The 60,625-nt window shown below is 36.5% G+C and overlaps 9 protein-coding genes and 7 non-coding genes across 16 annotated transcripts; 7 read left to right on the forward strand and 9 right to left on the reverse strand.

Moving 5' to 3' along the window:
* Nucleotides 1-7: 7 nt before the first annotated feature.
* LOC123422605 (DNA-directed RNA polymerase subunit beta) lies at nt 8-6,841 on the forward strand. The gene has a single exon (XM_045107704.1). The coding sequence runs from the start codon at nt 2,865-2,867 to the stop codon at nt 6,093-6,095; it is 3,231 nt and encodes a 1,076-aa protein (XP_044963639.1). The 5' UTR covers nt 8-2,864; the 3' UTR covers nt 6,096-6,841.
* On the reverse strand, nt 1,629-1,699 carry TRNAC-GCA. Its single transcript has one exon. It is a non-coding gene; the product is annotated as a tRNA-Cys (tRNA).
* Nucleotides 6,842-8,374: 1,533 nt separating the features above from the next.
* LOC123422604 (DNA-directed RNA polymerase subunit beta'') lies at nt 8,375-13,522 on the forward strand. Its single transcript, XM_045107703.1, has one exon. It carries the CDS (start codon nt 8,391-8,393, stop codon nt 12,822-12,824), a length of 4,434 nt encoding a protein of 1,477 aa, XP_044963638.1. The 5' UTR covers nt 8,375-8,390; the 3' UTR covers nt 12,825-13,522.
* Nucleotides 13,523-13,613: 91 nt separating this feature from the next.
* Nucleotides 13,614-14,952, forward strand: LOC123422612 (ATP synthase subunit a, chloroplastic). Its single transcript, XM_045107710.1, has one exon. It carries the CDS (start codon nt 14,009-14,011, stop codon nt 14,867-14,869), a length of 861 nt encoding a protein of 286 aa, XP_044963645.1. The 5' UTR covers nt 13,614-14,008; the 3' UTR covers nt 14,870-14,952.
* A 2,558-nt stretch (nt 14,953-17,510) lies between these two features.
* LOC123422609 (ATP synthase subunit alpha, chloroplastic) lies at nt 17,511-19,234 on the forward strand. The gene has a single exon (XM_045107707.1). It carries the CDS (start codon nt 17,614-17,616, stop codon nt 19,126-19,128), a length of 1,515 nt encoding a protein of 504 aa, XP_044963642.1. The 5' UTR covers nt 17,511-17,613; the 3' UTR covers nt 19,129-19,234.
* A 19-nt stretch (nt 19,235-19,253) lies between these two features.
* Nucleotides 19,254-19,325, reverse strand: TRNAR-UCU. The gene has a single exon. It is a non-coding gene; the product is annotated as a tRNA-Arg (tRNA).
* Nucleotides 19,326-19,330: 5 nt separating this feature from the next.
* LOC123422608 (photosystem I P700 chlorophyll a apoprotein A2) lies at nt 19,331-22,476 on the reverse strand. The gene has a single exon (XM_045107706.1). It carries the CDS (start codon nt 22,378-22,380, stop codon nt 20,176-20,178), a length of 2,205 nt encoding a protein of 734 aa, XP_044963641.1. The 5' UTR covers nt 22,381-22,476; the 3' UTR covers nt 19,331-20,175.
* LOC123422607 (photosystem I P700 chlorophyll a apoprotein A1) lies at nt 22,406-24,855 on the reverse strand. Its single transcript, XM_045107705.1, has one exon. The coding sequence runs from the start codon at nt 24,656-24,658 to the stop codon at nt 22,406-22,408; it is 2,253 nt and encodes a 750-aa protein (XP_044963640.1). The 5' UTR covers nt 24,659-24,855.
* A 104-nt stretch (nt 24,856-24,959) lies between these two features.
* Nucleotides 24,960-34,644, reverse strand: LOC123422613 (photosystem I assembly protein Ycf3). The gene is made up of 3 exons (XM_045107711.1): nt 27,201-34,644; nt 26,214-26,441; nt 24,960-25,490 (listed from the first exon to the last, which is right to left on the reverse strand). Exons 1-3 carry the CDS (start codon nt 27,322-27,324, stop codon nt 25,330-25,332), a joined length of 513 nt encoding a protein of 170 aa, XP_044963646.1. The 5' UTR covers nt 27,325-34,644; the 3' UTR covers nt 24,960-25,329.
* On the forward strand, nt 27,935-28,021 carry TRNAS-GGA. The gene has a single exon. It is a non-coding gene; the product is annotated as a tRNA-Ser (tRNA).
* On the reverse strand, nt 29,237-29,309 carry TRNAT-UGU. Its single transcript has one exon. It is a non-coding gene; the product is annotated as a tRNA-Thr (tRNA).
* TRNAF-GAA lies at nt 30,906-30,978 on the forward strand. Its single transcript has one exon. It is a non-coding gene; the product is annotated as a tRNA-Phe (tRNA).
* Nucleotides 34,645-35,345: 701 nt separating the features above from the next.
* Nucleotides 35,346-37,315, reverse strand: LOC123422610 (ATP synthase subunit beta, chloroplastic). The gene has a single exon (XM_045107708.1). The coding sequence runs from the start codon at nt 36,932-36,934 to the stop codon at nt 35,438-35,440; it is 1,497 nt and encodes a 498-aa protein (XP_044963643.1). The 5' UTR covers nt 36,935-37,315; the 3' UTR covers nt 35,346-35,437.
* An 89-nt stretch (nt 37,316-37,404) lies between these two features.
* Nucleotides 37,405-39,260, forward strand: LOC123422611 (ribulose bisphosphate carboxylase large chain). Its single transcript, XM_045107709.1, has one exon. The coding sequence runs from the start codon at nt 37,717-37,719 to the stop codon at nt 39,154-39,156; it is 1,440 nt and encodes a 479-aa protein (XP_044963644.1). The 5' UTR covers nt 37,405-37,716; the 3' UTR covers nt 39,157-39,260.
* Nucleotides 39,261-47,367: 8,107 nt separating this feature from the next.
* On the reverse strand, nt 47,368-47,441 carry TRNAW-CCA. The gene has a single exon. It is a non-coding gene; the product is annotated as a tRNA-Trp (tRNA).
* A 139-nt stretch (nt 47,442-47,580) lies between these two features.
* TRNAP-UGG lies at nt 47,581-47,654 on the reverse strand. Its single transcript has one exon. It is a non-coding gene; the product is annotated as a tRNA-Pro (tRNA).
* Between the last annotated feature and the right edge of the window lie 12,971 nt (nt 47,655-60,625).

Here is a 60,625-nt window from a genome sequence, read left to right on the forward strand (position 1 = left end):
TCAATATTCTCGCATTTATTGCTACTGCACTGTTCATTCTAATTCCTACTTCTTTTTTACTTATTATTTATGTAAAAACAGTCAGCCAAAATAATTAAGTGGAATTCCAATTAATCATTGAAGAAATGAAAAAGGGATTAAATAAAAAAAATCCAAGTCTTAAATGAAAGGATCTGGTTGGAATCTTAAAGTGTGGTAGAAAGAACTACATATAGTTTTTTCTACGACACTTTAGAGTCTTTCTATTATATTATCTTTGAATCTACATAGAATAGATTAGTAGATTGAAATAGTTAAGTAGTCTAATTCAATTTCTTTTTTCATTGCATCCACTTAATTTCAATCAGGTCAAAATAAAAAAATCGAAGACAATTCTTGACCAAAGAATCCATGGAAGGAAAGAAAAATAATATAAGAATAGACTATAGTAAAAAGTAAAAGGAAAAAACCAGCGAATCTTTCATGCTTAAATATCCCGCGAGATGCTTCAAAAGAGAATAAAAATTATTCTAAGAATAAAGAAAGAGTATAAAACAAATGGAAAATGTGTGATATGCCGTGAATAGTTCCGTGGAAGAAAGTCTAATTTTCTTATGTATAGAACTTTTTTTAACCATTAGTCATTTCTAGTAGAAATTCTTAATTGGTATAATGGCTCTTTCTTACAATACAAGAGTTTCTTACAGGAGTGAAACAAAACTAAAGAAAAAGATTAAAGAATAACGTTTGACAAAATAATTAATGCAAAACGATCAATTAAAAAAAGAATTGATACAACAATTTGATTACTTAATCAATTAGTAGTATCGTATCCCTAGAGTCCACTCCTTCCCCATACTACTAGTGAAAGAGAAAATGTAAAGACTACCATTAAAGCAGCCCAAGCGAGACTTACTATATCCATCTAAATTATGTCTCCTATTTCTATGAAGGGATTATTCTACTATTGATCAATAATCATAGTGGAATCAAGGGTACAGAGTCAAAAAGGGCTTCTGCCCTAAGGCCATGGATCAATCAGTTCAAGGAATTTACTCCTAACAAATTCTTATAGGAATTCTTGTAGAATTAGAGAGCATTAAAAATACGATACTATAAAGCCCTTTTTTCCTTACCTTAAAAAAGAAAGAGTACGGGAATGATGTCCTGAATAGAAGAAGCGGGAATAGGAAGATTTTTTATTCCTTTTGTTACTCTAGTGTATGTAGGTCACATAAGATGTACGATAAAAAAATGTATGATAATTAGGAAGTCTTGATATTCTTTCGTGGAGTCCCTTCTGGAATCTTAGATTGAAAAAGAGAAGAATGCCCCTTAGGGACCTTTCTTTGGATACCAAGATTTCTGACATCTTATCCTCGTATTTAAAAATTCTCAAATCGAATCAATTAAGAACCAATTCAAATTCATATAATAAAAGAATAAGGAAACACTACCTCACCCCTATTGATAACCATTTTGGCCACTACCGCCAAAACAAACCCTAACCCTAGTTTAAGGATAGAACTATGGTATGGTTTCTCTAAACCCAGTATCGGCAGGCTTAGTTACTCTCTTGCCCGAACTTATGCGAAGTAAAAATTGATTGAATTCGATCAGTACTAGAAAACCTAAGTATTTTATTGATCAGGCGGCACCCAGATTTGAACTGGGGATAAAGGATTTGCAGTCCCCTGCCTTACCGCTTGGCCATGCCGCCAAAAAATCCGATCGAAAATCTAGAAAACAGCAAGTATTCATCCACGTTTTCTTACGAAAAGCCCCTTTCTTTTATTTTGAATATAATTAAACTTACTTTTTTCCAATCTTTTTCAAAAAAGATACTCCTGCTTTTTTTGATCCAGTTTCGATTATTCTCCTCGATAGATTCTATCTTAAAACATACATTGCTAACACAATAAAACTTCCCATTTCTTTCTATTGAGATGAAAAAGAAGAAAAGTGGATTTCTAGTCACAGGCTGCAAAATTCAGAACAAATTGGAACCATTAACTAGAATTCTCTTTCTTTTTTGAATTGCAGTAGTGAACTACTCTTAAATCGGTATTATCTCCCCCCCTTCAATTTCAATGGCATAATAAAATATTATGGCTTTATGCTTAATCCGTGTATAGGTGAACTTTAGGTCCGAGCAGCATTATTATCCAAAGATCCCCTTTATGTACATATCTCTATGGGGAATCGTGCTTTAATTTTTCAAAGTATTAAATTAAATATCTTGAATAAAAAAAGGAAATTTGCTCTGATATTAGAGTATAACCTGACTATCTTGGCCTACCCAAGTGAAATTACGATAAAAGAAAAGCATGGATATGGGGAGAGGTGGATAATTAGATTGGCATGTACTTAAAAAAGGGACTTACTTTATTTTAGAATTCCACAATGAAATACTTAATTTTCTAGCAATTATACTACTCCGATCCGAAATAAAAAAGAACCCTCAAATTATTTTTAGAAATTAAAGTAAGCACGCTATTCTAAATCGAAGTAAAGTAAAACTTTCTAGTGTATTATATTACGGCTTTATTACATTCATAGAAAGGGGATAAAATGAGAAATCTTTGCCATTCAATCTGATTAGAATATTATAAAGTATAAGTGGCATAATTTTTTTTGTAGGAATATTTTAGCAATTCATTTTCATTTCATTTGTACCCCTGGTAAACTAGAATTTTCGTCGAAATGGTCTCTATTCATATGTATGAAATACATATATGAAATACGTATGTGGAGTTCCCTAGAATTTCATGTGATTCAGTAAACAGAATATAGATTCCATGATTGCTAGATCAATCCGTAGGGATTGATGAAGAGTGAGCTGATAATGGAATTTTTCTTTGATAAACAGGAAACTTAAGATTAAGATGCTCCGGAATGGAAACGAGGGAATGTCCACAATACCCGGATTTAGTCAGATCCAATTCGAGGGATTTTTTAGGTTCATTAATCAAGCCTTGGCAGAAGAACTTGACAAGTTTCCAACAATTAAAGATCCAGATCACGAAATTGCATTTCAATTATTTGCGAAAGGATATCAATTGCTAGAACCCTCGATAAAAGAAAGAGATGCTGTGTATGAATCACTCACCTATTCTTCCGAATTATATGTATCTGCGAGATTAATTTTTGGTTTCGATGTGCAAAAGCAAACCATTTCTATCGGAAACATTCCTATAATGAATTCCTTAGGAACCTTTATTATAAATGGAATATACCGAATTGTGATCAATCAAATATTGCTAAGTCCTGGTATTTACTACCGCTCGGAATTAGATCATAAGGGAATTTCTATCTACACCGGGACTATAATATCAGATTGGGGAGGGAGATCGGAATTAGCAATTGATAAAAAAGAAAGGATATGGGCTCGCGTGAGTAGAAAACAAAAGATATCTATTCTAGTTCTATCATCAGCTATGGGTTCGAATCTAAGAGAAATTCTAGATAATGTTTCCTACCCTGAAATTTTCTTGTCTTTCCCGAATGCTAAGGAGAAGAAGAGGATTGAGTCAAAAGAAAAAGCTATTTTGGAGTTTTATCAACAATTTGCTTGTGTAGGTGGGGACCTGGTATTTTCGGAGTCCTTATGCGAGGAATTACAAAAGAAATTTTTTCAACAAAAATGTGAATTAGGAAGGATTGGTCGACGAAATATGAATCGGAGACTTAATCTTGATATACCTCAGAACAATACATTCTTGTTACCACGAGATGTATTGGCCGCTACGGATCATTTGATTGGAATGAAATTTGGAACGGGTATACTTGACGATGACGATATGAATCACTTGAAAAATAAACGTATTCGTTCGGTTGCGGATCTGTTACAAGATCAATTCGGATTGGCTCTTGGTCGTTTACAACATGCAGTTCAAAAAACTATTCGTAGAGTATTCATACGTCAATCGAAACCGACTCCCCAAACTTTGGTAACTCCAACTTCAACTTCAATTTTATTAATAACTACTTATGAGACCTTTTTTGGCACATACCCATTATCTCAAGTTTTTGATCAAACGAATCCATTGACACAAACTGTTCATGGGCGAAAAGTGAGTTGTTTAGGTCCTGGAGGGTTGACGGGGAGAACCGCAAGTTTTCGGAGCCGAGATATTCATCCGAGTCACTATGGGCGTATTTGTCCAATTGACACGTCTGAAGGAATCAATGTTGGACTTACTGGATCCTTAGCAATTCATGCGAGAATTGATCACTTGTGGGGATCTATAGAGAGTCCGTTTTATGAAATATCTGCTGAGAAAGCAAAAGAAAAAAAAGAGAGACAGGTGGTTTATCTATCACCAAATAGAGATGAGTATTATATGATAGCAGCAGGAAATTCTTTGTCCTTGAATCAAGGTATTCAGGAAGAACAGGTTGTTCCAGCTAGATACCGCCAAGAATTCTTGACTATTGCATGGGAACAGATTCATGTTAGAAGTATTTTTCCTTTCCAATATTTTTCTATTGGGGGTTCTCTCATTCCTTTTATTGAGCACAATGATGCGAATCGGGCTTTAATGAGTTCTAATATGCAGCGCCAAGCAGTTCCACTTTCTCGGTCCGAGAAATGCATTGTTGGAACTGGATTGGAACGCCAAACAGCTCTAGATTCGAGGGTTTCCGTTATAGCCGAACGCGAGGGAAAGATCATTTCTACTGATAGTCATAAGATACTTTTATCAAGTAGTGGGAAGACTATAAGTATTCCTTTAGTTAACCACCGTCGCTCTAACAAAAATACTTGTATGCACCAAAAACCTCGGGTTCCACGGGGTAAATCCATTAAAAAAGGACAAATTTTAGCAGAAGGAGCTGCTACAGTTGGGGGGGAACTTGCTTTAGGAAAAAACGTATTAGTAGCTTATATGCCATGGGAAGGTTACAATTTTGAAGACGCAGTACTAATTAGCGAACGTTTGGTATATGAGGATATTTATACCTCTTTTCACATCCGGAAATATGAAATTCAGACGGATACGACAAGCCAGGGCTCCGCTGAAAAAATCACTAAAGAAATACCACATCTAGAAGAACATTTACTCCGCAATTTGGACAAAAATGGAGTTGTTAGGTTGGGATCCTGGGTAGAAACTGGTGATATTTTAGTAGGTAAATTAACGCCTCAGATAGCGAGCGAATCATCATATATCGCAGAAGCTGGATTATTACGGGCCATATTCGGCCTTGAGGTTTCCACTTCAAAAGAAACTTCTCTGAAATTACCTATAGGTGGAAGAGGGCGCGTTATCGATGTGAAATGGATCCAAAGGGACCCCCTCGACATAATGGTTCGTGTATATATTTTACAGAAACGTGAAATCAAAGTTGGGGATAAAGTAGCCGGAAGACATGGGAATAAAGGGATCATTTCCAAAATTTTGCCTAGGCAAGATATGCCCTATTTGCAAGATGGAACACCCGTTGATATGGTCTTCAATCCCTTAGGAGTACCCTCCCGAATGAATGTGGGACAAATATTTGAAAGCTCGCTCGGATTAGCGGGGGATCTGCTAAAGAAACATTATAGAATAGCACCCTTTGATGAGAGATATGAGCAAGAGGCTTCAAGAAAACTTGTGTTTTCAGAATTATATGAAGCCAGTAAAGAAACAAAAAATCCATGGGTATTTGAACCCGAGTACCCGGGAAAAAGCAGAATATTTGATGGAAGAACAGGCGACCCCTTTGAGCAACCTGTTCTAATAGGGAAGTCCTATATCTTAAAATTAATTCATCAAGTTGATGAGAAAATTCATGGGCGTTCTACTGGGCCCTACTCACTTGTTACACAACAACCGGTTAGAGGAAGAGCCAAGCAAGGGGGACAACGAGTAGGAGAAATGGAAGTTTGGGCTTTAGAAGGATTTGGTGTTGCTCATATTTTACAAGAGATACTTACTTATAAATCTGACCATCTTATAGCTCGCCAAGAAATACTTAATGCTACGATCTGGGGAAAAAGAATACCTAATCATGAGGATCCTCCAGAATCTTTTCGAGTGCTCGTTCGAGAACTACGATCTTTGGCTCTAGAACTGAATCATTTCCTTGTATCTGAAAAGAACTTCCAGGTTAATAGGGAGGAAGTTTGATCGGAATAAATATAAATTCTTTTCTTATTTCTATTTTATGATTGACCAATATAAACATCAACAACTTCAAATTGGACTCGTTTCCCCTCAACAAATAAAGGCTTGGGCTAACAAAAACCTACCTAATGGAGAAGCCGTTGGCGAAGTCACAAGGCCCTCTACTTTTCATTATAAAACCGATAAACCAGAAAAAGATGGATTGTTTTGCGAAAGAATCTTTGGACCCATAAAAAGCGGGATTTGCGGTTGTGGCAATTCTCGAGCGAGCGGAGCTGAAAACGAAGACGAAAGATTTTGCCAAAAATGCGGGGTAGAATTTGTGGATTCTCGGATACGAAGATATCAAATGGGATACATCAAACTCGCATGTCCCGTGACTCATGTGTGGTATTTGAAAGGTCTTCCTAGTTATATCGCGAATCTTTTAGATAAACCTCTTAAGAAGTTGGAGGGCCTAGTATACGGCGATTTCTCTTTTGCTAGGCCCAGCACTAAAAAACCCACTTTTTTACGATTACGAGGTTTATTCGAAGAGGAAATTGCATCCTGTAACCACAGCATTTCTCCCTTTTTTTCTACCCCAGGCTTTGCAACATTTCGAAATCGGGAAATTGCGACAGGAGCAGGTGCTATTAGAGAACAATTAGCAGATTTGGATTTGCGAATTATTATAGAGAATTCTTTGGTCGAATGGAAGGAATTAGAAGACGAGGGGTATAGTGGAGATGAGTGGGAAGATAGAAAAAGACGAATAAGAAAAGTTTTTTTGATTAGACGCATGCAATTGGCGAAACATTTTATTCAAACAAATGTAGAACCAGAATGGATGGTTTTGTGCTTATTACCGGTTCTTCCTCCCGAATTGAGACCTATTGTTTATAGGTCTGGAGATAAAGTAGTGACTTCAGACATTAATGAACTTTATAAGAGAGTTATCCGTCGGAACAACAATCTTGCCTATCTATTAAAAAGAAGTGAATTAGCGCCAGCAGATTTAGTAATGTGCCAGGAAAAATTGGTACAAGAAGCCGTGGATACACTTCTTGATAGTGGGTCCCGCGGGCAACCGACGAGGGATGGTCACAATAAAGTATACAAATCACTTTCAGATGTAATTGAAGGTAAAGAGGGAAGGTTTCGCGAGACTCTGCTTGGGAAACGGGTCGATTACTCGGGGCGTTCTGTCATTGTTGTGGGTCCTTCGCTTTCATTACATCAATGTGGATTACCTCTAGAGATAGCAATAAAGCTTTTTCAGCTATTTGTAATTCGCGATTTAATCACGAAACGCGCCACTTCTAATGTCAGGATTGCTAAAAGGAAAATTTGGGAAAAGGAACCCATTGTATGGGAAATACTTCAAGAAGTTATGCGGGGACATCCTGTACTGTTAAATAGAGCACCTACTCTGCATAGATTAGGCATACAGGCCTTTCAACCCACTTTAGTAGAGGGGCGTACTATTTCTTTACACCCATTAGTGTGTAAGGGTTTCAATGCAGACTTTGATGGAGATCAAATGGCTGTTCATCTACCTTTATCCTTGGAAGCTCAGGCGGAAGCCCGTTTACTTATGTTTTCTCATATGAATCTCTTATCTCCTGCTATTGGGGATCCTATTTGCGTACCAACCCAAGACATGCTTATCGGGCTTTATGTATTAACAATTGGAAAGCGTCGAGGTATTTGTGCAAATAGATATAATAGTTTCAGAAACTATCCAAATTTAAAAGTCAATTACAATAATAATAATTCTAAGTATAGGAAAGATAAAGAACCCCATTTTTCTAGTTCTTATGATGCACTGGGAGCTTATAGACAAAAACTAATCAGTTTAGATAGTCCCTTGTGGCTACGATGGAACCTGGATCAACGCGTCATTGGGTCAAGAGAAGTTCCGATTGAAATTCAATATGAATCTTTGGGGACTTATCATGAGATTTATGCTCACTATCTAATAATGGGAAATAGAAAAAAAGAAATTCGTTCGATATACATTCGAACCACTCTTGGTCATATTTCTTTTTATAGAGAAATAGAGGAAGCCGTACAAGGATTTAGTCAGGCCTATTCATACACTACCTAAACAAGAAAGTTAGATTCGGCGATGCCCCTCCCCTTTGCTTTCGGGGGGCATTCCGATTTCCCTAGTATCATCATTATTTGCCACGCGAATCCAGATTGAGATTGAGGCAATTAAGTTAATTAAATTTTCGAATCACTGACTCAGGCCCATTGTCGAATCCTACTCAGCAATTGTCGAATCCTACTCAGCCGAAAAGGGGGTACTTATGTATGGCGGAACGGGCCAATCTGGTCTTTCATAATAAAGAGATAGACGGAACTGGTATGAAACGACTTATTAGCAGATTAATAGATCATTTTGGAATGGGATATACATCCCATATACTGGATCAACTAAAGACTCTGGGCTTCTATCAAGCCACTACTACATCGATTTCGTTAGGAATCGAGGATCTTTTAACAATACCCTCTAAGGGATGGTTAGTCCAAGACGCGGAACAACAGAGTTTTCTTTTGGAGAAACACTATTATTATGGGGCTGTACACGCGGTAGAAAAATTACGCCAATCTGTTGAGATATGGTATGCGACAAGTGAATATTTGAAACAAGAAATGAATTCAAATTTTCGGATAACGGATCCTTCTAATCCAGTCTATCTAATGTCTTTTTCAGGAGCCAGAGGAAATGCATCTCAAGTACACCAATTAGTAGGTATGAGAGGATTAATGTCGGACCCTCAAGGACAAATGATTGATTTACCTATTCAAAGCAATTTACGCGAGGGACTTTCTTTGACAGAATATATAATTTCCTGCTATGGAGCCCGCAAAGGGGTTGTAGATACTGCTGTACGAACAGCAGATGCTGGATATCTTACACGTAGACTTGTTGAAGTAGTTCAACATATTATTGTGCGTAGAAGAGATTGTGGTACTATCCGAGGTATTTCTGTAAGTCCTCAAAATGGGATGACGGAAAAACTTTTTGTCCAAACACTAATTGGTCGTGTATTAGCAGACGATATATATATCGGTTCACGATGCATTGCCGCGCGAAATCAAGATATTGGAATTGGATTAGTCAATCGATTCATAACTGCCTTTCGAGCACAACCATTTCGAGCACAACCAATATATATTAGAACCCCCTTTACTTGCCGAAGCACTTCTTGGATCTGTCAATTATGCTATGGCCGGAGTCCTACTCATAGTGATCTGGTGGAATTGGGAGAAGCCGTAGGTATTATTGCGGGTCAATCAATTGGGGAGCCAGGGACTCAACTAACATTAAGAACTTTTCATACTGGCGGAGTATTCACAGGGGGTACTGCCGACCTTGTACGATCCCCTTCGAATGGAAAAATCCAATTCAATGAGAATTTGGTTCACCCCACACGTACCCGTCATGGACAGCCTGCTTTTCTATGTTATATAGACTTGCATGTAACTATTCAGAGTCAAGATATTCTATATAGTGTGAATATTCCCTCAAAAAGCTTGATTCTAGTGCAAAATGATCAATATGTAAAATCTGAACAAGTAATTGCGGAGATTCGTGCCGGAACGTCCACTTTACATTTTAAAGAAAGGGTACAAAAGCATATTTATTCTGAATCAGACGGCGAAATGCACTGGAGTACTGATGTTTACCATGCGCCCGAATATCAATATGGTAATCTTCGTCGATTACCAAAAACAAGCCATTTATGGATATTATCCGTAAGTATGTGCAGATCCAGTATAGCGTCTTTTTCACTCCACAAGGATCAAGATCAAATGAATACTTATGGTAAAAAAGATAGGGAAATTCTTGATTATTCAACGTCGGATCGAATCATGTCCAATGGCCATTGGAATTTGATCTATCCTTCTATTTTTCAAGATAATTCAGATTTGTTGGCGAAAAAGCGAAGAAATAGGTTCGTCATTCCATTACAATATCATCAAGAACAAGAGAAAGAACTAATATCCTGTTTTGGGATTTCGATTGAAATCCCCTTTATGGGTGTTTTACGTAGAAATACTATTTTTGCTTATTTTGACGATCCCCGATACAGAAAAGATAAAAAGGGTTCAGGAATTGTTAAATTTAGATATAGGACCCTAGAAGAAGAATATAGGACTCGAGCGGAAGACTCAGAAGAGGAATATGAGACCCTAGAACACGAATACAGGACCCGAGAGGACGAATATGAAACCCTAGAAGAATCTAAATATGGAATCCTAGAAGACGAATACGAATATGAAACCCTAGAAAACGAATATGGGAGCCCAGAAAACAAATATGGGAACCCAGAGAACGAATATAGGACTTTAGAGAAAGACTCAGAAGAGGAATATGGGAACCCAGAGAGCAAATATAGGACCCAAGAGGACGAATATGGAACTTTAGAAGAAGACTCAGAAGACGAATATGGCAGCCCCGGGGAAAGCGGCGAGGAAAAATATGGTACTTTAGAGGAAGACTCAGAAGAAGACTCAGAGGACGAATACGAGAGCCCAGAGGAAGATTCCATCTTAAAAAAAGAGGGTTTGATTGAGCATCGAGGAACAAAAGAATTTAGTCTAAAATACCAAAAAGAAGTAGATCGGTTTTTTTTCATTCTTCAAGAACTTCATATCTTGCCGAGATCTTCATCCCTAAAGATACTTGACAATAGTATTATTGGAGTGGATACACAACTCACAAAAAATACAAGAAGTGGACTAGGCGGACTGGTCCGAGTGAAGAGAAAAAAAAGCCATACGGAACTCAAAATATTTTCCGGAGATATTCATTTTCCTGAAGAGGCAGATAAGATATTAGGTGGGTGTTTGATACCGCCAGAAAGACAAAAAAAAGATTCTAAGGAATCAAAAAAAAAGAAAAATTGGGTCTATGTTCAACGGAAAAAAATTCTCAAGAGCAAGGAAAAGTATTTTGTTTCCGTTCGCCCTACAGTGGCATATGAAATGGACGAAGGAAGAAATTTAGCAACACTTTTCCCGCAGGATCTCTTGCAAGAAGAAAATAATCTCCAAATTCGACTTGTCAATTTTATTTATCATGAAAATAGCAAGTTAACTCAAAGAATTTATCACACAAATAGTCAATTTGTTAGAACTTGCTTAGTAGTGAATTGGGAACAAGAAGAAAAAGAAAAGGCTGGTGCTTCCCTTGTTGAGGTAAGAGCAAATGATCTTATTCGCGATTTCCTAAGAATTGAGTTAGTCAAGTCCACTATTTCGTATACACGAAAAAGGTATGATAGGACAAGTGGAGGACCGACTCCCCATAATAGGTTAGATCGCGCCAATAGCAATTCTTTTTATTCCAAGGCGAAGATTGAATCACTTAGCCAACATCAAGAAGCTATTGGCACTTTGTTGAATCGAAATAAAGAATACCAATCTTTGATGATTTTGTCGGCATCCAACTGTTCTCGAATTGGTTTATTCAAGAATTCAAAACATCCCAATGCGATAAAAGAATGGAATCCTAGAATTCCTATTCTAGAAATTTTTGGGCCCTTAGGGGCTATTGTAGCTAGTATATCGCATTTTTCTTCATCTTACTATTTACTAACGCATAATAAAATCCTGCTAAAAAAATATTTGTTCGTTGACAATTTGAAACAAACCTTCCAAGTACTTCAAGAACTTAAATACTCTTTAATAGATGAAAATAAAAGGATTTCCAATTTCGATAGTAACATAATGTTGGATCCATTCCTTTTGAATTGTCACTTTGTCCATCATGATTCTTGGGAAGAGACATTGGCAATAATTCACCTTGGACAATTTATTTGTGAAAATGTATGTCTATTTAAATCGCACATAAAAAAATCTGGTCAAATTTTCAGTGTAAATATGGATTCCTTTGTTATAAGAGCAGCTAAACCTTATTTGGCCACTACAGGAGCAACTGTTAATGGTCATTATGGAGAAATCCTTTACAAGGGAGATAGGTTAGTTACGTTTATATATGAAAAATCGAGATCTAGTGACATAACGCAAGGTCTTCCAAAAGTGGAACAAATCTTTGAAGCGCGTTCAATTGATTCATTATCCCCCAATCTCGAAAGGAGAATTGAGGATTGGAATGAGCGTATACCAAGAATTCTTGGGGTCCCTTGGGGATTCTTGATTGGAGCTGAGCTAACCATAGCCCAAAGTCGTATTTCTTTGGTTAATAAAATCCAAAAGGTTTATCGATCCCAAGGGGTACAGATCCATAATAGACATATAGAGATTATTATACGCCAAGTAACATCAAAAGTGCGGGTTTCCGAAGATGGAATGTCTAATGTTTTTTCGCCTGGGGAATTAATCGGACTATTGCGAGCGGAACGAGCAGGGCGAGCTTTGGATGAATCGATCTATTATCGGGCAATCTTATTGGGAATAACAAGGGCTTCCCTGAATACCCAAAGTTTCATATCTGAAGCAAGTTTTCAAGAAACTGCTCGAGTTTTAGCAAAAGCTGCCCTACGAGGTCGCATTGATTGGTTGAAAGGCTTGAAAGAAAACGTAGTTCTGGGGGGGATTATACCTGTTGGTACCGGATTCCAAAAATTTGTGCATCGTTCCCCACAAGACAAGAACCTTTATTTCGAAATAAAAAAAAAAAATCTATTCGCGTCGGAAATGAGAGATTTTTTGTTTCTCCATACAGAATTAGTTTCTTCAGATTCTGACGTAACAAACAATTTTTATGAGACATAAAAACCCCCATTTAACATTTAACCCTAAGGATACATAAAACATATTTTTTACTTTACTAGACTTTTGAACTTAGAACACTAACAGGTTAAATTTTAGATTTTTAAGATTTTTATTTTAATAAGTAAAACAAGTCAGTTAATTCATTAAATTAAGGTTTTGTTTATACCATGTATCAATGTATCAATGGCCAACTCTTAGTACAAGGTTCTCTCAGAACAATTATTATTTTATTTATTTCAAGCTATTTCGGATCTTTCTTAATCTTCAAAAAGAAATAAATTCCGTAATGGAATGTTAGGATGAAAAAAAAAGGAAGTGTGGAAAAAATGACAAGAAGATATTGGAACATTAATTTGAAAGAGATGATAGAAGCAGGAGTTCATTTTGGTCATGGTATTAAGAAATGGAATCCTAAAATGGCCCCTTACATTTCGGCAAAGCGTAAAGGTACTCATATTATAAATCTCGCTAGAACGGCCCGTTTTTTATCAGAAGCTTGTGATTTAGTTTTTGATGCAGCAAGTCAGGGAAAAAGTTTCTTAATTGTTGGTACCAAAAAAAGAGCAACAGATTTAGTAGCATCAGCTGCAATAAGGGCTCGTTGTCATTATGTTAATAAAAAGTGGTTCAGTGGTATGTTAACGAATTGGTCGATTACGAAAACTAGACTTTCTCAATTTAGAGACTTAAGAGCGGAAGAAAAAATGGGAAAATTCCACCATCTCCCAAAAAGAGATGTGGCAATCTTGAAGAGAAAATTATCTACCTTACAAAGGTATCTCGGCGGGATCAAATATATGACGAGATTGCCAGACATTGTGATCGTCCTTGATCAGCAAAAAGAGTATATAGCTCTTCGGGAATGTGCCATTTTGGGAATTCCTACTATTTCTTTAGTCGATACAAATTGTGACCCGGATCTCGCGAATATATCGATTCCAGCCAACGATGACACTATGACTTCAATTCGATTGATTCTTAACAAATTAGTATTTTCAATTTGTGAGGGCCGTTCTCTCTATATAAGAAATCGTTGATTAAGAATATATAGTGAATTCTTGGACAACTGCGTAGATTTATGGAATGACTTACTATATCTTTTTTTGCATAGAATTTGTTTTGCATAGAAAAAAGAAGGGGAATATTGATATATATTAGAGGGTATTGATATATATTATGATCTGATGTGCTTTCTTGGTATCCTAAATATCAAATTAATAGTTCAAGTTGCTGAGTTGAGAAAGAGATGGTTGAATCAAAAGAATTCCTTTTTTGAAGTTCAATTTTTATCAGAGGACAATATGAATATTATACCTTGTTCCATTAAAACACTCAAGGGGTTATACGATATATCGGGTGTAGAAGTAGGCCAACACTTCTATTGGCAAATAGGAGGTTTTCAAATTCATGCCCAGGTACTCATCACTTCTTGGGTCGTAATTACTATCTTGCTAGGTTCAGTTGTCATAGCTGTTCGGAATCCACAAACCATCCCGACCGACGGGCAGAATTTTTTTGAATATGTCCTTGAGTTTATTCGAGACTTGAGCAAAACTCAGATTGGAGAAGAATATGGTCCCTGGGTTCCCTTTATTGGAACTATGTTCCTTTTTATTTTTGTTTCAAATTGGTCGGGTGCTCTTTTACCTTGGAAAATTATAGAGTTACCCCATGGGGAATTAGCAGCGCCCACGAATGATATAAATACTACTGTTGCTTTAGCTTTACTCACGTCAGCGGCATATTTTTATGCTGGTCTTAGCAAAAAAGGATTGAGCTATTTCGAGAAATATATTAAACCAACCCCAATCCTTTTACCAATTAACATCCTAGAAGATTTCACAAAACCATTATCGCTTAGCTTTCGACTTTTCGGGAATATATTGGCGGATGAATTAGTCGTTGTTGTTCTTGTTTCTTTAGTCCCCTTAGTAATCCCTATACCGGTCATGTTTCTTGGATTATTTACAAGCGGTATTCAAGCTCTTATTTTTGCAACATTAGCCGCAGCCTATATAGGTGAATCCATGGAGGGTCATCATTGAATTGACTAGTTTTGGAATATAGTATTTTTTTTTTCAGCTTAGCTCAATTCATGCATGGTTCCAGATAATCTGCTTGGTTGCAATAGTTAGAAATGCGTATGAATATATAGCCTAGAGTTGTAGGAGAGAGAATAGAATAGACTATATTATGGAATTTTCAAAGTATATATGCATTAAGGAGGGTGGAGTCAGGCTAGATCTATACTATAATAAATATCCTTAATATCTATAAGTGGAGTCCTCTTTTATGCGGGTTTCCACTTTAAGCAATGATTTTAGAATCCGATTCAATAGAAAATGAGAAAATATGCAAACAAAATAGAAGAAACAAATGTATATAGGATATTGATATTATATTATATATTCCTAGGTTAGATTCATTATCTAATCCGATATATGGATATAGAATTCCCTTCTATGTAGTTCGGACAATTCACATTTCAATTTGATTTCAATTTGTACTTTTTAGTTACTTTACTTCTCCCCAATAGAGCTTAGAAGTAAGAATTTTTTGGTTGATTGTATCCTTAACCATTTCTTTTTTTTTGACACGAGGAACTACTCACCATGAATCCACTAATTGCTGCTGCTTCTGTTATTGCTGCTGGATTGGCCGTAGGGCTTGCTTCTATTGGACCTGGAGTTGGTCAAGGTACTGCTGCAGGACAAGCTGTAGAAGGTATTGCGAGACAGCCAGAAGCAGAAGGTAAAATACGAGGTACTTTATTGCTTAGTCTAGCTTTTATGGAAGCTTTAACAATTTATGGACTAGTTGTGGCACTAGCGCTTTTATTTGCGAACCCTTTTGTTTAATCCTAAAAAAAAAAGTTCTTTCGATTTCGATTAGATACTTTTTTCTTTTTTTAGTAAATTGGTATTTGCTTCCGCAATTCCAATTATATCAATACTTTATTTAATTTACTCCTATTTATTACTCCTGGAATTATCTATTTATCGGGACAGATAATACCGCATTCTAGGAAGGGCTGAGTTGAGTATGATTAATTTAGAAGATATGCTCGCCTTCTTATTTCCCGTCCTTAGTTTAGGAAAGTGGAAAGTTTTTTCCTTTTATTTTAGGAATTTTGGGAACGGAACATTTCAACAAAGGAAGCCTTTCACCGGTCAAACAAGACCTAAGACTTAATCTAAAAGAAATTACTAGATTGAATCTATTTGCATTAAAAAAACCGATCAAAAAAGGGCGAGCGAAGTAAGTGATCGAAAAACTTTGTTCTTTGTTCGTCCTATCTATAAGAGGAGAGCATATGAAAAATGTAACCCATTCTTTCGTTTTTTTAGCTCACTGGCCATCCGCTGGCAGTTTCGGGCTTAATACCGATATTTTAGCAACAAATCTAATAAATCTAACTGTAGTGGTTGGTGTTTTGATTTTTTTTGGAAAGGGAGTGTGTGCGAGTTGTCTATTTCAAGAATAGATTGGATCTATCCGGCTGCACTTTAGAATATTTTTTAGTATTTTTCGGATAAATAAGAAAAGGGTGCACGATCTCGACGAATTACTTCTGAATAAATTCAGAAATCATATGGAAGAACCATAGCATTTCGCGACTCATTGGTAAATCAATTTTGATTCTCTATAAACCAAGAATGTGAGACCATTAACACGGTTAAAGCTAAACTGCTTGAAGTCCAGGCAAAAAGAGGTACTCTTTCTACAACTATATTAGTATTAGTACCGAATTTAAACGGGAAATAGCTAATGTAAAATTTATCTGATATAGAACACTCATATCGATAAAATGGTTTGAACTATTTACTAGAAAAAAAAAGAAGGGGCACCCTGCCCTTTTTTAACCAATGCCGAATCGACGACCTATGTATAAAAAAGAGAAATTTTTTGGATTTGAAGAAAAAAAAAAAAGAATTCTATTAATTTTCATTTTCCATTTATTTAGTTAGTTTTTCTTAATGAAATTGAAATTATTAACTAAAGGGCAAATATAAATAAAGAAACAACTTTGCTGACCATGATATATTTTTATCTAGGCGGAAGAGTCCTCTTAATATTTATCTAGTCTTATATAGGTTTCGGTATATTGAAATATAAACATAAAAAATAAGATAGAGGATAGGCTCATTACTTATACTTAAAAAAAGATATGGAAATTGCTATAGCAAAAAAAGAAAAAAAGGAGCGTGAGAGCCAAATGAATCGAAAGATTCATGTTTGGTTCGGGAAGAGATCATAAAAGTTGTAAACTTACAAAATAATCTACTTTCATTAAAAGATTTATTAGATAATCGAAAACAGAGGATCTTGAGTACTATTCGAAATTCAGAAGAATTGCGTAGAGGGACCATTGAGCAACTCGAAAAAGCTCGGATTCGATTACAGAAAGTCGAACTAGAAGCGGATGAGTATCGAATGAATGGATACTCTGAGATAGAACGAGAAAAAGCAAATTTGATTAATGCTACTTCTATTAGTTTGGAACAATTAGAAAAGTCTAAAAACGAAACCCTTTATTTTGAAAAACAAAGGGCAATGAATCAGGTCCGACAGCGGGTTTTCCAACAGGCCGTACAAGGAGCTCTAGGAACTCTGAATAGTTGTTTGAATACCGAGTTACATTTCCGTACGATTCGTGCTAATATTGGCATTCTCGGGTCCCTGGAATGGAAGAGATAATTAAATTAATTAGGCCTTGAACTTCTACTTTCGTTTAGAATTTAGGCATTATTTTTCCCCTTGCTTTCGAAAAAAGAGTCAAGAAACACTAATGGCAACCCTTCGAGTCGACGAAATTCATAAAATTCTCCGCGAACGTATTGAACAATATAATAGGAAAGTAGGGATTGAGAATATAGGTCGCGTAGTTCAAGTGGGGGATGGGATTGCTCGTATTATAGGTCTTGGTGAAATAATGTCGGGTGAATTAGTCCAATTTGCAGAAGGTACTAGGGGTATTGCTCTGAATTTGGAATCCAAAAATGTTGGGATTGTATTAATGGGCGATGGGTTGATGATACAAGAGGGCAGTTTTGTAAAAGCAACAGGAAGAATTGCTCAGATACCCGTGAGTGAGGCTTACTTGGGTCGTGTTGTAAATGCTCTGGCTAAACCTATTGATGGGAAAGGCGAAATTATAGCTTCCGAATCTCGCTTAATTGAATCTCCTGCTCCAAGTATAATTTCCAGGCGTTCCGTATACGAACCTCTTCAAACAGGGCTTATTGCTATCGATTCGATGATTCCTATAGGGCGCGGTCAGCGAGAGTTAATTATTGGGGACAGACAGACTGGCAAAACAGCAGTAGCTACAGATACAATTCTCAATCAAAAAGGGCAAGGTGTAATATGTGTTTATGTAGCTATCGGTCAAAGAGCATCCTCCGTAGCTCAAGTAGTAACTACTTTCCATGAGGAGGGGGCCATGGAATACACTATTGTAGTAGCTGAAATGGCGGATTCACCTGCTACATTACAATACCTCGCTCCTTATACGGGAGCAGCCCTGGCTGAGTATTTTATGTACCGCGAACGGCATACTTTAATAATTTATGATGATCTCTCCAAACAGGCACAAGCTTATCGCCAAATGTCCCTTCTATTAAGAAGACCTCCCGGCCGTGAGGCTTATCCAGGGGATGTTTTTTATTTGCATTCACGCCTTTTAGAAAGAGCCGCTAAATTAAATTCTCTTTTAGGCGAAGGAAGTATGACCGCTTTACCAATAGTTGAGACTCAATCTGGAGACGTTTCCGCCTATATTCCTACTAATGTAATCTCCATTACAGATGGACAAATATTCTTATCGGCGGATCTATTCAATGCCGGAATTCGACCCGCTATTAATGTGGGTATTTCTGTTTCCAGAGTAGGATCCGCGGCTCAAATTAAAGCCATGAAACAAGTAGCTGGCAAATCAAAATTGGAACTAGCTCAATTCGCAGAGTTACAAGCCTTTGCACAATTCGCCTCTGCTCTCGATAAAACAAGTCAGAATCAATTGGCAAGGGGTCGACGATTAAGGGAATTGCTTAAACAATCCCAGGCAAATCCTCTCCCAGTGGAAGAGCAGATAGCTACTATTTATACCGGAACAAGAGGATATCTTGATTCGTTAGAAATCGAACAGGTAAATAAATTTCTGGATGAGTTACGTAAACACCTAAAAGATACTAAACCTCAATTCCAAGAAATTATATCTTCTAGCAAGACATTCACCGAGCAAGCGGAAATCCTTTTGAAGGAAGCTATTCAGGAACAGCTGGAACGGTTTTCCCTTCAGTAACAAATAAATTTGGCATATCTACTCTTGTTATTTTGCATGTCTACTCTTGTTATTTGAATCATGCAAAAAAGTTTTCTTTGTTTTTAGTTTAGTATAGTTATTTAAAGAATAGATAGAAATAAGATTGCGTCCAATAGGATTTGAACCTATACCAAAGGTTTAGAAGACCTCTGTCCTATCCATTAGACAATGGACGCTTTTCTTTCGTATTTTATTCTTTCTTTTATTCTTTCTTTTATTTGTTGTCTTCTTCCGAGAAAAAACTGTTAGACCAAAACTCTTTTAGGAAATCAAAAAATCCAGATACAAATGGATGATGTATATATCATGCATATATCATTAAAGAAGGAGTATGGGGCCGGTAGTGGGAATCGAACCCGCAACCCCAAGGTTATGAGACTTATGAGCTACCAAACTGCTCTATACTCTTAAACTAAAGAGGGGTAACTAGTGGATAAAAGAGGGTTCGATACGTCCCTCTACCATATCTATACAAATAGAATAGTCCATTTATACAGAATGGTAAAGAGGGCTCCTCTATGATTATCAATTCCAGAAATCCATACAAATACGAAAGGGTATTTTATCCTTACCAACTGGATCTTGTTGCACCCGGTAATAAACATTCATAAACCATTTCTCGAAGTACGTGTCCGGATAGCCCAAAATGTCGATAGTTAGCTCTAGGTCTTCCGGTCAAAAAACAACGTCGATGAAGGCGTGTAGGTGCACTATTACGCGGTAGGGATTGCAATTTTTCTCGCATTTTCGTTTTTTCACTCAAACTCAAGGGAGAAACTTTGCTTCTTATCTTTTTTTTTAAAGATTGACGAATCAAATGATATTTCTGTTCTAATTTCTGCCGCTTCTTCTCCCTCTGAATCAAACTCTTTTTTGCCATAATGTGCCGTTGCTATTATTATCAAGTATACGGTTCTAATCCTAGATGGAAAAATAAATAGAAAAAGAAATTTAAGAAGGCGGATCCTCCCTCTCTATCAAGAGTAATGAACTAGGTGCTGATACAGTACAAAAAAACAAACTAAATTAACCAAACTTGCCTGATGTTGAGGCAATCAAGAAAGCTGCATAAGTGAATATATAACCCACGGAAAAGTGAGCTAATCCAACCAATCTTGCTTGCACAATGGAAAGAGCCACAGGCTTATCTCTCCAGCGAATTAAATTAGCTAAAGGTGTGCGTTCATGAGCCCATGCTAAAGTCTCAATTAATTCCTGCCAATACCCCCGCCAAGAAATTAAGAACATAAATCCAGTAGCCCAAACAAGATGTCCAAATAAGAACATCCAAGCCCATACCGATAAACTATTCATCCCAAAAGGATTATATCCATTGATAAGTTGTGAAGAGTTTAACCATAGGTAATCTCTTAACCATCCCATCAAATAAGTGGAGGATTCATTAAATTGTGAAACGTTGCCCTGCCATAATGTGATATGTTTCCAATGCCAATAAAAAGTAACCCACCCAATGGTATTTAACATCCAGAAAACTGCCAAATAAAATGCGTCCCAAGCAGAAATATCACAAGTACCGCCGCGCCCTGGGCCGTCACAAGGAAAACTATACCCAAAATCCTTTTTATCCGGCATTAATTTGGAACCGCGTGCGTCTAAAGCGCCCTTTACTAAAATCAATGTAGTTGTATGCAAACCTAGAGCAATAGCATGATGAACCAAGAAATCCCCAGGTCCTATTGTTAAGAAAAGCGAATTACTATTCTCATTAACAGCATTCAACCATCCGGGCAACCATAGGCTTCGACCCGCATTGAAAGCGGGGCCATTCGTTGAAGATAAGAGTATATCGAACCCATATGTCGTCTTGCCATGAGCAGATTGTATCCATTGGGCAAATATAGGTTCGATCAAGATTTGCTTTTCTGGAGTACCAAAAGCAAGCATGACGTCGTTATGAACATAAAGGCCCAAGGTATGGAATCCTAGAAAGAGGCTAGCCCAACTTAAATGAGATATGATAGCTTCTTTATGGTCTAACATTCTTGCCAATACATTATCCTCATTCTGTTCCGGATTGTAATCCCTAATGAAAAAAATAGCTCCATGAGCAAAAGCCCCTGTCATGATGAACCCCGCAATATATTGGTGATGAGTATATAAAGCAGCTTGAGTAGTAAAGTCTTGTGCTATGAATGCATAAGGAGGTAAAGAGTACATATGTTGAGCTACTAAGGAAGTAATAACCCCTAAAGAAGCTAGAGCAAGACCTAACTGAAAATGAATCGAATTGTTGATTGTGTCATAAAGGCCCTTATGCCCACGCCCTAATCGACCCCCCGGAGGAGTATGCGCTTCTAAAAGATCTTTAATACTGTGCCCAATTCCGAAGTTAGTTCGATACATGTGACCGGCAATGAGAAAAATAAATGCAATAGCTAAATGATGGTGAGCCATATCAGTCAGCCACAAACTTTGTGTTTGTGGATGGAATCCCCCAAGAAGAGTTAGAATGGCAGTTCCCGCTCCTTGAGCGGTACCAAATAAATGATTACTCGAATCAGGGTTTTGGGCATAAAGATTCCACTGACCCGTCAAAAGGGGTCCCAACCCCTGGGGATAGGGTAATACATCTAAGAAATTATTCCATCGAACGTACTCCCCCCTGGATGCGGGAATAGCAACATGAACTAAATGTCCTGTCCAAGCCAAAGAACTTACCCCGAAAAGTCCTGACAAATGATGATTGAGACGAGATTCCGCGTTTTTGAACCACGAAAGGCTTGGTTTCCATTTGGGTTGTAGATGTAACCAACTCGCTATTAAGGACAGCGTAGAAAGAAATAATAGAAAAAGAGCTCCAGTATAAAGATCTTCATTGGTGCGTAATCCTATTGTATACCACCACTGATAAACCCCAGAATAAGCAATATTCACTGGACCAGCAGCACCTCCTCGAGTAAAGGCTTCCACAGCGGGTTGACCAAAATGAGGATCCCAAATCGCATGAGCAATAGGTCTTACGTGTAAAGGATCCTGTATCCATGATTCAAAATTTCCTTGCCAAGCTACATGAAACAGATTTCCGGACGTCCATAGAAAGATTATTGCTAATTGCCCAAAGTGAGAAGCAAAAATGTTCTGATAAAGACGTTCTTCAGTAATATCATCATGACTTTCGAAATCATGTGCGGTAGCAATACCAAACCAAATACGACGAGTAGTGGGGTCCTGAGCTAAGCCTTGGCTAAACCTGGGAAATCTTAATTCCATAATGCCTTTCAAATCCTCCTAGCCACTATCCTACTGCAATAATTCTCGCTAAGAAGAATGCCCATGTCGTGGCAATTCCACCCAGAAGGTAATGGGTTACTCCTACAGCACGTCCTTGTATAATGCTCAAGGCTCTAGGCTGAGTAGCAGGAGCAACTTTTAATTTGTTATGAGCCCAAACGATAGATTCAATGAGTTCTTGCCAATAACCACGGCCGCTGAATAAAAACATTAAACTGAAGGCCCAGACAAAATGAGCACCTAAGAAAAAAAGACCATATGCAGATAATGAAGAACCATAAGACTGAATGACTTGCGATGCCTGTGCCCACAAGAAATCTCGAAGCCACCCATTAATCGTAATGGAACTCTGTGCAAAGTTTCCCCCTGTAATATGAGTTACCACCCCTTGATCACTTATGGTACCCCAAACATCCGACTGCATTTTCCAACTGAAATGGAAAATGACTACCGAAATTGCATTGTACATCCAGAATAAACCTAAGAAAACATGATCCCAAGCAGATACTTGACATGTTCCCCCTCGGCCAGGCCCATCGCAAGGAAAGCGAAAACCTAGATTTGCTTTATCGGGTATCAAACGGGAACTCCGAGCAAATAAAACACCTTTCAAAAGTATTAATACAGTCACATGTATGGTAAATGCATGAATGTGATGGACTAAAAAATCTGCGGTTCCTAATGGAATCGGTAACAAAGCCACTTTGCCACCTACTGCTACTAACTCGCCGCCTCCCCACGTTAAGCTAGTACTTGTTGTTGCACCAGGAGCTGTTACGCCAGGCGCAGTAGCATGGATATTTTGTACCCATTGAGCAAAGATAGGTTGTAATTGTATGGCGGTATCCGAAAACATATCTTGTGGACGGCCTAAAGCACTCATGGTATCATTATGAATGTACAAGCCAAAACTGTGAAAACCTAGAAATATACATACCCAGTTAAGGTGGGATATGATTGCATCGCGGTGTCTAAGGACGCGATCTAATAGATCGTTGTATCGAGTAGTTGGATCATAGTCTCTTACCATAAAAATTGCTGCATGTGCAGCAGCACCGACTATTAGAAATCCGCCAATCCACATGTGGTGTGTGAACAAGGAAAGTTGTGTACCATAGTCAGTAGCTAGGTATGGATAGGGAGGCATAGAATACATATGATGAGCTACAACAATGGTTGTAGAGCCTAGCATAGCTAGGTTAAGAGATAATTGAGCATGCCATGACGTTGTTAAGATTTCATAAAGACCCTTATGGCCTTGTCCTGTAAATGGGCCCTTGTGAGCCTCCAAAATATCTTTAAGTCCATGGCCAATACCCCAGTTGGTCCTATACATATGACCTGCGATTAGGAAAAGAATAGCAATAGCTAAATGATGGTGTGCAATATCGGTCAGCCAGAGACCACCGGTTACTGGATCTAGTCCTCCACGAAAAGTCAGAAATTCTGCGTATTTGGACCAATTTAAAGTGAAAAAAGGGGTTGCTCCTTCGGCAAAACTAGGATAAAGTTGAGCCAAAAGGTCCCGATTCAAGATAAATTCATGAGGAAGTGGTATCTCTTTAGGATCCACCCCAGCGTCAAGAAATTGGTTAATTGGTAAAGATACATGAATTTGGTGTCCCGCCCAAGAAAGAGACCCAAGTCCTAATAATCCCGCTAAGTGGTGATTCAACATGGATTCTACATCTTGGAACCAGGCCAATTTGGGAGCGGCTTTGTGATAATGGAACCAACCAGCAAAAAGCATTAACGCTGCAAAAACCAATGCACCAATTGCAGTACAATAGAGTTGTAATTCACTAGTTATTCCAGATGCTCGCCAAAGCTGAAAAAAACCAGAGGTTATTTGGATTCCTCGGAAACCCCCACCTACATCACCATTCAATATTTCTTGCCCTACTATAGGCCAAACTACCTGAGCACTGGGTCCAATGTGAGTAGGATCACTTAGCCATGCTTCATAATTGGAAAAACGGGCACCATGAAAGTACATGCCACTCAACCAAAGAAAGATAATGGAAAGTTGCCCGAAATGAGCACTAAAAACTTTTCTAGAAATCTCCTCCAAATCACCAGTATGACTATCGAAATCGTGAGCATCAGCATGTAGGTTCCAGATCCAAGTGGTAGTATCAGGGCCCTTAGCTAGTGTTCTTGAGAAATGGCCGGGTCTCGCCCATTCCTCAAAAGATGTTTTTACAGGATCCCTATCCACAACAATTTTTACTTCTGGTTCCGGCGAACGAATAATCATTAACTCCTCCTCTTTCCGGACAAGACATACAAAGAGACCCGCCAACTGTCTTTTTTTTTAGTGAATCTTTGAAAGATAGATTTTGAAAGATAGATTTTGAAAGATAGATATTGTGATTAGTTCTTTTCTTTACTATACTACCACCCTTCTTTTTTTTTAGTTATTCACTGGAGCAATTATATATTAAAGTCAATCCGAGGCAAGTGTTCGGATCTATTATGACATAAAGGTTAGGTGCCTAACGGACATTGTTTATCTTGAAAAAACAAATATTTCTCGGCGTAAGAAAAAATCTTTTTTATTTTAAATTTAAGAAACTAGTGTATTTTTTTTTAGGGCATAAGCTCCTATCTATATCTACTTTCCTTGAGCATAATATAGGGTTTTTTATTTTTTATTTGATTCTAAATTCCAAGATAACTCATTAGAATTATTAATAAGATGGTTCTAATATATTAGCAATATTTAGATTGGCCCCCTTTTTTTTATTCACTTTATTACTTCTATTCTAGACCCTATCCCTATGGTTTATTCTTATGAAATATCTTATAAAATAGAAGGTATAAGAAATGGATATAATGAAATTCTTGATTCGATCTTACGACCTAATTTATTTGATTAATGGATCAACAACCAAACCATCCATTTTAGGAAAAAAAAGGAGCATGGTCTTATTCAAATTCAAAGCGCTTCGTAATCTTCAACCAGTTTTGTGCTTCAATATAATTTCCCGGAGTAAGCGCTATAGCTTGTTTCCAATATTCAGCAGCTTGATCAAACCAAGCTTCCGCAATTTCCGAATCACCCTCTAGAATGGCCTGTTCTCCTCGGTCGGAATAGGCAGTTCCTTCCCTTAGAACCGTACTTGAGAGTTTCCTACCTCATACGGCTCAGAAATTGCTATCTTAATTTCCCCTATCTTAACTGAATTCGATTTATCAAAAATCGATCCAATTTGTTCTTGTGTTAAGCAGAAGAAATTAATTACCTAAGTTTCAAACCCTAATTTTTCTCAATAATTAGTTTGATCTTTTTTCCCACCTTCAGAAGAATGAAGCATAGATAGATATAGAGCCTTCGTTCAAATTTTCTGAAAGGTAACTATCCCGGTTTCATATATGAAATCTCTATAGAATCCTTGAAAAAGACTTTTTTCCATAAGAAAGAAAAAAGAACTTACTATCTTTGGGATCTGATACTACACCGCTGCTTAATCCCTTAGTGGATCGGCTCTATTACATAAGCGGATTCCTAAATTTTGCCCCATATCATGGGATAAGTAAGCAGTTTTTTTTAGTTGTATCGACCCAGTCGCTCACTAATTGATCTTTACGGTGCTTTCTCTATCAATTTGAGAAACTTTATCCATAGAGTAGTAGTATAGGCCATACTTTCTTCGTTTTTTGATTCTCGTGAAGTGTCCTTCCTTCCTACAGCTGATAGGGAAAAATCGTTGTTTTTACGATCCCTATGTAGAAAGCCCTTTTTTCCAGTATTTACTAGAAAATTTGATCCTCTCTTTTTTTGTCTTTCTATAGTGGAGATAGTCGCACGTAATGACAGATCACGGCCATATTATTAAAAGCTTGCGGTAAGAAGGGGTTTCGTTCTAGTGCCCGGAAATAATATTCCAAAGCCTTTGTATGCTCTCCATTGCTTGTGTGTATAAGGCCTATGTTATAGAGTATATAACTTCGATCATAGGGATCGATTTCTAGTCGCGTAGCTTCATAATAATTTTGCAAAGCTTCCGCATAATTTCCTTCGGATTGAGCCAACATCCGTTACGGTCGTTCATTCTATTCAAAAAATCTCCGTTCCAAAACCGTACATGAGGTTTTCATCTCATACGGCTCCTCCCTTCTGTACATAATAGTACTAAGCGAAATAATCTTAATCTATAGAATCAAAATAGAATTAGTCCCGTCTCATTATGAACCGAAAGGGGCTGGTATTTTTCCAAGAAATCTCTAGCCAACCTTCCCACAAGAGGTTTTTCTTAACACCAATGAATTCTATTAATGCTAGAGGAAAACGATAGCTCCAATAATTTCTTTGTTCTCAACGCCTCCTATTTAGAGGAATTAGCTACTTCAACGATCTTTGATGGTTATAGGGGTATCCAAAGTACAAACCTGATGGTTGTTTGTTATCCCAACCATTCTTCCCAGCCCTGATACCGATCAGGAAAGGGGTAATTTCTACCAAAGTTTTTCTCTTGTTGATTCCTATTTCTAGGTGTAGTGCTTTTCTCCCCTATGCTGCCTACGGATACTAATAGAGTGGCCTGTAATCCATACCATACCATATCCTGTAGGTGTAACCTTTCGCTCAATACTCAAATCTACAATTGAAGTATCTGAAGCCGCATCAATCGAGGATACACGACGGAAGGAATTGTTAGTTCGCCTCACCTTCCCGAAGCGTGGGTTTGCTTGCTTTACAAATTTGGTTCTCTCTATGCCAACCCCTTTTCTTTTTCCTAAGACTGAGGTATAGGTAGGTCTAAAAAAAAGCAAAAAAAAAAAGAGTCAAATCGCACCATCTCTATAATAAGTAAATGCCTTTTTTTCTCCTGAGGTTGTCGGAATTATTCGCAATAAAATATTGGCTATAATTGAGAAGGTCTTATCAATGAAATTTCCATTTACACGGGATCTAGGCATAATTCCCAAGCCATTCTATATAGAATTGTTTTCATTCCTTCACAAAATAACATAAAAACAAACACATTCGATTCTTATAATTATAAATAGATTGATCCATATGCTCTAAATCCATATGTTTTAAATGGATAAGAGAGATATGGATTTTCCGCTCAGCTCAAATTGTATCCTTTTCCTTCTGCTTGGACACGAAGAGATATGCAATATTTGACTAAGACTGGATTTCATTCCACTTTCCTATTTCTGAACAACAACTTATGTCATCAACTATTTCGTGTTTTCAAAGTTATTAATTGTCTCATACTCTATTTTTGATTTCAATGGTGTAGCGTATCTTATGCAAACGGAATTCTAAGGTTTCTTTATTTTATTATGCAATAAGAAGAATTCTTGCATTCTCTTTTTCTTTAGTTGCGGGAAAACCTAAATTAAAACTTTTATTTTATAGCGAGCGCAATTTCTAGTAAAAAATCCTGTATCCTTCCACCTAGATCAAAAGGAATTTTTCCAATAGAACTAGGGAACCCCCGAGCGGTTGCGGTTGTACCTGTACTGCAGGAATAAGAAAACTCGCTATTCACTCAGTTTATTTTCCATAATAAGTTATGTAGGAAAGATGGCCGAGCGGTTCAAGGCGTAGCATTGGAACTGCTATGTAGACTTTTGTTTACCGAGGGTTCGAATCCCTCTCTTTCCGTTTTTCTTAATTCATCAACGTTAAGGATCACAATGTATCAAATCAAATAGCAATTTATTCCAGTAATAATATCTTATATTATCTTATTTTTATTTAATAGAAATTAAAAATTCTCTATAGCAAATTACTGTGGTATGTAAACATAGAGGAAAAAAGCAAAAAGGATCCTAATCCTAGGGTTAATCAATTTTAGCTAGTTGATGGGAAAATACGAATTAATGGTAATGGTCTTAGGGCTATTTAGTTCGGGGAAAGGGGAAGGGGAAGAAAATTCTATGAACCTTTCCTTTTTTCATTAAGTTCAAGTCTGACGAGAGTAATATTCTACAACTAACAACTCATTTATTTTGAGACCGACCCACTTCCTATCTAGGATTTTATTTACTAGTCCTTTATATTCCAATGTGTCAATCGTCAAATGGCTTGGCAATTTCCCCGGGTCCGATGAAGCAATATAATTTTGAACCAGACCTTTTGATCTTTGGTTATCTTTCGTAGTAATAATATCTCGGGGTTTGCAACGAAAACTTGGTATATTGACTATACGGCCATTAACTAAAATATGTCTATGGTTGACTAATTGGCGGGCCCCAGGAATGGTTGAAGCCATACCCAATCGAAAAAGGATATTATCCAAACGCATTTCAAGTAATTGTAGTAAAACCTGGCCTGTTGACCTTTTTGCTTTTCCAGCGATATGTACATATCTAAGTAATTGTCGTTCTGTCAGACCATAATGAAAACGCAATTTCTGTTTTTCTTGAAGACGAATACGATATTGCTCCTTTTTCCCAGAATTGAATTTTTTTTTAAGATTACTTCCGGATTTAGGTGTTTTTCTAGTGAGTCCTGGTAAAGCTCCCAAACGGCGTATTTTTTTTAAACGAGGTCCTCGATAACGGGACATGAAGACTCCTTTTTTTTATTGAAATTTCATTTTACACAATTAATTTCATTGTATTTACATTACAGAATACATCGAAATTAAAACTGAATTAAACTACAGGATAAACAGAGTAAAATCAACTAAAGTACCACAAAAAATGGAATTTCATCAAAATCTGTATTTTTTGTATTTTTTGTATATATATTATTTATTTTATTGTTTTGTATCTAGCAAAATAGTAAGGTAAAAAACATAAAAGATCCTGGATTCTCCATTTAATTCGGAAAAAAAGAGATTCTTGTTCGTAGAACATCGATAGAGAAAAAAAAAGCCGACTATCGGATTTGAACCGATGACCCTCGCATTACAAATGCGATGCTCTAACCTCTGAGCTAAGTGGGCTTACATAACGGAAATAGTGTAACAAATAGAAATAGGTATAGTATAGGAAATCCGTAAAATCTCAGATATTAGTTATTACTCTTAGCTATTAACTAGTTCTAAATTTGAAGTTCTACTTATAAAAAAATACTAAATAAAAAAATACTAAAACTTCTTAAAGATAAAGTTAGCTTGATATGCTTAACTATAGGATATTTAAAAAGAAAATTATAGACTTTATGGGTATTTTCATTCGATCATTATAGACTTTATTATTTGTTAATAATTTGAGGATTAATATTTCACTAAGGGGAACATAAAGTCAGAGTAAATAAAATTGATAATTCTGATTAGAAAAAAAGAATAAATATCCAGCGTTATAGTATAATTTCGAATACTATAAAAAAGTAAGACGGGAGGTGGGGGAGATAAAAAGTTTTGGATATATTGATTCGGATTGAATTGCAAATACATCAAGGATAGAATCAATGTAATTCAGAATTGCAATAAGCAAGCGGGGTCTCTCAAATAGAGTCGAACTGAACTGCTAGACTACGTTGAGTGATGAACTCAATGATTCAAAAAAAAAACTAAGAGATGGATGAAATTACACAAGGAATCCTGGTCTCAAAGAAGAGGGAAGTGGGGATATGGCGAAATCGGTAGACGCTACGGACTTGATTGTATTGAGCCTTGGTATGGAAACCTGCTAAGTGGTAACTTCCAAATTCAGAGAAACCCTGGAATTAAAAAAGGGCAATCCTGAGCCAAATCCGTGTTTTGAGAAGGGATTCTCGAACTAGAATACAAAGGAAAAGGATAGGTGCAGAGACTCAATGGAAGCTGTTCTAACGAATCGAGTTAATTACGTTGTGTTGTTAGTGGAATTCCTTCTAATTCTAAATTAGAGAAAGAGGGGTTTTATACTTTATACATTTAATAAACACGTATAGATACTGACATAGCAAACGATTAATCACAGAACTCATATTATAATATAGGTTCTTTATCTTTTTTAAAATTTCAAAATAAAATTCGAAATGATTATGAAATAAAAAACTCATATCATAATTTTATTTTGAATTATTGTGAATCCACTCCATTCGAATATTGAATAATCAAATTCTTCAATTCAAATTCAAAGTTTTGAGAACTTTTAAAAAGAAAGTGGATTAATCGGACGAGGACAAAGAGAGAGTCCCATTCTACATGTCAATACTGACAACAATGAAATTTCTAGTAAAAGGAAAATCCGTCGACTTTTTAAGTTGTGAGGGTTCAAGTCCCTCTATCCCCAAATCCTCTTTTTTTTTCTTTTTATCAATGGGTTTAAGATTCATTAGCTTTCTCATTCTACTCTTTCACAAAGGAAAGGAATGCGAAGAGAACTCAATGGATCTTATCCTATTCATTGAATAGATTTCTTTTTTATTAGAGTATCGGCAAGAAATCTTGGTTATTCACTCTATTTTTAAGTATTATTTAAGTAAACCATGCACAATGCATAGGGCTACCCCCCCCCTTTCAAATTTTGAATTTGAAATACTTTAATTGATTTTTTAGTCCTTTTAATTGACATAGATACAAATACTCTACTAGGATGATGCACAAGAAAAGGTCAGGATAGCTCAGTTGGTAGAGCAGAGGACTGAAAATCCTCGTGTCACCAGTTCAAATCTGGTTCCTGGCAGAGAAAAAAAAAGATCCACCGAATAGGTATTGATCCAAATACCTCGAGATGGATTGTGATACATATTTATTAATAATATATAATATAGATAGAGTATGATTTATTCATCTAAGTGGATAAATCTATAATATAAATATAGAGGCACTTCTTTTTAGAGAAGTTTTAAAATATACCCTTTCTTTATGATAAGGAAGGGGGTGAGATTAGGTTCCCCTTTATTTTTTTGCGTTTCTTTATTTTGTATTCCACTATTCCGACGAATATTTTTTTAGTCTTGCTTATCTTTATCTTATCTTATTTTCCTAGTTGTGCTAAGTCATGTGCGCGATACAAAGTTCCTGGTAGAGAACTTCTTTGAGTCATCCTATTTTTCTGTTCATATGAAGGAAATTAATATGTGATTTTCAAAATAGGGGAATCCAAATGAAACCCTTTTTTGGCTCAGTCTATCTGGAATGCTTTTGTATAATAGGAATTAATTATAAATAGGTATTCCGTTTCATCTAGGAAAAGAACCTAAAAATATTCCTTGACTTGAATAAAATCTGGAGTTGTGTTGTATAAGTGAGCACGAATTTCTTATCATTCAATGAGCATCTTGTATTTCATAAAAATTGGGGGTTATATAGTCCTTACGTAAGGGCCAGCCTATCCAACTTTCAGGCATTAGGATACGTTTAAGGCGCGGATGATTATCATAAGAGATTCCCACCATATCATAAGATTCGCGTTCTTGAAAATCGGCACTTCTCCAAATCCAGAAGACAGACGGAATTCTAGGATTATCCTTTTGGGCAAAGACTTTTATGCAGACTTCTTCTGGATTATCTATACCGTATTGTATTCTTGTAAGATGATACACGCTAGCTAAAGATCCACCGGGTGCTACATCATAAGCACATTGGGAGCGTAAATAATTATAACCATATACATATAAAATGACAGCAATGGAATCCCAATCCCCTGCTTTTATTTGTAAAGTCTCTATTCCTCGGTGATCAAAGCCCAAAGATCTATGAACCACCTCATGTTTGACTAGCCAATTAGATAACCAACCCTGCTGCATTGTCTTCATCTCTCCCTCTTTGTATAAATATTTCCCATTTCGGATGCAAGTTTGAAAGATTGCTCTGCTTTTTCTTTTTCTACACAAAAGAGCCCCCCCCTCCTAATTCACTAATTTGTAGGAAGGTACTGGACTTTTGGATTTTAAAAAAGTTTCAGAAGATATATCTAATGTCGATGGTGATTGATAGAGCAATTCTTGCTCATAAGTTCCTGTATGAGTACTGCGCCTAACATAAAGCTTGTGACTGGTAGTAAAACATCTTTTTTTATTTTGAGATAGAGTTCGATCCTCAACTATTTCTCGCGATATCTTCTTACGAAGTTTTGTTAGGGCATCTATAACTGCCTCCGGTTTAGGAGGGCAGCCCGGCAAGTAGACATCCACAGGAATTAACTTATCAACTCCCCGAACAGTACTATAGGAATCCGTACTGAACATTCCCCCTGTAATAGTACAGGCTCCCATAGCAATGACGTATTTTGGTTCAGGCATTTGCTCGTATAATCTCACTAAAGACGGAGCCATTTTCATTGTTACCGTACCGGCTGTTAAAATTAGGTCTGCTTGCCTAGGACTTGATCTTGGTACCAATCCATAACGATCAAAATCGAATCGTGAACCTATTAATGAAGCAAATTCAATGAAACAACAACTGGTACCGTATAGAAGGGGCCATAAACTGGAGAGTCTTGACCAATTCGAAAGATCATTTAGTGTAGTTGAAATAACAGAATTGGAACTTGTTTGGTCAAGTAAGGGAAACTCAATCAAATTCATAACTGTCTCAATAGAATCTTTTCCTTCTTTTTTTTTGTCTAAATATTCAGTTAAGACCATTCCAAGGCTCCTTTTCGCCATGCATAAACTAAACCGACAACTAAGATAAGCACGAAAATCAAAGCTTCGATAAAAACGGATACACCCAATACGTCGAAACTCATTGCCCAAGGGTATAGAAAGACGGTTTCCACATCAAAAACAACAAAAACGAGCGCAAACATATAATAGCGTATTCGGAATTGTACCCAAGCCCCTCCCATGGGTTCTATACCCGATTCATAACTAGAAAGCTTCTCTGGTCCTTCACTAACCGGGGCTAAAAGCCCTGAAATCGAAAATGCCAAAATAGGAATAAGGCTTGCTATTATTAGAAATGTCCAAAAAATATCATATTCGTGAAGCAGAAACATAATGTACTCCCATTAATGTGGAATAGGCGGAACTTAAATTAGTCAATTCAATTCAGCATTGTCAATTTATCCAGAACTTCTCTCTTTTCCTCGGTGAAACAAGAATCTTTTTTGTTCAAACAAAAGCGCTTAGTTTAGCCTTTGTTTCCTCTGTGCTGCATCTTCTTTAAAGATTCATCCAATGGAATCCCAACTCCCTTTCTTTTGGATTTCCATTCTATTTAGATATGGTGTATGTAGATCTAATTCTTATATAAAGAAAACTTTATCGTTTCACTTTGTCTCGCTTTCTCTAGAATCTCTATAAAAAAAGAATAGCTCTATCCTTTATTTACTATTTAATAATAATAAGAGACTATTAAATAAAAATGAGAATACTACTAATTAGAATAATTAGAACCTAATTAAGATAGTAGGACTAATCTATGCAGTATAATGAGAAGTAATACTATAAAAATAAAAATAAAGAACTCTATTTCAGAACTATGAGACAGAATATTCTGTTTTCTTATTTACTCTTTACTTTATTTTTTCTATTTTTCGTTTTTCTTTTCCTGTCTGTATGATTTTGATTTTCGATGAATGAGCCTTTGGTAATGCTTTTATCTCTATTCTATGTCGCAGGCGCCTATCCAGTCTATAAACAAATACTAATGCGAAAATGAAAACTATACTAAACTAAAGAAAACATAGGATAGAGATCCTAAAATAGAAAAAAGGGCATATTAGGGCTATACGGATTCGAACCGTAGACCTTCTCGGTAAAACAGATCAAACGGATTATTATCGAAATGATTTGAACTGTTTCAAAGACCCAACATGCATTTTTTTGCATTGGGCTCTTTCATAAACTGATTTAAAGATCAGTTAGTCCACCATAGTTTTTCTTTACGGAAAGATAATGAGATGGCTCCCTGTGCTCTGATTGATTTTTTGTATTATGATCTATCTAGGAGCAATACCAAAGTGTTTCAAAGGAGGATTACCTTGACTTAGGTCTGCCTCTGGTCTAAATTAAATCAACCTAAGTGAAATGGAGTCTCTATCGTTCCACTGCAAGAGTTAACTATGAGACTTCATACACCTTAAAGTTCATAGAACGAAAAGAAGTTTTTTGGAGGCCCTTATCCTCATTACGCCTAGCATTTAGTGGGCTGGATATTTACCTTATCAACTAGCAAATCCATAAGGGTTCTATTTGATTAGGCACCTGAATTGGCACCTGAATCGGACTGAACCGACTGTTTGTCAGGCTACTGTTCTCCTATTCTCTCGAATCTATGAAGTAAGACATTGATTTTGCAATAAGATCGATTATGTTCATTGCATAATAAGCTCCTTTGAAAAGCATTGGCGCACGTGTAAACGAGTTGCTCTACCGAACTGAGCTATAGCCCTTATCAGAGATATCTTAACATATAGAGAATTTCTTGTCAAGATGAATATTTTCTAATGCCAGAGGATATCCCTTTGATCTGTATCTGTTTAGTATTTAGTTTAGTATTTAGTATATAACAGACCAATAACAGAGCGGTATTGCTTAGAAAAGGGATTCAATATATAATCGATCGAAGTAATGGGTCTTCCTTTGTGGTGATAAATTGCCTACTTAACTCAGTGGTTAGAGTATTGCTTTCATACGGCGGGAGTCATTGGTTCAAATCCAATAGTAGGTAAGTAGGTAGAAAAATTACTAGATAGCATTGGACTTACTTCGCTTCGCTATCTAATAACTTTTTCTACCCCTCTTCCCTTTTTCTTTGTATCAACTATAAACCACTGGATTGTCTTCAATTGGATGGGGGAATCCAATTGACAGCCTCGATTCGTATCCTAGCTCGTCTGAGAGCGAGCTTCGCTTCAACCAAATCTTTCGTACCCTCAGCTTTACTCAAGTTAGCTTCGGCTATTTCAAGTGCCTTTTGAGCTTCTTCCGGATCAATATCACTACCCAGTTCCGCATCATTTCCTAAAATGATGATCTCATTATTAACTATTCTCGCAAAACCGCTCCACAGAACCGCCGTTAACCATTGGTCGTTGAGGAGGCGTATTCTCAAAGGACCCATATCTACTGCTGTGTTAATAGGGGCGTGGTTTGGTAATACGCCAATTTGGCCACTATTCGTGGATAAAATGATTTCTTTCACTTCACAATCCCAAATAATTCGCTTAGGAGTCAGTACATAAAGATTTAATTTCATTTCTGCGATTTGTTCTCCTCTTCTAAGGTTATAGCTTTCGTGCTAGCTTCATCGATGTTACCCACCAAATAAAAAGCCTGTTCAGGTAGGCCGTCTAATTCTCCGGAAAGGATTAGTTGAAATCCCCTAATAGTTTCCGCAAGAGCAACATACTTTCCTGGAGAACCAGTAAAAACTTCTGCCACAAAGAACGGTTGTGATAAGAAACGCTCAATTTTTCTTGCTCTTGCTACAGTTAAACGATCCTCTTCCGATAATTCATCCAAGCCAAGAATTGCGATAATGTCCTGAAGTTCTTTGTAACGTTGTAAAGTTTCCTTAACTCTTTGCGCAGTTTCATAATGTTCGTTGCCAACGATCCGAGGCTGTAACATAGTTGATGTTGAATCTAAAGGATCTACTGCTGGATAAATACCCTTGGAAGCTAATCCTCTGGAAAGTACGGTAGTAGCATCCAAATGTGCAAATGTTGTGGCAGGGGCAGGGTCGGTCAAATCGTCCGCAGGTACATAAACTGCTTGAATCGAAGTTATAGATCCCTTTTTAGTAGAAGCAATTCTTTCTTGCAAAGAACCCATTTCTGTACTAAGAGTAGGTTGATAACCCACTGCGGAGGGCATTCTCCCTAATAAAGCGGATACCTCTGATCCTGCTTGAACAAAACGAAAGATATTATCGATAAATAAAAGCACGTCTTGCTTATTAACATCTCGGAAATATTCTGCCATAGTTAGGGCAGTTAAACCAACTCTCATACGAGCTCCCGGTGGTTCATTCATTTGGCCATAGACTAGAGCTACCTTTGATTCTTCAATATTTTTTTCATTAATTACTCCGGATTCCTTCATTTCCATATAAAGATCATTTCCTTCACGAGTCCGTTCCCCTACTCCACCGAATACGGATACGCCCCCATGAGCTTTAGCAATGTTATTGATTAATTCCATGATCAGTACTGTTTTACCTACTCCAGCCCCCCCAAATAGTCCTATTTTTCCTCCACGTCGATAAGGAGCTAAAAGATCGACGACCTTAATACCTGTTTCAAAGATGGATAATTTCGTATCTAACTCGATAAAGGCAGGCGCAGATCTATGAATAGGGAACGTTGCACTACTATCTACAGGACCCAAATTGTCAACAGGCTCCCCAAGAACGTTGAAAATTCGTCCGAGAGTAGCTCCACCGACCGGAACACTGAGAGGAGCTCCCGTGTCAATCACTTCCATTCCTCTCATCAACCCGTCCGTAGCACTCATAGCTACAGCTCTAACTCGATTATTTCCTAATAATTGTTGTACCTCACAAGTCACATTAATTTGCTTATCGGCAGTGTCTCTACTCTGGACTACTAAAGCGTTATAAATATAAGGTAACTTGCCCGGGGGAAAAGTGACATCCAGCACGGGTCCAATAATTTGATCGATACGACCTGTACTTTTTTCTTCACTTGTGGAAACCCCGGGACGAGAAGTAGTAGGATTGGTTCTCATAATTATCACATAATTAAAAAAAAGGAATTTGTCGAAATTTTTCTTTTTTTATTGTTGAATAATGCCAAATCAAATCAAAAAAAATCCAAAAGTAAAAAGGAAATGAATTAGTTAATTCAATAAGAGAGAAAAGGGGACCAGGACTTGATTTCGTTGCCCAAGCGAATCCCATTCAATCGTTTACTCATGGAATGAGTCCGTTGGAAAGTTCAATCAATCTTTTTTTCATATACATTTTGCCTTTTGTGGAGGATCTGTGCCTACTCTACTTTCCTATCTAGGACTTCGATATACAAAATATATACTACTGTGAAGCATAGATTGCTGTCAACAAAGAATTTTATTAGTATTTAGTTAGGTATTTGCATTCCAAATAAGAAAAGAGACCTATTAAGAACTTGTAAAATAAGGATTAGGGATTAATTTGGGTTGCGCTATACCTATCAAAGAGTATACAATAATGATGGATTTGGTAAATCAAATCCATGGTTTAATAACGAACCGTGTTAACTTACCATAACAACAACTCAATTCCTATCGAATTCCTATAGTGGAATTCCTATAGGATAGAACATACACAGGGTGTACGCATTATATATGAATGAAACATATTCATTAACCTAAGCATGCCCTCAATTTTCTTTAATGAGTTGATATTATATTAATTGAATATCCTTTTTGTTTTACGAGATTTTTGCTAAAGTTTCATTTACGCCTAATTAACATCGAGTAGACCCTGTTATTGTGAGAATTCTTAATTCAAGAGTTGTAGGGAGGGACTTATGTCACCACAAACAGAAACTAAAGCAGGTGTTGGATTTCAAGCTGGTGTTAAAGATTATAAATTGACTTACTACACCCCAGAGTATGAAACTAAGGATACTGATATCTTGGCAGCATTCCGAGTAAGTCCTCAGCCTGGGGTTCCGCCCGAAGAAGCAGGGGCTGCAGTAGCTGCCGAATCTTCTACTGGTACATGGACAACTGTTTGGACTGATGGACTTACCAGTCTTGATCGTTACAAAGGACGATGCTATCACATCGAGCCTGTTGCTGGGGAAGACAGCCAATGGATCTGTTATGTAGCTTATCCATTAGACCTATTTGAGGAGGGTTCCGTTACTAACATGTTTACTTCCATTGTGGGTAACGTATTTGGGTTCAAAGCCCTACGTGCTCTACGTTTGGAGGATCTACGAATTCCCCCTACTTATTCAAAAACTTTCCAAGGCCCGCCTCATGGTATCCAAGTTGAAAGAGATAAGTTGAACAAGTATGGCCGTCCTTTATTGGGATGTACTATTAAACCAAAATTGGGATTATCCGCAAAAAATTATGGTAGAGCGTGTTATGAGTGTCTACGTGGTGGACTTGATTTTACCAAAGATGATGAAAACGTAAACTCACAACCATTTATGCGCTGGAGAGACCGTTTTGTCTTTTGTGCCGAAGCTATTTATAAATCACAGGCCGAAACCGGTGAAATCAAGGGGCATTACTTGAATGCGACTGCGGGTACATGTGAAGAAATGATTAAGAGAGCTGTATTTGCGAGAGAATTAGGGGTTCCTATTGTAATGCATGACTACTTAACCGGGGGATTCACCGCAAATACTACTTTGGCTCACTATTGCCGCGACAATGGCTTACTTCTTCACATTCACCGTGCAATGCATGCAGTTATTGATAGACAGAAAAATCATGGTATGCATTTCCGTGTATTAGCTAAAGCATTGCGTATGTCTGGGGGAGATCATATCCACTCCGGTACAGTAGTAGGTAAGTTAGAAGGGGAACGCGAAATGACTTTAGGTTTTGTTGATTTATTGCGCGATGATTTTATTGAAAAAGATCGTGCTCGCGGTATCTTTTTCACTCAGGACTGGGTATCCATGCCAGGTGTTATACCGGTAGCTTCAGGTGGTATTCATGTTTGGCATATGCCAGCTCTGACCGAAATCTTTGGGGACGATTCTGTATTACAATTTGGTGGAGGAACTTTAGGACATCCTTGGGGGAATGCACCTGGTGCAGCAGCTAATCGAGTGGCTTTAGAAGCTTGTGTACAAGCTCGTAACGAAGGGCGTGATCTTGCTCGCGAAGGTAATGAAATTATCCGAGCAGCTTGCAAATGGAGTCCTGAACTAGCCGCAGCTTGTGAAGTATGGAAGGCGATCAAATTCGAGTTCGAGCCGGTAGATACTATCGATAAGAAGGTCTAAAAAAAAATAAACGAAATAAAAAGAGAAAAAAATAAGTTATGAAATGCAGTAATTCTTCTTTATTCTTCTAATTGATTGCAATTAAACTCGGCTCAATCTTTTTTTTTATAAAAAAGATTGAGCCGAATAAAAATAGATCATGATATGATCATGAGACTTGACAAATCGAGATTCGTCTATTCTATATATCTAGAATATATATATATATTAAGGTATAATACAATAAAGAAATAAAAAGAAAATAATAAAATATAGTAGTATCATATGATAATGGAATCAAATACGCAGTATTTACAGAAAAAAGTCTTCGTTTATTGGGAAAGAATCAATATACTTTTAATGTCGAATCGGGATTCACTAAGACAGAAATAAAGCATTGGTTCAAACTCTTCTTTGGATTAAGGTGGTAGCTGTGAATAGCCATCGACTACCTGGAAAAGGTAGAAGAATAGGACCTATTCTGGGCCGTACAATGCATTACAGACGTATGATCATTACCCTTCAACCGGGTTATTCTATTCCACTTCTAGATAGAGAAAAAAACTAAAGGAGAATGAATGAAAAAAGACATAGTTTGGAAGTTAGACCTTTTTATAAGACTCTCTTTCAATTTCAAAAAAGAGGACGTTTGAAACTTTTAACAGGCGTAATCGTGAGTCAACATGCTAGAACTAGATAAGGAAGTTTTCTATAACCTTAATAAAAAGGATAAAAAGGTAGTTTTAGTTTATGACTCCGATCAAGAGCGAGAAATCCTTGATTTGGGATTGGACATAGAACCTGGACCCATCGGAGAGACGTTGAAAGGAGCGTATCCTGATGGTAAGAATTATACTTTCGTGGAAATACAGCGCTATAGACTTCAGTGTGGTAGAGTAGACGTTTTGTTCCTAATTTTTCTGGACCAAACCTCCGCTCCGACCCAACGATACAATGAATTTTTTCTGTTCATATTCATAAATAAAAAAGATTAGGAATCGCAATGCTACTATATGCGTCCAGAGCAGTATTTTGAATACTATTCTTCTATAATCCATTATTGCGCGGGGTCTTACTAACAGGACTTCGCGGCACAGGACGGGTCTTCGTCGAAAAGCTAACACCACCCGGCATTTTCATACCCTTTCTTTGGGTGGTATATCGCCTTTAAAAGTCTAAGAGGGTAGTAGGGGGGATCTTAAGAGGGTAGTAGGGGATCTTAAGAGGGTAGTAGGGGATCTATAGTAGGTAAGATAATTTGCCCTTTGATTTTGATTGAATATACTATTTTTCTGCCTTTACCACGCATTATTGTATGCGCTTCTAGAGAAGTATGTATGCAGGAAGTAAATTCTAGTCGCTTTCTTTTGAATCCAATTTCAAATTAGATTAGAAAGATAGAAAGGCCATGAGGATGGGAAAATAAAAAAAATCTTTTTAATTAGTTCTCCTTTTTTGGAATTTTCTTATTATCCTTATCATTTTTTTTACAGAATATTTTGCAAACTAAAAAAATACAATAGTCAATATTCCTTATAATAGATATACTTAATTATATCATAAGAATCTTAAGATATTTTTCGACTAGATAGAAATAGTAAATTTGAATTGAGACACCTATTCCATGACGGATTTAAACTTACCTTCTATTTTCGTGCCTTTAGTAGGCTTAGTATTTCCGGCAATTGCAATGACTTCTTTATTTCTTTATGTGCAAAAAAAAAAGATTGTCTAGTATTTTTTAGTGTAAGTAATATAATATGGTAGGGTATGTGACTTTTTCTACACACACTTTCTACACACAAATGAAAAACGGCTATGGATGCAGATATAGGCTACGAGCATAAATGCATGAATATGCAGAGCTTGGTATAGCGAGTTTTTTTTTATTTATTTTAATTGAATCAACGAATATTTTTTGAATAGAAAGTCAATGTATCTAACCTATTATTTCACAGGAGTACTAGTTGCTGAAGGCGATTTCAGAATCAAAAAAAGTAAAGGCAAAATTATTTAGCTTATTCTCTCAATTTCAATCGACCGCTGCTGGATTTAGTATATCTAATATGAATTGGCGATCAGAACACATATGGGTAGAACTTCTAAAAGGTTCTCGAAAAAGGAGTAATTTTTTCTGGGCCTGTATTCTTTTTCTAGGTTCACTAGGATTCTTATTGGTTGGGACTTCCAGTTATCTTGGTAAGAATATTATATCTATACTTCCATCTCAAGAAATTCTTTTTTTTCCGCAGGGGGTCGTGATGTCTTTCTACGGAATCGCAGGCCTATTCATTAGCTCCTACCTGTGGTGTACTATTTTGTGGAATGTAGGTAGTGGTTATGACCGATTCGATAGAAAAGAGGGAATAGTTTGCATTTTTCGTTGGGGATTCCCTGGAATAAAACGTCGCGTCTTCCTTCGATTCCTTATGCGGGATATCCAATCAATTAGAATTCAGGTTAAAGAGGGTCTTTATCCTCGTCGTATTCTTTATATGGAAATCCGGGGCCAGGGGATCATTCCCTTGACTCGTACTGATGATAAGTTTTTTACTCCACGAGAAATTGAACAAAAAGCTGCCGAATTGGCCTATTTCTTGCGCGTACCAATTGAAGTATTTTGAGGTATCTTTTTTGAACTGAATTGAATGAAGAAAAGATAAATTGGAAGAAGAAAAGTTTTCTCAACATGGGGAGGAAGTCCCTTCGAAATTGGATTTGTTATTGTAAGGGGATTTTTAAGTATTTATCTAAAGGAAGGAACAAACGAGGATAAGATAAAATTATTTTAAATTTTTTTTGTCGAAGTTAGATATATTGCATACTATTCTTCTCTTCCATTTTCACCCGAAAGGGCTTTTTTTATTCTATTTCACTATTTCATTCCATCTAGATCTAAGAAAGAACCCAATGCACTGAAATTCCACTAATATACAAAAAAGAAGAATAGATACAGGGTATCAAACCTATAGAGTTTTTGCTTCAAAGAAATAGAAATATCATGAAATAGAAATATCATCATATAGAGTCAGGGAATGGAATAGAGTCAGCGAATGAAGCATATTCATTAACAACTCCATTTACAGATCAAAAATGAAAAAAAAGAAAGCATTGCCTTCTTTACTATATCTTGTATTTATCGTACTTTTGCCTTGGGGGGTCTCTTCCTCATTTAACAAATGTCTGGAACTTTGGATTAAGAATTGGTGGAATACCAGGCAATCCGAAACTCTCTTAACTGATATTCAAGAGAAAAGGATTCTAGAAAGATTCATAGAATTAGAAGAACTTTCTCTCTTGGACGAGATGATAAAAGGGAAACTAAAGACACATGTACAAAAACCTCCTACAGGAATACACAAGGAAATAATACAATGGGTCAAAATAAATAATGAGGATCATCTCCATATCATTTTGCATTTCTCGACAAATATAATCTGTTTGGCTATTCTAAGTGGTTCTTTTTTTCTGGGTAAAGAGGAACTTGTCATTTTGAATTCTTGGGTTCAGGAATTCTTCTATAATTTAAATGACTCAATAAAAGCTTTTTTTATTCTTTTAGTTACTGATTTTTTTGTTGGATTTCACTCCACCCGTGGTTGGGAACTAGTAATTCGTTGGGTCTATAACGATTTTGGATGGGCTCCTAATGAGCTTATTTTCACTATTTTTGTTTGTAGTTTTCCAGTAATTCTAGATACATGTTTGAAATTTTGGGTCTTTTTTTGTTTAAACCGTCTATCTCCTTCGCTTGTAGTCATTTATCATTCAATTAGTGAAGCATAAATTCATTTGATCTCCCGATATTAATATTAATCAAATTAGCATCTTTCTTTAGAAAGAAAGCCCTTTTCCATTTTACCAAAATTCTTTCTATTTATACCTGCTTTAAGGTATTCATCATTGCAGTACAACTGTTGCAGTAGAATGCCAACAAATTCGTGTATAGGGAACTAGATTAGCTTAGCTACCTATCTAATTTATTGTAGAAATTCTGGGATCTGTGATTGGACATGGAAAATAGAAATACTTTTTCTTGGGTAAAGGAACAGATAACTCGATCGATTTCTGTATCGATCATGATATACGTAATAACTCGGACATCTATTTCAAATGCATATCCCATTTTTGCGCAGCAGGGTTATGAAAACCCACGAGAAGCAACTGGGCGAATTGTATGTGCCAATTGCCATTTAGCTAGCAAGCCCGTCGATATTGAAGTTCCCCAAGCTGTGCTTCCCGATACTGTATTTGAAGCAGTTCTTCGAATTCCTTATGATATGCAATTGAAACAAGTTCTTGCTAATGGAAAAAAGGGAGGGTTGAATGTAGGTGCTGTTCTTATTTTGCCCGAGGGATTTGAATTAGCGCCGCCCGACCGTATTTCCCCTGAGTTAAAAGAAAAGATAGGAAATCTTGCTTTTCAGAGTTATCGTCCCGATAAAAAAAATATTCTTGTGATAGGCCCTGTTCCCGGTAAGAAATATAGTGAAATTGTCTTTCCCATTCTTTCCCCTGATCCTGCTACGAAGAAAGATGCTCATTTCTTAAAATATCCTATATATGTAGGGGGAAACCGAGGAAGAGGACAGATCTATCCTGATGGTAGCAAGAGTAACAATACAGTCTATAATGCTACGTCAACAGGTATAGTAAGAAAAATACTACGTAAAGAAAAAGGGGGGTATGAAATATCCATAGTTGATGCATCAGATGGACGCCAAGTGATTGATATTATACCTCCCGGACCAGAACTTCTTGTTTCAGAGGGGGAATCCATCAAGATTGATCAACCATTAACAAGCAATCCTAATGTGGGAGGTTTTGGTCAGGGGGACGCAGAAATCGTGCTTCAGGATCCATTACGTGTCCAAGGCCTTTTGTTCTTCTTCGCATCCGTTATTTTGGCACAAGTTTTTTTGGTTCTCAAAAAGAAACAGTTTGAAAAGGTTCAATTGTACGAAATGAATTTCTAGGTCCCGGAATTTCTTACCATCAAGTTGGTAAAAAGCCTCGATTTATTGGCAATTGCTAGAATTATCTATGATCTTTTTTGGAAATCCTTTTTTTGTTTAGACTTTTTTTTGTTTACGAGATGTCTGGAATTCCTTATTTATATCTCATGCAAAAGAAGAGAATCCAAGGCAAAGGCGAGAACAATAAAATTTAAATTTCTTTCGAGGGATTGCAGGTCTTCTTAATCGTCTATTCGGCACAAGAAAAAGGCTTTTTCTTGTGCCGATTCTTCTTGTATCAAAATAAGAATCCTTTTTCTTCCTAATTCGTCAAAGATTACTTTACTATTTCTTCTTTATTCGGGTCTGTCTCTTGGGCCTCTTTTTCTTTTGCTTAGGTTTAGCCGAGGTAGTGGACAAACAGAGGGGAAGAAAATATGGCGGGGGACAAATTTCTTGTGATTGTAAGCAAATAGAATTGCTTGGCTTGTTTAATTAAGTTTAACTTCAAACTTACAGAAATTTTGCAAAAAAAAGTAAACTCTTCCATTGAAGGTTTTTTTTTTATTTTTAGGCTAGTTGAATAGTTTTGATTAAGGTTTTATTAGTTTATTACTCGAAACTAAATCAAGGATTTTCAGGATACTTCCTTTGTGGAATAAGATATTGGATCCTCGAGTGATCTCTTTTTCTTGTTGCTTCATAAGAGTGAATCGAATAGATTCAATTCGCGTTATAAGAGTAAAAATTCCGCGGGTCCTTTCCGCTCTAATCAGATAAAGGGGGTAAGGACCCGCTAAGCTCCTACTTTTTCATGTTTACAATCTGGTCCCTCCGATTACTATAGAGATGAACCCAATCCAGAATATGAACCATAAAAGAAAACACCTACTAAACCAATCACAGGAATACCAGCTACAGTACCTATCAGCCAAAGAGGAATTCTTCCAGTAGTATCGGCCATTTCCCCTACTTTCCTCCACATTTTATCAATTGGTCATGCTAGAGACAAAAACAGTCATGGGTAGTTATAAGGATGGTATCTTTCCAAATGGGATAAGAGAATTCTTATTAGTCTCTTTCTTTCTCTCAATTGAAGAAGTAATTGGAAAATAAAACAGCAAGTACAAAAATGAGTAATAAACCCCAGTATAGACTGGTACGATTCAATTCAACATTTTGTTCATTCGGGTTTGATTGTGTCATAGTTCTATAGTTGGAATTTGGTTTATCGTTGGATGAACTGCATTGCTGATATTGATCCCAAGAAAAAAACAGTAGGTACAGCTAGTCCGTGAATAGCCAGCCATCGCACTGTAAAAATAGGATAGGTTCGATCTATGGTCATTGAGGGCCTCCTAAAAGGATCTACTAAATTCATCGAGTTGTTCTAAAGAATCAAAACGGTCGGTTATTAACGGAATTCCTTGTCGGCTTTCCGTGAAATATTCGTTTGGCCTAGGACTTCCAAACACGTCATAAGCTAAACCCGTACTGACAAATAACCAACCCGCAATGAATAGGGAAGGTATAGTAATGCTATGAATAACCCAGTATCGAATACTGGTAATAATATCAGCAAAAGAACGTTCTCCCGTGCTTCCAGACATGCTGAACTCCCAAAATTTTTGTACATTCAAAAAAGGAATTGATTCCGTAAAAGATGGGATCAACCAGTAAATAGAAAATTACTGATATTTCATCCTTGTGAGATTGTCAATTTTGTACCAAAGGTGTATTTTGAGTATACCGAATTAGTATAGCTATCCTTCCTATGGCACAGCAATCTGGTTTTGCCTGGTTCCGAAACATAATTACTTTTTTTTGTCTATAGGTAAGCTATATGTTATTCAAGGCGTCAATAGAAAACCCCTTTTTTGTAGGTTCTATTTATTTTCCTTGGCTTCGGAATAATAGAGTAATTCGGAATAGCAGCCAAAATCTTGGGAAAATCTAAGTTAATGATCAATAGGTTTGGATAAATAATTTAGGAAGGATATTCTCATACTGACACAATACAAGGACAAGTATATATATGTGAAATTTATCCTTTCATAATTCGTAATTAATCCTTGTCTTGTTTGTTGGATTAGGTCTAACTTTCTTGACCAAACTGCGAGCGTGGAACTTTACGAGATGAAATAGGGAAAGACAGAAGATAGAATAGAACTTAAAAGGATAATTGAAGTGACTCGTCTTCGAATCTACTTTGGTTGGAGTTCGAAAAAGGAATAAAAATAAAGTAAATTCAAGGAAGAGCTTTCTTTTTTTTTTAACAGACCCTCGGGAGGTCGTGGAATGCTTTTCTTCTCCTCTTATTCCATATAGAATACAATCAGTTAAAATTAAAATAAGAAGGAATAGGGGAATATTCGATCGTTCAGTCCAAAAAGAGGGTCCTATTGAAAAAGAAATTATCCAAAATAGAAAGAAGTTTTTTTTTCAAATTCAATTGTTTATTTATCTCTTATTCCGAAATTTCCCTGAAAATCCAATTTCATTTTTTCATTCAATGGGGTTATATGATCTAGTTCTTAATATTATTACTTTACTCAATTGAAAAATTCCATAACAAATCTCTTGATTCGAAATTAGGGACTCATGTATCATCTGATGAATCCACTTTCTTTTACACTTCTGTATCTCACTCTATCTTGTTTTTTAGTATTATCTAAAATAACTGATGAATTATGAATTTTCCATAACTTAGGTAAATGCTTTACCAACATATGTAGTGTAGTAAAAAAAAATAAATGGAATTTAACTCTTTCATGCTTACTTTAACTAGTTATTTCGGTTTTCTACTGGCTGCTTTAACTATAACCCCAGCTCTATTTATTGGCTTGAACAAGATACGTCTTATTTGAATTGACTGAATAATAATAATTCAGAAAAGCAAAATCTTTCTTTGGGATTCCTGATATTCTACGACTCTTTTCCAGACTAATTAGGAATTCTTTTCTTGGTCATTGAGATTCGTGGATAATTTAGAGTACTATTTAGGGATAGATCGTACCTCTTTTTTTATCCCCCCGAACAAATCGAAATGATTGAAGTTTTTCTATTTGGAATCGTCTTAGGCCTAATTCCTATTACTTTAGCGGGATTATTCGTGACTGCGTATTTGCAATACAGGCGTGGGGATCAGTTGGATCTTTGATTGAGTCATTTTTTTTTTTTTATTGACCTCCTCTCTGGTCTGGAGGAGGTCAAATTGGAGTTACAATTCAATTTTGTTAAATTATTTTACTCTGCTTCGACATAAGATAGATGGAATCACGCTCTGTAGGATTTGAACCTACGACATCGGGTTTTGGAGACCCGCGTTCTACCGAACTGAACTAAGAGCGCTTTCATTCATTCAAAAAGAAAATCTTTTTCTATTCCTAATGTATCTCACGTACGTATAGTCTCCACAAATTCCAGTTATACCCACTTTACTTTAATTGATCTCGTTGCTACTGCCTATAAAGAAGAAAGAAGTAATAGGTAGGGATGACAGGATTTGAACCTGTGACATTTTGTACCCAAAACAAACGCGCTACCAAGCTGCGCTACATCCCTTTTCCAAATTAAATTGTTGTGCAATGCCATTGTACACAATTCCTGTCTTCTTTTCCACATCATAATTTTCTTATTCTTTCTCTATCTATATATAGAACCCTCGTGTCATTTCTTCTTTTTGGTCTCATATAATTAAGGAATTATATACAGCTAAAATCCAATAGAATTTCGCCTATAAAAGAAAGATTACTTTTCCTTGATAATATATAGGAAGAAGGGGTCATCTTTTTATTTTTTAGGGATAGGACAATTTCGGAAAATTTCGTCGATTATGGTTCAGTTTATATATAGCATAAGTTTATGATCATATATGTATTCCAACAAGGAAGGAGGATTTTCAATGCGGGATATAAAAACATATCTCTCTGTAGCACCCGTGCTAAGTACTCTATGGTTTGGTGCTTTAGCAGGTTTATTGATAGAAATTAATCGTTTATTCCCGGATGCTTTGTCATTCCCTTTTTTTTAATTCTAGTTATTGCTATGGGAGGGATAGATTTCTTCGTGATATGACAAAATTTTATCTTATCCTTTTCAATCTTTTTTTAGTATCGGAAGGAAAAAGAAAGAAAAGATGGATTGGGTTGAACCTCAGAGTCATTAAAAATTTGGTAAACCCTATTTTTAAAAATAGAAATTCAATTTAAAGGGGTACCCAAGCTAAATCAGGCCTCAGAAATCAGAGCATAGAAAAAGGCGGGGCTGACTAATTAAATGAAAGGATTTCGAACCAAAATCTTTGCTAATTCGACAAGGATTGTATTCTTTAATTATTTCTCTATTTTTTATTACTTAATTTAAGAATAAAAAAAAATTATTCTAATGAATTTTATTCTTCTTCTTCGGATTCAAAATAGAAGAATAAAAGAATAAGTAGAAGAATTAAATTAAGTCAATCCAAAAGGAAAAGGAGGTTCATGGCCAAGGGAAAAGATGTTAGAATCAGAGTTATTTTGGAATGCATCAGTTGTGTTCGAAAAGGTGCCAATGAGGAATCGACGGGGATTTCTAGATATAGTACTCAAAAGAATCGCCACAATACACCCGGACAATTAGAATTCAAAAAATTTTGTCGTTATTGTCGCAAGCATACGACTCATCACGAAATAAAGAAATAGGAACATCGTGTATTCGATCTTTCCAAACAACAGAAAGAGTAAGAACTTCATATTTTATATATAAATAAAACATAGTATAGAATACAAAATACAAATCAACTCATCTGATTTCCGGTCGATATTATTTCATATGTATAGAGGGTATTCATATACTATAAATATGAATCAAATAAGATATGGATCAAAGAAAAACTACTTCTTCTGGATCCTAAATTAATAAAATAAAGAAGTGCATTTTCCAATTTTAAATTAAATAAGGAATAAATCATGTATACATCTAAACAACCTTTTCTTAAATCTAAGCAACCCTTTAGTAAATCCAAGCAAACTTTTAATAAATCCAAGCAACCCTTTCGTAAATCCAAGCAAACTTTTCGTAAATTCAAACAACCTTTTCGTAAATCTAAACAACCTTTTCGTAGGCGTCCCCGGATTGGCCCGGGAGATCGAATTGATTATAGAAACATGAGTTTAATTAATAGATTTATTAGTGAACAAGGAAAAATATTATCGAGACGAATAAATAGATTAACCTTGAAACAACAACGATTAATTACTCTTGCTATAAAACAGGCTCGTATTTTATCTTTTTTACCGTTTCGTAACTATGAGAACGAAAAACAATTTCAAGCCCAGTCAATTTCAATAATTACAGGTTCTAGACCCAGAAAAAATAGACATATTCCTCAATTAACGCAAAAGTACAATTCCAATCGAAACTTAAGAAACTACAACCAAAATTTAAGAAACAACAACCGGAACTTAAGTTCCGATTGTTGATGTTTTATTCGAATTCGCAAGGGCCAGACCTATATATATTATAAAGAAAGTAATCCAGCTCGTCGATTCCTACCACTTAATCTTAATTTATTGTATCTTCCCGGAGTTCCCTCTCCGGGAATTCATCTTTTATTATTCCAGTATATTACTTTATTTATACCTTTAATTGATGATCTTTATTTTATTGGAAATCGTGTAAAGATTATTTGGATTTGATACAGCTACTTGTGCAAGCATTTTACGATTAAGAATCAATTTCTTCTTGTACAGGTTGTGTATTAATTTACTATAACTATCGAATACTTTATATACCCGCGTTGCTGCGTTTATCCGAGTGATCCACAAACGACGAAAATCCCTCTTTTGCCTACCTCTATCTCGATGAGAGGAAACAAAAGCTCTTTTTACTTGTTGGGTAATCATTCGATTAAGTCTTAAATGAGCCCCTCTAAAGTTTGAGGCAAATGAACGCATTTTTGTTCGTCGTCTCCGGGCTATATATCCTCGCGGAACTCTGGTCATTGAATCAAATTAACCTTAATGAATAACTAATGATTTCTCTTCTTTTAGCCACCCTTTTTCTCATTAATAACAAAACTAATTATTCCGATATATAAAATATTAATTCCAATGGCTTTTGCTATAGTAACCTTCCCAACCACGATTTTTTATTCCACTCCGTTCAGTTATTTCTATACGAAATAACAAATTCATTCTAAATAATACTAAAAAAAATAGTGGGTTCCATCGTTTCTATGGTTCCCTTTTAAACGGTGAGGCCCTCTCTATACACCGGAGCCCTTTCTTTCATCAAAAAGTATTACGAACTTGTATAGTTCACATTCTTTGGCTCTACCTATCCATTATAGAGTAAATAGCTCTTTTCACAATAAGAGTTATCCATACAGTGACGGTATTTAATTATGAAAGTTGGCTAAGTAGCTGACCCTGTTAGTCCGTTCTTTATAAGATAAAAGAGCATAAGCCTTTTTCTTTTTATTACTATTTCCTCCGCTTAATGGATAACCATTTGCTACCAATGGGAGAATTGCTTCTTATTTCCAAATTTAGATAATTCGATTTGCACCAAAGGAAACCAGAAATTCCATATACCATAGAAATCTAGGATAGAGAAGCTATATCCTATTCATTGGTACTAATCAGGGATACTTCAAATTTTTTTTATATTTGTTTGAAGTCATGATCTGAACGAGTCGCACATACACCCTAGCACATGTTCCTCGACGCTGAGGGCATCCTTTAAGCGCAGCCGTTTTTCTAGCATTTCGTATTGGCTGTCTTGCGTTTCTAATAAGTTGTTTAACCGTTGGCATGTTGTATGTATATAGAAAAAAATGGATTGGTTTAGATCCATCTTAACCTGATGATTGCTCATCATGAAGTCTTTCTATTTTCTATTAAATCGAGGAAAACACGAATTTAGCTGTGAAATAACTTTACAAGAAATCCGGACACTACCAATCCTTAAACATTTCCGGAAACCACACTGGATCAGTATCGCAGTGCTTGTCAATCATTTCATCCCCTACAATATCGACAAGTCCATAAGCTTTGGCTTCGTCTGCTGACATAAAAACATCCCTTTCCATGTCTTCGGATACAACCCAAAAAGGCTTGCCTGTTCTTAGTGCATAAACCCTTGTGATCATTTCGCGAACTTTGTGTAACTCTTCTACTTCTAGTAAAAATTCTGGTGTCCTTGCCCGATAATAAGCACTAGCAGGTTGGTGAAGCATAATCCTCGCGTGAGGGAATGCTATACGCTTGGCGGGTTCTCCTCCAAGCAGAATGAAGGACGCCATGGACGCGGCTATTCCGAGGCATATTGTATATATATCTGGTGTCACCGTTTGCATCGTATCAAAAATAGCCATTCCTGAGATTAGCCAACCGCCTGGGGAGTTTATAAACAAAAAAATATCACTAATTCCATCTTCTATACTCAGATATACCATGAGACCTGTAATATGATTCGTGATCTCGCAACGAATCTCTTGACCTAAAAAAAGTGTCCTTTCTCGATACATAACATTGTATAAGTCAACCCAAGTCGCTTCTTCATCTCCAGGAATCCGGTAAGGTACTTTTGGAACACCAATGGGCATATTAGATTAATATTATTAAATTTAAGTAAGAAACACTTTAATATGGAAACGTAAGAATGGAACAGAAAGAAAGAATCTGCAGTTTATTGTCTTAATTTTTATTCTTATTCTATTCTATTTTATTCTTATTCTATTCTATATGAATACTATAGATTCTATTAATACATAGATGGAAAGGTTATACATATAAGAAAGGTAAGACAGATTGAATAAAGAAAAAGGAATGGGTGATTCGAATGCTAAACAAAGAGGGGTAGCGATCTATTCTTCGTTTTTTCCAAATTGGCCAAGTTACCCATTGCATATTGGCACTTATCGAGTATAGAATAGATCTGCTTCTCTTTCTTCTTATGAACAGAATTGGCTTCTTATTTTTAATGGAATGAAATAAATATTCGCGCTTTCTGACACAGAATCCCCTAGAAGGGTTAGGTACAATGGATAATCTTTTTCAATGCGATAAAATAAAGCGACATCGTGTCTATTTTTCTTTGCTAAAGGGGTATTTCCATGGGTTTGCCTTGGTATCGTGTTCATACTGTCGTATTGAATGATCCGGGTCGATTGCTTGCGGTGCATATAATGCACACAGCTCTAGTTTCTGGTTGGGCTGGCTCAATGGCTTTATACGAATTAGCAGTTTTTGATCCCTCTGATCCTGTTCTGGATCCAATGTGGAGACAAGGTATGTTCGTAATTCCCTTCATGACTCGTTTAGGAATAACGGATTCGTGGGGTGGTTGGAGTATTTCAGGAGGAACTGTAACAAATCCGGGTATTTGGAGTTATGAAGGTGTGGCAGCTACGCATATTGTGTTTTCTGGCTTGTGTTTCTTGGCAGCGATCTGGCATTGGGTATATTGGGACCTAGAAATATTCTCTGATGAGCGGACGGGAAAACCCTCTTTGGATTTGCCCAAGATCTTTGGAATTCATTTATTTCTTGCAGGGGTGGCTTGCTTTGGCTTTGGGGCATTTCATGTAACGGGTTTGTATGGTCCTGGGATATGGGTATCCGATCCTTATGGACTAACTGGAAAAGTACAAGCTGTAAATCCAGCGTGGGGTGCAGAAGGTTTTGATCCTTTTGTTCCGGGGGGAATAGCTTCTCATCATATTGCTGCGGGTACATTGGGTATATTAGCGGGCTTATTCCATCTTAGTGTCCGTCCGCCTCAACGTCTATATAAAGGATTACGTATGGGCAATATTGAAACTGTACTTTCCAGTAGTATCGCTGCTGTTTTTTTTTGCAGCTTTCGTAGTTGCTGGAACTATGTGGTATGGGTCAGCAACGACCCCAATCGAATTATTTGGGCCTACTCGTTATCAGTGGGATCAGGGATACTTTCAGCAAGAAATATATCGAAGAGTTAGCAATGGTTTAGCCGAAAATCTTAGTTTATCAGAAGCTTGGTCTAAAATTCCCGAAAAATTAGCCTTTTATGATTATATTGGTAATAATCCGGCAAAAGGGGGATTATTCAGAGCGGGCTCAATGGACAATGGGGATGGAATAGCTGTTGGATGGTTAGGACATCCCGTCTTTAGAGATAAAGAAGGACGTGAGCTTTTTGTACGCCGTATGCCTACTTTTTTTGAAACATTTCCGGTTGTTTTGGTAGATGAGGAGGGAATTGTTAGAGCGGACGTTCCTTTTAGAAGAGCAGAATCCAAATATAGTGTTGAACAAGTAGGCGTAACGGTGGAGTTCTATGGTGGCGAACTTAATGGAGTAAATTATTCTGATCCTGCTACTGTAAAAAAATATGCGAGGCGTTCTCAATTAGGGGAAATTTTTGAATTAGACCGGGCTACTTTGAAATCCGATGGTGTTTTTCGCAGCAGTCCAAGGGGTTGGTTCACTTTTGGTCATGCTACCTTTGCTTTGCTCTTCTTTTTCGGACACATTTGGCATGGCGCTAGAACATTGTTCCGAGATGTTTTTGCTGGTATTGATCCAGATTTGGATGCTCAAGTGGAATTTGGAACATTCCAAAAAGTGGGAGATCCAACTACAAAGAAACAGGCAGTCTGATACACATTGTTATGGTATCTTTCACCTCTCTTTTTTGATTTGACATCTCCCATCCTTTCTTTGACTCTTTTTCTTTCTTTATATGGGAAATTCTCCCAAATGACAAATGAATAGGTGTGGAAGTTATAATTGTAAATAAACCACGATCGAATCTATGGAAGCATTGGTTTATACGTTCCTTTTAGTTTCGACTTTAGGGATAATTTTTTTCGCTATCTTCTTCCGAGAACCACCTAAGGTTCCACCAACTCCAACTAAAAGAATAAAATAATTTCATTTAAGTAAGAAGTCTCCCAGATAGGGGGACTTCTTACTTAAATTAGTCTCCGTGTTCTTCGAATGGATCTCTTAATTGTTGAGAGGGTTGCCCAAACGCGGTATATAAGGCATACCCAGTAAAGCTTACAAGTAAACCAGATATGGAGATGGCGACTAAAGTTGCTGTTTCCATTTTTATAGAATTTCAAGATTACAATGGATCTACGAAAAGATCGTGTATTTACAACTACAACGGAATAGTATACAAAGTCAACACCAATGATTAAATATAATTTATGGCTACACAAACCGTTGAAGATAGTTCTAAACCTAGGCCAAAACGAACTGGTGCAGGTAGTTTACTGAAACCCTTGAATTCGGAATATGGGAAAGTCGCCCCGGGTTGGGGGACTACTCCTTTTATGGGGGTCGCAATGGCTTTATTCGCTATATTCCTATCTATCATTTTAGAAATTTATAATTCTTCCATTTTACTGGATGGAATTTTAACCAATTAGGTTTCTACTAACTAAAACTAGGAAGTCAGAGTTTTTCCATCCAAAAAAGCCTTTCTAGTTTAAGCTCTACATTTCTAGATATTATGGTAGTTCGACCGCGGAATTTTTTTGTTTCGGTATCTCTGGAATATGAGTGTGTGACTTGTTAGAATTGATCCTATTGATAATACATAGAAAGGGCCTGTTATCTCTATCAAGATGATTCTAATTCGTCAGATATTATTTATTCTAGTATCTGGAACACGAAATAGATAGAGTGGATCAAAAAAAATGGAACTATGATTCATACTCACTATTAAGACCTCGCAACCAGACTGAAAAATTCAAGTAGTTCTTAAATAAAAATAAAAAAGAAATTTTCTTCCTTACAATTTTGTTTGCCCAAAAGACAACTTTTTTTCTATCGATTTTGTCGAGTCATTACACTGATTCAATTTCAATAAATGATTATCAAGCGGTTCTTATTCGAAGAACCCTTGCCTTTTGTTTAGCTTGAGACTAAATCATCGTGGCTCTAGTATGAATCTAAGGTTTTAATTGAACTGATTCATAGGATCACAACAAGATAATTTCTATATTACGCATAAAAAAAAATCCAAAATAGGGAAGAGAAAAGTCAAGAAGCCTCTAATGACCAACATAAGGGAAAGGAAGAAAGAAAGACGCGCCAACTTGAGATTTTTTGGCATTATCATCACAAAGAAGATATTCCGGATTTTTTTTATTTGCTATCTTCAAGGCAAATCGACCCGATTCAGTGGCTGATGAAGTTTTGAACCTTTTTTCTAATATTCGTTGAAAATTTGTGTGTTTCTGCTTGAGCCGTACGAGATGAAATTTTCATATACGGCTCTTAGAGGGGGGCGTGGGTTAGTTACCTATCTCAATAAAGTATATGATTGGTTTGAGGAACGTCTTGAGATTCAGGCAATTGCGGATGATATAACTAGTAAATATGTTCCTCCCCATGTCAACATATTTTATTGTTTAGGGGGAATTACACTTACTTGTTTTCTAGTACAAGTCGCTACCGGTTTTGCTATGACTTTTTACTACCGACCAACCGTTACAGAGGCTTTTTCCTCGGTTCAATACATAATGACCGAGGCCAACTTTGGTTGGTTAATCCGATCAGTTCATCGATGGTCAGCAAGTATGATGGTTTTAATGATGATCCTGCATGTATTTCGTGTGTATCTCACAGGGGGATTTAAAAAACCCCGTGAATTAACTTGGGTGACAGGTGTGGTTTTGGCTGTTTTGACTGCATCATTTGGTGTAACTGGTTATTCTTTGCCTTGGGATCAAATTGGCTATTGGGCAGTCAAAATTGTGACAGGTGTACCTGACGCCATTCCGGTAATAGGATCGCCTTTAGTGGAGTTATTACGCGGAAGTGCTAGTGTGGGCCAATCCACTTTGACTCGTTTTTATAGTTTACATACCTTTGTACTGCCTCTGCTTACTGCCGTATTTATGTTAATGCACTTTCCAATGATACGTAAGCAAGGTATTTCGGGTCCTTTATAGGGAAGGCATATCATAGAGAATTCTAATTCTCATATATCATATCGGGTAGGTTGTGGTATTTCATTGCTACAAGCATGGGTTATTGTAAAATAACACATGTCATTTGGATACTTCTCTTCAACTCCGAAGTATTTTTATACGATACAAATAGTTGAAGTTAATTTTACGAAAGAAAAAAGGCGGATTATGGGAGTGTGTGACTTGAATTATTGATTTGGCCATGCAGATAAAGAATTGGATCTGCCACATTAGAATTCACAACCAAAGGTGTCTCCGCATCCAATCAACATGTAAGTCCCCTACCTAGGAAGGATAGGCTGGTTCACTTGAGGAGAATATCTTCTATGATCATACCGCAACCATGTCATCCATGAACAGGCTCCGTAAGATCCCATAGAGTGGAAATGGAATCAGTCATGTGACATGATCCAATTCTCTATTTATTACACTTACCTTTTTATTATAGTATGGAAATGCATTCATTTTCTTTGCATCGATTGTGATCCGCAATACTATCGGAGTAAAAGAAGGGATCTAAGGAAGAATGTAGGCTAAACTTTTTGATTTTTTATTAGTAACAAGTAAATATTTTGTTTGGAGGTAAGAAACTTGCGATATTGAGGGGATAAATACCAACTAATCAAGAGACATGAGACAATCCACAAAGCAATTGATCATGATCAAATTTGTAAGCCCACTTGGATATTGAGCATTTACCCATAAGAATAGGATTATTTTCAATGAGTAGTGGTAGGTGCAACTTTGGAAAAGAGAATCTGATAAAGCTTTTTTTGTCTAGAGTCATTGAGTCATTATATACCTTAATTCTATTAAGGATCTTCCGCGGTCTTATTTCTTTCACTCTTGCTCGAGCCGGATGATGATAAATTCTCATGTCCGGTTCCTTTGGGGGATGGATCCTAAAGAGTTCACCTATCCCAATAACAAAGAAACCAGACTTAAATGATCCTGTATTAAGAGCTAAATTAGCTAAAGGGATGGGACATAATTATTACGGGGAACCCGCATGGCCCAACGATCTTTTATATATTTTTCCAGTAGTAATTCTAGGTACTATTGCATGTAATGTAGGTTTAGCGGTTCTCGAGCCATCAATGATTGGTGAACCGGCAGACCCGTTTGCAACTCCTTTGGAAATATTACCCGAGTGGTACTTCTTTCCCGTGTTTCAAATACTCCGTACGGTACCCAATAAGTTATTGGGCGTTCTCTTAATGGTTTCTGTGCCAACAGGCTTATTGACAGTACCTTTTCTAGAGAATGTCAATAAATTCCAAAATCCATTTCGCCGCCCAGTAGCTACGACCGTTTTTTTAATCGGTACTGTAGTAGCTCTTTGGTTAGGTATTGGAGCAACACTACCCATTGATAAATCGTTAACTTTAGGTCTTTTTTAGATTTTTTTTGATTCATTCAACCATGAAGTACCATAGGTATCTAGGAAATAGTTACTTCCAAGTAGAATCTTCCCTAGATACCTAAAATCCATTTTATTATTTTATTATGATCCATTTCGCGAAAATATAGATTGTACCAAAGATGCAAAATTGTTTTCTTTTTTCTTTTTATTCTATTCTAACTCGAAAAAGAAGAAGAAAAAAAATTGCAATGGATTTAAAACGAGAGTTTATTCTTAAGTAAATCAATTGGGAGATGCTTCTCTAGAGTGTCCCATATATGTTTTCTATCTTCCATACGAAAACTGTCAATTCTCATAAGATCTTCTTCAGTCTTACTCAAAAGGTCCAATAGTGTATGTATATTGGCCCTTTTTAGACAATTATATGTTCTAGAAGTTAATTCTAATTGATCAATAAAAATACAATTCAATGGAATTCCTTTTTTGTTTTTCTTTAGATTAGTTAATCTTTTTTGAAAAGTAAAAAGGGGTGGAGTAAACCTGTTTTTATTTTCTTCGAAACTAGTGCCCTCTTCCTCGGCGTGTAGAAAAGGAAGAAATAAATCAATCAAATTACGAGAAGCCTCATAAAGCGCTTCCTTAGGGGTTAAACTTCCATTAGTCCATATTTCTAGAAAAAGTATCTCGTGTTTTTCATTTCCATTCCCACAAGAAAAAATACTATAATTCACATTTCGAACAGGCATGGATACAGCATCTATAGGATAACTTCCATCTTGATAGTTCTTTCTGAGTTCTGTCTGATATCCACGATCTCTCTTGATCTGTAAATCAATACAGAAATCAATGGGCTCTGTCAAGTTAGCTATAGGTTGTGCCGTATCAACGGTTTCTACGGAAGGCGGTAAGATGATATCTTGAGCAGTTATGTATCTAGGACCTTTGACGCAAATTGATGCGTCTCTAACTCCATAGAGATTACTTCTCAATACAATTTCTTTCAAATTTAGTAAAATTTCTTGTACGGATTCTTCAATACCTGCTATTGTAGAATATTCGTGTGGCACGCTCCCAAATTTTGCACGTGTGATACATGTTCCTTCTATTTCGCCAAGTAAAGCTCTTCGCAAGGCAATACCAACGGTGTCCGCTTGACCTTTTCTAAGCGGGGACAGAATGAAACGACCATAATAAAGACGCTTACTATCTACTCTTGATTCAACACACTTCCACTGTAGTGTTTGAGTGGATCCTGCTACCTCCTCTCGAACCATAATAGACTAGTATTATTATTTTATCATTGAATCGTTTATTTCTCTTGAAAGTTGAAAGCGGGTTAATTCTTTTACAGACGTCTTTTTTTAGGTGGTCGACATCCATTATGCGGCATAGGTGTTACATCGCGTATACAACTTAATCGCACACCACTTTTAGCAATGGCTTCGTAATGCGGCATCTCTTCCACTACCAGCGCCCTTTACCATAACTTCTGCTCGTTGCAAACCTACTGTACGAATAGCATCTACTGCTGTTCTTTGACCAGCATAGGGGTGATGCTTTTCTTGAGCTTTTGAATCCACAAGTACCGGCCGAGGACCAGAAAACCACCCGACCTTGTGGGTCTGTAACAGTTATAATGGTATTGTTGAAACTAGCTTGAACATGAATAACCCCTTTTGTTATTCTACGTGCACTCTTCCGTAAACTAAAACGTGCATTCCTACGTAAACCAATACGCACTTTCTTACGTGAACCAATTTTTGGTATAGCTTTTGCCATATTTTATTATCTCATAAATATGAGTTAGAAATAAAAAAAAAGATACAAAGATATCCGTTTCAGGGTAAAATACACCCTTTACTTTAATTATTTGAAATTATTTTATTTGGAATTGGAACATTTCCGCGGGTACTTTTTTTTTACTTTTTAGACAGTAAAGTTCTTTTTCGAAAGATTACCCCTGTCTTTGTTTATGCTTCGGATTAGAGCAAATCACTCTAATTCGTCCACGCCTACGAATCAGTCGACATTTTGTACAAATTTTACGAACGGAAGCTCTTATTTTCATATTTCCGTATCCTTTTTTAAACTATGAATCTAATATTTTGGAAAAAAATAAGTCTCTTCGCTTGAATTTTAGAACTTAGAATTTATTACCCTAGAAAAAAAAAAGAAAAACCTAATCCTTTGAATCTTTGGTATTCTTCAAATCTTCGCTATCCTTCAAATCTTCGCTATCCTTCGAGTCTTCGATACGCTTCGAATCCTTATGGGGAAGTCTATAAATTATACGTCCCTTGCTTGAATCATAACGACTTACTTCAATTTTGACCCTATCCCCCATCAGTATTCGTATAGAACTAGACCGGATCTTTCCTGAAATATAGCCTAGGATGATGGTGTCATTCTCTAGCCGAACGCGGAACATTCCATTGGGTAGGGCTTCCGTAACTAAACCTTCAAAAGTAACTTTTGCTTCTCTCGGGTTTTTTTTTTCTCTCCTATTTTTTTTTTCTGTCATATTTTTTTCTCCTATTTTTCCATTTTTATTTTCAAAATAGGAAGGGCGAGGTAGAATTCGAGCACTATAGGCGGGGCGATTACCATATATAACATAAGACTTCTCCCCCAATTCTGTTTAGTCGAGCTTCTCGATCTGTCATTATCCCTCGAGAAGTAGAAAGAATAGCAATTCCCATTCCACCCAAAAACTTTAGGAATTCCTTGATAGTTGGTATAAATTCGTAAGCCGGGTCGGCTAATACGCTTTAAAAAAGTTCTTGTTCTATATATCCTTTTCGAGTCTTTCTCTTTTGATGTCGCAAAGTTGAAACCAAGAAATATCTGTTACGTTCCTGATGTTTCCGAACACTTTCAAGAAAACCCTCTCGTAGAAGTATTTTAACAATGTTTTCGGTAATATTTGTAGATACTACTCGAACTGTTCCTTTTTTATTCATGTCCGCGTTTCTTATAGAAGTTAGTAAATCAGCAATAGTGTCCTTGCCCATAAGACTCTAATTCTAGGTTCCTCCTAATTTTTCTATAATCAACATGTTTTCTTTTTTTTTCTTTTCATTTTGGATTTTAAAACATATACGTAAAACACAATCTACTAATATTAATTCTTTGATCTAAATTTCGCCTACTAGTATTTATAATACTTCAGGAGCTAATGAAACTATTTTGGTAAAATTCAATTCTCTCAATTCCTCGGCAATC

This window comes from Hordeum vulgare, unplaced genomic scaffold (genome assembly GCF_904849725.1).
Source record: "Hordeum vulgare subsp. vulgare unplaced genomic scaffold, MorexV3_pseudomolecules_assembly, whole genome shotgun sequence".
NCBI lineage: Eukaryota > Viridiplantae > Streptophyta > Magnoliopsida > Poales > Poaceae > Hordeum > Hordeum vulgare.

Bases quoted from the DNA above. Each gene is read 5' to 3' on its own strand.
- LOC123422605 (XM_045107704.1), top strand. From the start codon at position 2,865: ATGCTCCGGAATGGAAACGAGGGAATGTCCACAATACCCGGATTTAGT.
- LOC123422604 (XM_045107703.1), top strand. From the start codon at position 8,391: ATGGCGGAACGGGCCAATCTGGTCTTTCATAATAAAGAGATAGACGGA.
- LOC123422612 (XM_045107710.1), top strand. From the start codon at position 14,009: ATGTGCTTTCTTGGTATCCTAAATATCAAATTAATAGTTCAAGTTGCT.
- LOC123422609 (XM_045107707.1), top strand. From the start codon at position 17,614: ATGGCAACCCTTCGAGTCGACGAAATTCATAAAATTCTCCGCGAACGT.
- LOC123422608 (XM_045107706.1), bottom strand. From the start codon at position 22,380: ATGGAATTAAGATTTCCCAGGTTTAGCCAAGGCTTAGCTCAGGACCCC.
- LOC123422607 (XM_045107705.1), bottom strand. From the start codon at position 24,658: ATGATTATTCGTTCGCCGGAACCAGAAGTAAAAATTGTTGTGGATAGG.
- LOC123422613 (XM_045107711.1), bottom strand. From the start codon at position 27,324: ATGCCTAGATCCCGTGTAAATGGAAATTTCATTGATAAGACCTTCTCA. The intron at 26,442-27,200 runs GTGCGATTTGAC...AACGACCGTAAC, and splicing joins ATTTACTTATTATAGAGATG to GGATGTTGGCTCAATCCGAA. The intron at 25,491-26,213 runs ACGTGCGACTAT...CTGCCTATTCCG, and splicing joins TATGGCCGTGATCTGTCATT to ACCGAGGAGAACAGGCCATT.
- LOC123422610 (XM_045107708.1), bottom strand. From the start codon at position 36,934: ATGAGAACCAATCCTACTACTTCTCGTCCCGGGGTTTCCACAAGTGAA.
- LOC123422611 (XM_045107709.1), top strand. From the start codon at position 37,717: ATGTCACCACAAACAGAAACTAAAGCAGGTGTTGGATTTCAAGCTGGT.